Source organism: Gouania willdenowi, chromosome 10, assembly GCF_900634775.1.
Source record: "Gouania willdenowi chromosome 10, fGouWil2.1, whole genome shotgun sequence".
NCBI lineage: Eukaryota > Metazoa > Chordata > Actinopteri > Blenniiformes > Gobiesocidae > Gouania > Gouania willdenowi.
Genome location: NC_041053.1, coordinates 4,890,733 through 4,962,821, shown reverse-complemented (window position 1 = coordinate 4,962,821; position 72,089 = coordinate 4,890,733). Strand labels below are relative to the sequence as shown.

Genomic DNA, 72,089 nt, shown 5'->3' with positions numbered 1-72,089 from the left:
TGGAGACGCCTGCTGTGTGGGAGGGTGGGGGGAGGGTGTGTGTCATTTTGCTTTTATTTGTTTGTGTGTGTTCCTTGTTTGTGTGTGTTCCTTTTAAAGTGTAATGCCAATAACTAGTGCTACAAGTCCAAGTCAAAACCTAACCAATATTGGTGGCATTCGATTCTTGACTTGGAATGTAAAAGGATTAAATAGCCCTGTTAAAGGTTCTAAAATACTTTAACATTTGAAACGCCTTAAGAGTGATGTAATAATCTACGGGACAGGGATCATGTTAGGCTCAGGTGTCCATGGGTGGGACCTGTGTTTCACTCCACATTCAATAGCAAAGCCAGAGGGGTGGTGATTCTATGGGTTAGATTCTATGGCTAAATCCATTTCAAATTTCATGTTACAGAATGGATTTGTGGATCCTTGGAGGTTTTATAATCCTAACACAAAAAGCATGTTCCTTTTACTCTTGGGTAAACCAGTCTTTTTCAAGGATTGATTACTTCTTTTTAGATGGCTCCCTTATTTCTAAAGTAGAAACATCTAAATATCATCCGATTGTTATTTCAGATCATGCACCACTTAGTGTTTATATTAAAATGCAAAGCCAGCCCTCTTTTTCTTCACCATGGAGGTTTAACCCTTTATTGATATCAGATGGGACATTTAAAGATTTCATTGAATCAAAAATTGATGAATATATACTAATAAACAAGACAACACTATTTCATATGCATTGCTGTGGGAGTCTCTGAAAGCCTATTTTTAAGACACAACAGGCAAATTGGTTTCTGATCTGATAGCTATAAATGATGTTTTTAAAAAGTATTACTCATCTTTATATGAATCTGAATTGAACTCCTTTCTTAAAGATCTTGCCACACCTACTGTTGATCCTGTCATGGCTAAACAATTGGATGCACCCCTTCAATTAGAAGATATATCACATTGTATCAAAACGATGCACAATGGTAAGGCACCAGGCCCAGATGGGTTCTCTGTTGAATTTTTTAAGAAATTTGCAAACAAACTAGCTCCATTGTTGGCCTCAGTGTATAATGAATCTTCGGAATGTGGTTCACTGCCCCCCCCCCCACATTATCTCAAGCAGTAATCACAGTTAAGACCCTACATCTTGTGCATCCTACAGACCAATATGTCTTTTAAATGTTGATGTAAAATCCTGGCTAAAGTATTAGCTTGTCGTCTTGAGAACATTTTGACTTCAATCATTACCGAGGAACAAACTGGTGGTGCAACTGTGGTGCAAACTTGAACACTTGTGTTGTTCCTCATTATCACTGGAAGCTCTGTTGTCTTCTTCTCTTCCAATTAATCCCTCTAAATATACATAAAGTCCTGTGGTACAGTCCTCTTTGAAAATATGGTCACAATACAGGAACCATTTTAAGTTTCTTTCAGCATCAATAACAATGCCAATCATGAAAACTCATCTGTTTCCCCCCAGTCTCACTGACGCTACATACATGCAGTGGAAAAATGCTGGCATCAAAACTTATAAGGACCTCTATAAAAATGGTACCTTTTTAAGTTTTTCTGACCTATGCTCAGCAAGGGGACTTCCAGCCACTCATTTGTTCTGCTACTCTCATTTTTATAGTTCATAAATTTATCTATACGTAGAGCCTGATACATTTTTTTTTTATTGTGAATTGAATTAATTTGTGTTATTTTTATTTTATTTTTTTATTGACATTTTGACAAACCTTTTATTTTGTACGGATGCCTTTGTGGAAAATAAATTAAGTTCTAATTGTGGAAGATATAATTTTTTTCCTTTTTTGGTTTCTACATGAGATGTTTACTGTATGTAAGAAAACCAACAATAACCGTGGGGGTGTAAGTAACTAATAACTTTTACTTTGATTACTATTTAATTGAGCTACTTTTTACTTGTACTTGAGTATTTTATGTATGACTTACTTGAACTTGTACTTGAGGATTTATCAGTACTCTTTACACCTCTGCGACTTATACAATGATGCGACGAGTAAAATGTTCATTAGTTTTCTATTGTTGTATCAGACGCTGCCTCATTGGTAGTAATTATGCCTGATGTAACAGTCCAGACATAAATCCACTATGAGGAGTAAAATGTGTGTTTGCATTATTTAATTTAATATATTTGATAATATGACATACATTTAATCACAAAAGGCAGCTTCGAACAGATCAATGTTGACAGGTTGTCATGGCAACTCAGGCTAACATGGAAGCTCAATGTTGACAGGTTGTCATGGCAACTCAGGCTAACATGGAAGCTCAATGTTGACAGGTTGTCATGGCAACTCAGACTAAAATGGAAGATCAATGTTGACAGGTTGTCATGGCAACTCAGGCTAAGATGAAAGCTGCAGAATCTACACCAATCTACACTCCATACACCGTCAGAAACGAATAAAGTAGCTTTAATAACATCGATTAACGTTGACCAGCAGATGTCATCAGTGAGCAACGTTTGAGATCAAGGTGAGTTTCTAATAATAATGTCAACTTTAATGACTAATTTAGTGATTTTCCACAATCCAGTGTGTAAATACTGCTTGTTTTAATCTAAATGTATTTACATATTTAGTCATAATTTTGTGTGAATGAGCTGATATTGTAAAGATCTTTGGAACGACTTTGTCATAAAAGCTCTATTTAAATCTGTTCGTTTTCACATTTAACATTTAGTCTGAAATGGATCATTATATACAATGTGTGTGTGTGTGTGTGTGTGTGTGTGTGTGTGTTAGCGGCATATAATAACGGAATGTCTCACTGCATGTAAAGCTAGGGTTAAGAATGAATGAACCATTTGATTCCTTTTTTAGACAATCAACTTTTGCTTTTTAGAAAACGGAAATTGCATCTCAGGAAATGTGACTCGTAAATATAAAAATGAATAAAACACAAACAGAACAACATAACTTTCTACTTCTGCCAAGTCCAAACATCTTCTCAGATATCTATAACTACATAGATATCTTTATTTGAGGAACATTGAAGATCACTTGAACTAAAGTTTAGACTTGGTGACGTGACGTTTTCCATATCTTTAACTTTCATTCTACCAAGTCCAAATGAGGTTTGAGATAAATGTGATGTTCATTTTGAAAAAAAAAACATAGGATTGAAGAGCAGATATTTCTAACCAGTTTCCAGGTTAGAGATTAAATGTGTAAACAGTTTGCCATTGGTTTCCATCATCTACCACCCACCACTAAAAGTCATGTGATGTGTGATATCATCTAAGAAAGGTTTCTACTGTTCATGGGGAATGTTTTTTTAAATATAAATTAGCTGTGAATGGATTAAAAAAAAAAAATTGATTGCAAATCTGACTAAATAATCACATTTAATCACAACTTGTGAATTTCAATCACAAGTTACACTGAAATTACGTGTATTTATAAGTTACATTTGAGGCAGAATGTGTAAATTCATTTGTTTTCCCAAACAAAATCACTGAGAAATGTGTGTGGTCCATGCAGACTTTAAAGGTTTGTGCTATGTTAAACTTCAGTCTGTTATTACACAATATATTGGTTATTTTAAAGAAAACAAGATTGTACATTCAAATAAAGTGTGCAAAAAATCTAACCTATAATTTTGAAAAACCTTAGAACTAATTTGAACCTTAAACATTCAAACTATTGCACTTTTACATTCAGCTGCTGAGGCACAGCCGACTGTCCACATTACTACAGGTGGACTGAATCAATGCTAAATACTAAAGGTGATCTCAGTGAGATAGACTCAGAAACATTAGTAAAGGAACACTCCACAACAATGAGAGAGTTCTGTTAATGTGCTGCTTGTCTCTGTCCCTCAGTGTGTGAACATGTCTACTGCCTGCAACGAGATGTCTGAACATCACTTCCTGTGCTCCATCTGTCTGGAGGTGCTCAATGATCCAGTCACCACACCATGTGGACACAACTTCTGCAAAACATGCATAAGCACATGCTGGGATACCAGTACCACCAGCAAGTGTCCCGTGTGTAATCAGGTGTTCAGCACTAAACCTCAGCTGAAGGTCAATATTATGATGCGTGAGTTGGTTTCTCAGTTCAGACGTGAATCTGAGCGTAAAGCAGCAGCTCCAGGAGAAGTTCCCTGTGACGTCTGCACTGGAACCAAAGTAAAGGCCCTGAAGTCCTGCCTGGACTGTGTGTTTTCCTACTGTAAGACTCACCTGGAGCCGCATCTTACAGCATCAGGCCTGAGAAGACATCAGCTAGTGGAGCCTGTGAAGAACCTGGAAACTAGGATGTGTCCAAAGCACAGCAAACCTCTGGAGCTGTTCTGTCTGAGCGATCAGACACGTGTCTGCTTGATGTGTTCTATTTTGGAGCACAGGAGTTACCAGTTTGTCCCTCTGGGAGAAGATCTGTTTGAAGACACGAAAGTTTATCTTCAGCAGATGATCCAGAAGAGACAAGAAAAACTGAAGGAGATCAAAGAGTCAGTGAGGATCAGGAAGGACGCTGCAGACAGAGAGATAGCTGAAGGTGTGGAGATGTTCACTGCTCTGATGAAGCTTGTTCAAAGAGGCCTGAACGAGCTGATAGAGAAGATGGTGGAGCAACAGGAAGCAGAAGAGAGAGAGGCTGATAGTTTGATCAAAGAGCTGGAGGAGGAAATCTCTGAGCTGATGAAGAGAAGCTCTGAGGTGGAGCAGCTCTCCCACTCTGAAGACCACCTCCTCCAACACTTTTGCTCCCTGAAAGCTCCTCCAGCCATCAAGGACTGGACAGAGGTCATGGTCCGTCCATCATCATATGAAGGGACTGTGCTGAGAGCTGTGACTCAGCTGGAGGACACACTCAGTGACAAGATGATGAAGATGAAGATGTTAGCGATGAAGAGGCTGCAGCAGTTTGCAGTAGATGTGACTCTTGATCCTCTTACAGCTCATCCTAACCTCGTCCTGTCTGATGATGGAAAACAAGTTTGCCACAGTGATGTGAGGAAGAACCTTCCAGACAACAAAGAGAGATTTTCTCCTAGTGTTAATGTTTCAGGGAAGCAGAGTTTCGGTTCAGGCAGATTTTACTTTGAGGTTCAGGTTAAAAGAAAAACTAAGTGGGATTTAGGAGTGGTTAAAGAATCCATCAACAGGAAGGGATACGCCCCTCTGACTCCTAAGAATGGTTACTGGACTTTGATACTCAGAGATGGAAAGTTGTATAAAGCATGTGAAGATCCTTCAGTCATTCTTCATCTGAAGTGTGTTCCTGAGAAGGTGGGTGTGTTTGTGGACTATGAGGGGGGTGTGGTCTCCTTTTATGATGTTGATGCTGCAGCTCTGATTGACTCCTTCACTCACTGCTGCTTCACTCATAAACTACAGCCATTCTTTAGTCCCTGTTTAAACGATGGTGGTAAAAACTCAGCACCTCTGATCATCTGCCCTGTCAATCAAAGTGAATGATCAGTGTCATGATGAAGTCTCACCAACAATAGATTCAATGGTTCTCTGCAACCATTCACTTCTCCAGGTTGGTTACGCACTCCATCCAACCTAACATGTATGTTTCTCAATAGTGGGAGGAAACATTTTATTAAAGAAACTTCACATTTGGTGTTTGGATTGTGATGAAATAAAAGTGGATTTAAAAAAATATTATATAAAATTATTGATTTTACAATTTTATGTCACAAGTTTTATGATCCGTTGAAAGGTGTTAGTTGCTAGTAAAAGAGGAACATGATGATTTTTTTCTACAAAATGTAATAGAAAAAAAATGCTCAGGTTATCTAAGGAGTTTTTGTAAGTCCATCTGAGTTTAATTTATAATTGTGTTGAGTATAACTGTGGTACATTTTATTTCCAAGTGTTGTATGTGGGTTTAAATGTTATTTTTTGTCATATTACTTTTGAAACCTACATGTAAAAGAGGGTGATTGAACCTGAAAGAAGTATTCTATGTTTATCCAGGTTTACTTAATTTTAATTGAGTTTAACTGTTTTGTTTTTTATTTATTTCTCTCTGAGTTTTCACAAAGGTTGGTGACTTGTTCTTTAGATCAGTGGTTTTCAACCTTTTCATGCCGCGACCGCCAAAATAAAGGTTCCAGAAAGCGGGGACCCCCACTGTAGCAGAAGGTGGTTGAACACAGACATGAACTTTGAAAAATGTGTCATGTGGAGACAGGATCATCTATAAGGGGGAATAAAGGGGAGAGATTTTTGGAGTCCATCCATAAAGTCAGTAAAATGATGGTCCATTGTTCTATGAATCTGTGATAACCACATTTATAATATAATATAATATAATATAATATAATATAATATAATATAATATAATATTATAATATAATTATAATACAATACAATACAATACAATACAATACAATGTAATGTAATGTGATACAATATAATATAATACAATATAATATCAACTGTTATCCAGGAAGTTTACTATTATTATAGTCTTTGTTAACCAAAGGTTTCTCTGCATTTTAATACCTTTGTTAACCGGATTTCTCAGCAGTAATACATTGAAAAAACAAAGTATAATGCACCTCATCAACAACATATAAATTGATCAGCAACACAACTGTTTTATTTGTGCTGCAGTCCCAGTCACAACCACTTTGTTTTAACCTTAAAACGGGGATAAATGTAGGATAAATTCAATGTTTAAAGATTCACAGCATTGTGAATACCTTAAAACTTTAAGTACAACACATGAATGTAAAATATTTAATTAAGTCCGTTGTGCTGTTACTGACAGCTATGGCATTTAACTCCTCTCTCACATCAATGACTCTACAGACGTGTGTCTTTAAGCAGGTTTAAAGTGTAAAAGTACATACCGGCGATGCAACCTCGAAATATTTGCGGTCTCAAAAGACGGTTGAAACTGCGTGACGCCATCTTAACTTTCGCTTTTGTTAACACACATTTGAATAAAGTTTTATTCAAAGCAACAAGTGCACTAACGTCCTTTATCCACTAGAAGGCACTATAAACTAACTGAAATTTTAGATAGGGCAAAATACACATTTTAAACTAATAACTATGCTTATTATGCATAACAGAACACTCCCCGTCTGGCGTGATTAAATGCCACAAAATAAAGCATCTAAGAAGGGACTAAAACAACAACCTCTGAGATGGGCCTAGTATAAATTTTAGTACCCTCTGATTTAGCAACTTTAACGTCAACTGTACGGACTTTGCCATCTTTAGAAGGATACACTTGAGTTATGAGTCCAAGAGGCCATTGGTTTCTGGGTAGCTGAGTGTCCTTAAGTACAACTGTACTCCCTAGGCTGATGTTCAGTTCATCAGATTGCCACTTGTGGCGTGGCTGCAGTGTCGGAAGGAATTCTCTTTTCCACTTGTCCCAGAAGGTGTTTGACAAGTGCTGAACCTGCCGCCACTGATGCTTGTAGAGGTCTGACACCGAAAAGTCACCTGTTGGTGCTTGAAGTGGAGTTTCTTTCTGAGTGAGCAGGGTAGCGGGAGTCGGAATGAATGGGTCGCTAAATCGACCGATCATCCTTTCCCACGATCCACCAAAGTGAGAAGCATGTGGTGGATTAAAAGTCCATGTACATCCCTGTTCTTTTAAATAGGTTTGTACAGCTGTATTATCCAGGTTTGAGGGGATTTGGAGTTCTTTACATGCACTGACAAAGTTTGTGCCTCGGTTGGACCGAATGGTTTTGACAGGTCCTCTGATAGCTAGAAACCGTCTGAGTGCATTTATAAAACTGGATGTGTTGAGGGACTCAATCACTTCGATGTGCACTGCTCTTATACTTAAACATGTAAAAATAACAGCCCACCTTTTGTTTTGGATAACATGTCCCCTGGTTCTTTTCGTAGACACAAACCATGGACCAAACACATCTATGCCTATGTTTGTGAATGGAGGGTCTGTAGAGAGACGGTCTGGTGGGAGGTTAGACATTTTCTGTGTGCTAAGAGGAGCACGGAGTCTCCTGCAAGTTGTGCAATTGAAGATGACTGTACTCACTTTTCTTTTGCCCCCTACGATCCACCAACCTGCTGCACGAACAGCCCCTTCTGTGAACAGGCGACCTTGGTGTTGAGTTTCTTCGTGGTAGTGCCTTACAAGAAGTGCTGCAACATGATGACACGCAGGGATGATGAGAGGATTCTTGTTGTTTTGGTTCAGATTTGAGTTGGCAAAGCGACCACCTACTTGCAAGAGTCCATTTTCATCTAAGAAGGGGTCTAATTTTTTCAAAGTGCTGATTTTAGGAAGTTTCCCTTGTCTTTGCACACACTTGATCTCATCTGCGTACACATCCTGTTGCAGTGCACAAATTATAGCGTCTTGTGCTTGATTAAACTCTGCTACTGTGAGTCCTGTTTCACAGTAATGCCAACCTTTACATTGTTTGGGTTTGCGTGAACTGAAGCTGTGGATGATATGCAGTAAACGGGCAAGTGCACGAGTGAGGGATTTCCAAGTTGGAAACTTTGTAAATCTCTGAGAGCCAAGTTGTTTGGATCAGGTAGTGGTTTTGAGTGTGGATACCTGTGGTCTGACTTCTGCGTCGGCGCTGGGCTCAACAAGGTTATATATGTCAGTGGATAGATTTTGATTCTGAAACAGAATGTCTGGGCCAGTGAACCAGTTAGTTAGGGGCAGCTGATAAGCAGGGACAGAACGTGTAGCGTGATCTGCGGGGTTCTGACTGCTGGCTATGTATTTCCACTGGCTGGGCTGAGAGGACTTACGGATTCTGTTTACACGGTTGCTAACATAGACATAAAATCTACGTGTCTCGTTATAGATATAACCTAGAGCAACTTTGCTGTCCGTATAGAATGTGGCGTCGTCTAGTTCAATGTCTAGTTCGTCTGAGATTAGATCTGCAAGCTCTACTGCTAACACAGCAGCGCTAAGTTCTAACCTTGGTATGGTCTGATCAGGGCGTGGAGCTAACTTTGCCTTACCCATCACAAAGCCAACTTGACAGTTTCCTACTGTGTCTGTAACTCTAAGATAGGCTGCTGCTGCTATGGCTTTAGTGGATGCGTCAGAGAAAACGCACAGCTCTTTCTTGGTAGCAGCAGAAGGCGAGATGTCTGTGTACACCCTGGGAATTGACAGCTTTGACAGTTCTTTGAGTGAGTCTCTCCAGAGTGTCCAAGTTTCTTCCATTTCTAGGGGCAAGGGAGCATCCCAGTCCCCATTCTCAACTGTGAGTTCGCGCAGAATAGACTTTCCCTGTATAGTGACTGGCGCGACAAAGCCTAGTGGATCATAAAGGCTGTTTATTGTTGATAGAATGCCTCGCCTAGTGAAGGGTTTAGTCTCATCTAATGTCTTAAAGGTGAAGCAATCTTCTTTAACGTCCCAAAGAAGACCAAGACTACGTTGCATCGGAACAGAATCCGTTTCAAAGTCCAAATCTTTTAAGTCTTTTGCATGGTCTTGGGAGGGGAAAGCTTCTAACACTTCCTTTTTGTTGGCTGCGATTTTGTGTAGTCGCAGTTTTGATTTTGAAAGTGTGTCTCGGGTTCTTTGTAAAAGAGACACAGCTTGGTCAACAGTGGGCAGGGATTTCAGTCCGTCATCCACATAGAAGTCACGTGTGACAAACTGTTCAACATCTGGATCACACTCACAGCGTAGGACGGACTGATGCAAGCCATATATAGCAACTGCCGGAGAAGGGCAGTTCCCGAATACGTGAACAGTCATTCTGTACTCAATAATTTCTTTGGAAATATCATTGTCACGGAACCACAAGAAGCGCAAATAGTTCCTGTCTTCAGCTCTGACGTTAAAACAATAAAACATTTGTTCGATGTCTGCAGTAAATGCAACTGCTTCTTTCCTGAAACGGATGAGGACTCCGAGAAGTGAGTTGTTAAGGTCTGGTCCAGTTAACAACACGTTGTTTAGTGAAACGCCTTCATGCTTGGCGCTGCTGTCAAAAACCACTCTAATCTGCTGAGGTTTCCGCGGGTGGTAAACACCAAACAGTGGCAAATACCAACATTCCTCTCTGCCTTTTAAAGGAGGAGCTATTTCTGCATGACCATTTTTGAATATTTTGTCCATGAAGCTTATGAAATGTTCCTTCATTTCCTCTTTTCTTTGAAAGCTGCGGACAAGTGACATGAGGCGATTCAGTGCTTGTGGCCTGTTATTTGGTAGTTTTTGACGCTGTGTTTTGAACGGCAAAGGAGCTGTCCAATCACCATCTTTGTCCTTGGTTAGTCCTCCCTCCATTATTTTCAGAAATGTATTGTCTTGAATAGAGGGTGAGATGTAATTGTCAAGTCTGGTTTGTTTGAACACATTACATCCTAAGTGGTCTGGTTCACAAGTGGAGCTGTCATGGAGCTGAGTGTTGAAGTTGTAAGGAATTTGTATGTCACAATGTTTTTCTTTTACATTGAATACATTTGGACACGGCTCAAACATTGTGGGGCGGCCTTTCTCTGTTGCGTTAGTGAAGAGAGTTTTTACTGCCAAAGTTTTGTGGACGTCACCTAAACACACGTTTCCTACTATGACCCACCCTAAGTCCAATTTTTGCGCATAGGGTGCATTGTGAGGGCCACTTATCTGCTTGCGGACTTTGTGTACTCTTACAATGTCCCGTCCAAGGAGCATAAGTATTTGTGCGTTAGAGTCCAGGTCAGGGATGAGATGAGCAACTGACTTCAGGTGCCTGTGATGCAGAGCTGCACTTGGAGTTGGAATCTCATCTCTCTCGTTTGGAATATTTTTACATTCAATGAGGCTTGGCAGTGGGATTTGGAGTGTGCCATCTAAAGATTCCACTACATAACCAGTAGCTCTCCTACCCATAGTCTCTTTAACACCTGCGCATGTTCTGAGCGAATAGGGAGAACTAGGACCGCAGTCGTGAAACATTTCAAAAAATTCTGGACGAACTAATGATCTGTTACTCTGTTCATCATGAATAGCATAGAGTTTTCATGCTTTGTCCGGTGAGCATGCAGGGTAAACTTTCACAAGACAAATTTTAGAGCATGATCTACCTGCCTCGTGTTCACCACAAACCTGAGTGCATTTTGATGTGATCTCATCCGGCTGTGTGTTGTCTGGCTCCCCGCCGTGCTCTGCTGCCGGTTCAACTTTTGGCTCTTGTTCTGTCTGCCATGGGGCTGGGCCAGGATGAAGTGCAGCACAATGTTTTTCATTGCCACACTCAGAACACTGGAGTTTGACTTTGCAGTCCTTTGCAATATGTTTGGATGAGCCACAGCATTTGAAATAGATATTGTTTTCTTTTAGAAACATTTTCCTCTCATCAAGTGATTTCATACGAAAAGTTCTGCATTTTGTTAACGGATGAGGTTTTTTGTGAAGTGGGCAAAGTTTCACACTGTCTGCTCTCTTGTTTGCGTACGCTTGTTCGTTGGAGCCTGGATCAATGTCTGTTTTGTGCACTGATATTTCGCTTTGTCTGTTTGCTCTCCATGGAGGTTTGTCTGGTTTGGTGATTGTGTCAGGATGTAAGTTGAACTGAAAGCTAGCGTCGTTCCTTGCGCTAGCCTCTTGTGCGACAAAGTTAGCAAAAATGCTAAATGGTGGATATGTGACATTATTATGACGTTTGTATTTTGTTCCGACTGTTATCCATTTTTCCTGTAAGCTAAATGGAAGCTTTTGGACAATAGGATTTACACCTCTAGCTGTGTCTAGAAATGCGAGGCCCGGCAGGTCTCCATCGGCTTTAGCGCACTGCATTTCCATCAGTAAGTCACTAAACTTTCTCAATTTGATATAGTCTTTGGATGTGATTTTTGGAAATGAGTCTACTCTTTTGAAGAGAGCATCCTCAATCACCTCAGCTGAGCCGTAACATTGTTCAAGTCTATTCCATATCATTTCTAGACCTGCTGCAGGTTTATTTATGTGTATGGCTCTGATTTGCTCAGCGTGCTCAGCAGACTCTTTGCCAAGCCATTTTAACATTAAGTCCATTTCTTTGCTAGCTGTCAAGTCTAGCCCTTTAGTTGCATTGTAAAAGGAGCGTTTCCATGCTCTGAAGTTTTGGGGTTTATCATTAAACTGAAGAAGTCCAGTTGCCACTATTTCCCTGTGAGCAAAGTACCTGATAAAGTCACTTACATTGTTGTCTTTATGCTCTTTGTAAGGAATGTAATGTGCAGATGGTGACACCTTGTGGGACAACCCGGTAGTGTCAGGTTTGCCAGGATGAGAGAAGGCGCTAGCTTGGACATGCTGGGAAAGGTTGGCATTTTGATGAAAAACATGTGGAATGAAATATTGGTTGTTATTTACTTCACTGGGATGTAATACTTCATCTCTTGTGTGCTCCTGTTTAAGCTGTATGTATTGTTATTGTTTAGTATTGGCTCTGATGGGTGGCTTTCAGCATTAACTGCAAATCCAGCTTGGTCAATAACATACTGTTTTGTGCGTTCAGATGTTTCAGAAGGGGTCAGATCACTTTGTGTATCTAATTGTGAGGCGACAGCTGCTTCTAATGCCTCTGCTTCTGCTATAGCTGAAGCTAAATCTTTTTCCTGCTGTAATAGCTCAATAGATGCTTCAAGTTTAGCTTTTTCTAATTTCAAACTCACTTCTTTTTCTGCAAAGGTGAAACGGGCTTTTGCGACCTCAGCTTTTGCCCTTGCCTTGGCTGCTGCAGAACCTGTGGACCCAGCCTCTGATCGGGTCTTGTGGGTTGCTGTCCTTTTGCTTGTTGCTTTGGAGGATGTAGTCTTGCTGGAGGTAGCTTTGACAGACAGCACGTTGGTTGATGTGCGGTCTGATGCTGAAGACTCTTCTGGTTGAGCAGTGTCGGCCATAGCTGCGTTGACTAGGTGACGACTGCTGAATCACTGCTGTATGCCGTGCTGCTTGAGGCGTAGTAGTGGTCAGCGTAGATTCACTCTAGTCGCAGGGGAATGACCGCAGGATCTCTAAACGTGGATGCCGCCGTTTCACTGTGCTGTTACTGACAGCTATGGCATTTAACTCCTCTCTCACATCAATGACTCTACAGACGTGTGTCTTTAAGCAGGTTTAATGATGTTCGAAAAGGTGAAACTAAAAGGATAAACAATGTATAATTACCATATGCTTACAATAATAAACAAAATACACAACACAGTAAATAATATGACATGTAACAAGTCCACTAATTAACACATGGAAAGCGAGCTGACGCCATTTTTTGGACTGACATAGTTCAAGTGAAATTAACAACACAATTGGCGTTACTACAACATATTTTACTGTATTTTACAAATAATAAGAAACATAAACTTGTAACACAAGTATAAAAGTACATACCGGCGATGCAACCTCGAAATATTTGCGGTCTCAAAAGACGGTTGAAACTGCGTGACGCCATCTTAACTTTCGCTTTTGTTAACACACATTTGAATAAAGTTTTATTCAAAGCAACAAGTGCACTAACGTCCTTTATCCACTAGAAGGCACTATAAACTAACTGAAATTATAGATAAGGCAAAATACACATTTTAAACTAATAACTATGCTTATTATGCATAACAGAACATCCGTTTTATGATAACTGTGTTACATTTAGGTATAGTATCTTTATATATATATATATATATATATATATATATATATACTAAACTCCTCCTCACCCTCCATGGGCGGTCTCTTTTTTCCTCCAAGCTCGGGTCCTCTACCAGAGGCCTGGGAGCTTGAGGGTTCTGCACAGTATCTTTGCTGTTCCTAGAACTGCACTTTTCTGGACTGAGATGTCTGATGTATTTCCTGGGATCTGCTGGAGCCACTCCTCCAGTCTGGGGGTCACTGCCCCGAGTGCCCCAATGACCACGGGCACCACTGATGCCTTCACCCTCCAGGTTTTCTCCAACTCTTCTCTGAGCCCCTGGTATTTCTCTAGTTTCTCGTGTTCCTTTTTCCTGATGTTGAAGTCGCTTGGTATTGCTATGTCGACCACAACGGCTTTCCTCTGCTCTTTGTCCACCACCACAATGTCTGGTTGGTTCGCCATTACCATTCTGTCCATCTGTATCTGGAAGTCCCACAGGATCTTGGCTCGGTCATTTTCTACCACCTTTGGAGGTGTTTCCCACTTTGACCTTGGGGTTTCCAGCCCATACTCTGCACAGATTTTCCTGTACACTATGCCAGCCACTTGGTTATGGCGCTCCATGGAAGCTTTCCCTGCCAACATCTTACACCCTGCAGTTATGTGCTGGATTGTCTCATTGGCCTCTTTGTACAGTCTACACCTGGGGTCTTGTCTGGTGTGATAGATCTGGGCCTCTATTGCTCTGGTGCTCAAGGCCTGCTCCTGTGCAGCCATGATGAGTGCCTCTGTGCTGTCCTTTAGTCCGGCTCTGTCTAGCCATTGGTAGGATTTCTTGATGTCCGCCACTTCAGTTATGTTTCGGTGGTACATCCCGTGTAGGGGCTTGTCCTCCCATGACGGAACCTCCAGTACCTCATCTTCTGTTCCCCATTGTCTGAGACATTCACTGAGCACGTCATCTGTTGGAGCCTTGTTCTTAACATCTGTGGTCTGTATCTCATCCTTTGGCCATCTTATTATTCCTGCAGGGTATCTGATTACTGGCAGGGCGTAGCTGTTTATTGCCTGGGACTTGTTCTTGCCATTGAGCTGGCTTCTTAGGACCTGCCGTACTCGTTGGAGGTATTTGGCCGTAGTCGCTTTCCTTGTCACCTCTTCGAGGTTGCCATTTGCTTGTGGGATTCCGCGGTACTTGTAACTGTCCTCAATGTCTGCTATTGTTCCTTCTGGGAGTGAGACCCCTTCTGTGTGGACTGCCTTCCCTCTCTTAGTCACCATCCGACCACACTTCTCTAGTCCGAATGACATCCCGATGTCTGCACTGTAGGTCCGGGTGGTATGGATCAGTGAGTCGATGTCTCGCTCATTCTTAGCGTACAACTTGATGTCATCCATGTAGAGGAGGTGACTGATGGTGGCCCCATTCCTGAGTCGGCATCCATAGCCAGTCTTGTTGATTATTTGGCTGATGGGGTTCAGACCTATGCAGAACAGCAGTGGGGACAGGGTGTCTCCTTGGAATATGCCACATTTGATGGAGACTTGTGCAAGTGGCTTGCCATTGGCTTCAAGGGTGGTTTTCCACAGCCTCATCGAGTTTGCAATGAAGGCTCTTATAGTCCTGTTGATGTTGTATAGCTCCAGGCATTCAATGATCCAAGTATGTGGCATTGGGTCGTAGGCCTTCTTGCAATCAATCCAGGCAGTGCTCAGGTCTCGAGCGACTGTTCTGTCTACCAGGAGCTGGTGTTTGGCACCTCTGGTATCTTTACCGATTCCCTTCTGAGCTGTGCTCATGTATTGATCCATGTGCCCGCTTATCTTAGCCGCTATGGTGGCAGACATGAGCTTCCACGTTGTGGAGAGGCAGGTTATTGGGCGATAGTTGGATGGGACTGTACCCTTTGAGGGTACAGGATTGTGCGCCCTTCGGTTAACCATTCAGGGTGGTTCCCATCTCTCAGCAGCTGGTTCATTTGTGCTGCCAAGCGCTCATGGAGTGCCGTGAGTTTCTTAAGCCAGTAAGCGTGTATCATGTCAGCGCCTGGTGCTGTCCAGTTTTTCTCACCTGAGGCTCTTTCTTGGACGTCTGCCACTGTGATGGAAACTGGATTCTGTTCAGGGAGGTTGCTGTGGTCTTCTCTCAGAGCCACCAGCCACTGTGCATCACTGTTGTGTGCTGCCTCCTTCTCCCATATGCCTTTCCAGTACTGTTCAGTCTCCAGCCTTGGTGGGTCTGCTCTGTTATTGTTACCCTGCCACTGAGCGTACACTTTCGCTGGTTGGGTTGCGAACAGATGATTTACTCGTCTGGCTTCGTTGTCTCTCGTGTATCTCTTTAGGCGGCTGGCCAAGGCTTGGAGCCTTTGTTTGGCAGTTTCCAATGCTTCAGGTATGGGCTGTACCTTTTGGGTACTTGCTTTTTCATTGCACCTTTCAAGGCCTCTGTCAATTGACTCACTTCTCTCCGTGCTGCCTTGATGTTAGCCTCAAGCCTTCTTTTCCATGGTGGGTATTTCATCTCATGGTTGCTCTTAAGATAGCCAAGCGTCTCTAGGATCACTGCTGCTGTGGAGTATATCAGCTCATTGGATTCAGTGATAATTGATGTAGGAATTGCTCTCAGAGCTGCATTCGCATCTTCTAGGAGACTTTCTGACGGTACTTCTCTTAGCCTCTGTAATTGGCTTCAGGGTTGCCTGCTGGACATTCACGCTGCCTTGTTCAATGTGATTGCACTTATTGGGGCTTTGTACCCAATCTTCATTGGGGGGCTGGTGTTAACTCCCCTCTGACCTGGTGTCCTGGCTCCCCGTTGCTGGAGCATTGGTGTTGTACATCGTCAATCTCAAGTTGTGATAGCAGTTGCCGTTTGTGGATGTTGGAACACTAGTTGTTTCGCCGTGAGTTTGGACTGTGGGTTTCGAAGTAACCATTTCTCCCACATCCTCTGCATGTAGCCCCTCTGACTAGAGTAGTAGCATTCCATCAGAGCCCTGTTCTCGCATCTCGCCCATTTCAGCATTGTTCCAGTAGCCCATTTTACATCGAGGTGCTCTGGTTCCCCAGCACCTGAAGCAGACCTTGTTTGGCCGGGTGACGTCTGAGCCGGCATGTCATTTATTTCATTGTCTCTCATCATTGTATGAGGTAGGCAGTAGCGTGAAGGGTCTTGCCGTTGGGGAAATGGGCTGCCAGTGTGGGTCAAAACGTTTAAGACGTGGTTTTTAGTGTTGTGTTCAAGACCACACTATCCGAGACCAAGACTTGCCCGAGACCAGAATGCACCGAGACCAAGAGAAGACCAAGACTTCCAGGAGCCGAGACCGAGTCAAGACCAAGACCGAGATAAGCCGAGACCAAGACCATAAACATTTTTTTTTTTCAATTTAAAAAAAAATAAATAAATAAATAAAATTATGACAAGGTTCAACAGTTAAATAACATTCTCTCTGTAATTTTAGTTTATTTGAAATACATTTGACAGACAAAAAAGGTGCCTGCAAAAAATTAACTAAAATAGTAAAACTACTACTGCTACTGATAAATTCACAATTATTCTACATATTTGAAAACAAGATTATTACGTCAGTGTTTAAAGTGTTTAAAAGTATTTCTACCAAGAAATAATGATTCTTGATTCTGATTTTTTGAGTTGTGCAGGTCAACAGGTCACAGATTTCACAAGATAATTTTTCAGTTTGAAAAAGCCTTTACACAGGTTATTTTTATTAATTCACTTAGTTGATATAGTTTAATTTGGTTGCTGTAATGTAACTAGGATATTCAATTAACAAAGGTTTCCAGCTGTAACTGTAAAAGTGAAACTTTTTGAAATAAAACTACAAACAAGTTGTCATCAGTGTAAAAAACATAGAGCTACAGGTAGATGTGAAACTAAATAAAACAAACTCAAACCCTGGAACAGTCATGTGACAAATCAATCAATAGTTCTTGTTGAGAATGATTATTATTATTATTCTGAATACAGTGGAAACAGAAACTATAAAAAAATTGTTATATTATGAACCTGTTTATATTGTAGGGAACATATTATATACATAAATGTAATTGGAGTCTAAATACACAAAAAAACACCACTAATATAAGACCTCTTTACAGTTATTTGAGTCCAGGCGATGACACGCTGGTGATGACATAATCCAAGATGGCGGCGGCCTGGACTACAGCCGACACAATGTAATAAAAGCCTTAAAAGACATGGATATAATGAAAAGAGTGGATGGACAGATGCATAAACATGCGGACTTTCACACGAACTTATTAAACACACACTGACCTCGGTAAACGGAACAGGCTTCACCGGCTGGCTGGCACTAGGACCCAGAGGCCGAGTAAGTGCGTCTCCTGTACTGTATTCACAGGCTGTAATATCATCAGTTGATCATTTTACCAGTTGTTAGAACTACTGTCTTTACCAGGGAGATAATATTTATTACTGGTGATTGTTTTCTGGAGTTTTACTGAGATTTTTTTTTGTGCTCCGCGGTCCAAACTGAAACCGTAGCCAGACACACACACACACACGCACGCACGCACGCACGCAGGCACGCACGCACGCACGCACACACACACACACACACACACACACGTCACTCAGTCACATTGCAAATTGTAATATCACCCAGTTTATGACTTTACCTGTTGTTAGACCTACTATCTTTACTAGGGAGCTAATATTTATTCCTGGTGATTGTTTTCCGGAGTTTTACTGGGCTTTTTACCAGTGATTAGCTTCTCTCTCTCTTCCGCTCTGTGGTCCAAACCGAAGCGCCACACGCACACAGACACACGCACACACACGCACATTAAGGAAGGTTGCGGTCATTATACAGGGTGGATTAAAGAATGAATAAAAGATTGTTTTATCCCATTCTTCTCCATGTCACTATCACATTATAAAAAAGTTTAAAAATAGCAGGAATTAGTGCTGGTCTAAAACGGTCTTGATGGAAAATGTTAATGTTTTACATATGTTTTTTTTTTTTTTTAAATTGCAATTTTCAAGTTTTACTGGGATGGTGTTTCATGTGCTCATAATTTGTGCACATCTGCATGAAAACTACACTGGAAATAATTAACCATATGCAGAATCACATGGCTTGATAATCACTGTACATTGTCTTTAAGTAAAAGCACAGCTTATAGCACAGATCTAGTAAAAGTCGACCTCAAGGAATATATTTATTGCTATATATATATCATAAATCTAATATTATCAATATCATGAAAATATACAAAAATGTACATTTTGTTACAGTTGTGAATAGGCATACTTTTATTAACCTATTAATTATACAATGTCAGATACAAATACATTTACATTTGAACCACTAAAACTTACCTTGGCGAGCGCTAACAGTAAATGTTACAAAAATAATTCTACAATTTTGTTCCAAAGAAGAATCCAACCAGTATTGTTTAAGTTATAAGCAAGTAATATGGATAATAATTTGCTAACTAGAGACACAAATAAGTGGTTGACAAAAGGCAATATTTAGTAATGTCAAAAAAAGTACAAATTGAGTTATGTAAGATCAACACAAAACAATATTAAACAAATACAATGGCCTGTAAACATGATTAAACTTAAGGAAGACATCTGTTTTGTGTCTTTATTTAATTAAGTTTTAATTCAACTTTATTTATAAAAAGCCAACTAAAAGAAAAAGTTACATCATAGTGCTCAAAACAAAATATAACATTAATAAAAAACAACAATTCCACATAAACAAGCAACAGCTACTGTGGAGAAAAAACTCCCTTTTTGAATAGAAGCTTTTATTGTTATTGTATATATGTACAACATTAAGGTGCTCTCCATGAATGACAAAACACACACTTAAATAAAATACTGGAAAAGGAAAGACGTATAAATATATAATACTAAAAAACTACTCAGCAAACTATATACATTACCATACACACAATATAAAAATATAAAGTAACCAGTTAGGAGATAAATAAATATGGCTCAGTGTATTACACTTTGATGATAGATAGATAGATAGATAGATCTGTTATTGTCCTTTGTCACAGATGTATGAAGTATAGATCTGTTTCTTTCCATCGTTATAGATGTATAATGAAGAGATCTGTTCCTTTCTATCATCACAGACATACAAACAATAGATCTGTTTATTTCCGTCATCACAGATGTATAAAGAATAGATCTGTTCCTTTCCATCGTCACAGATGTATAAAGAATAGATCTGTTCCTTTCAATCGTCACAGACACAAACAATAGATCTGTTCCTTTCCGTCCTCACAGCTGTATAAAGAATAGATCTGTTCCTTTCCATCATCACAGATGTGTAAAGAATGGATCTGTTCCTTTCTATCATCACAGACATACAAACAATAGATCTGTTCCTTTCCGTTGTCACAGACAGTGTTGGCTCAGTGTATTACACTTTGATGATAGATAGATAGATAGATCTGTTATTGTCCTTTGTCACAGATGTATGAAGTATAGATCTGTTCCTTTCCATCGTTATAGATGTATAATGAATAGATCTGTTCCTTTCTATCATCACAGACATACAAACAATAGATCTGTTTATTTCCGTCATCACAGATGTATAAAGAATAGATCTGTTCCTTTCCATCGTCACAGATGTATAAAGAATAGATATGTTCCTTTCTGTCATCACAAACATACAAACAATAGATCTGTTTATTTCCATCATCACAGATGTATAAAGAATAGATCTGATCCTTTCCATCGTCACATACTGTATGTATAAAGAATAGATCTGTTCCTTTCGATCATCACAGACATACAAACAATAGATCTGTTTATTTCCATCATCACAGATGTATAAAGAATAGATCTGATCCTTTCCATCGTCACATACTGTATGTATAAAGAATAGATCTGTTCCTTTCGATCATCACAGACATACAAACAATAGATCTGTTTATTTCCATTGTCACATATGTATAAAGAATAGATCTGTTCCTTTCCATCGTCACAGATGTATAAGGAATAGATCTGTTCCTTTCCATCATCACAGATGTGTAAAGAATAAATCTGTTCCTTTCCATCGTCACAGATGTATAAAGAATAGATCTGTTCCTTTCAATCGTCACAGACACAAACAATAGATCTGTTCCTTTCCATCATCACAGATGTGTAAAGAATAGATCTGTTCCTTTCTATCATCACAGACATACAAACAATAGATCTATTCCTTTCCGTTGTCACAGACAATGTCACTTTTGACAGTAACTAGTACTGTAACGCAATATTTGTCGAAAGAAATAATGCTGTTAGCGTTACAATATGGTGCGTTTGTCCGTTACGTTTCTAGCTGCAGTGTACTTCCTGTATACAGTGGCGTGACATATTTATCAGTAGAAGAAGAAGCATTGTCAGCGTGTTTCTGTTTACATCACGTGCACCAATCATGGCGAGTCAATGCGGGAGCAGGACGTGCTTCTCAGAGTGGAAATACGCGTCTTATTTTTGTCTCCAAAAGATGCATCAGTGAAGCTAAGCTAACACTGCGGCTGGATTTTAACGGACTGTGACTGTTATCCAGGGACAGGTCAGCCAAACTATTGCACGGTATGTTGTTGTCTGTCGCTGCTGCTGAGTCACTGCTAACAGCAGCTCATTAGCCTGATATGTTTACCATTGTGTAGCTGAGAAAAATGCTGTCAATTAGTTTTTCCACATTTATTTTTATAAGCATTTTCAACAGCAGAATGTGCACCTGGAATATACACAGCTTACTTTACATTACTGTGCTAAGGCTGAAAAATTACTGTTTTAATTTTTGAGCAGCTGTTATGTGCTTTATATGCACATCATTTATAGTTGTTTTATAGCAGTTGATCAACAGTGGATTTTTACATTATTACATTACTAATATGAAGCTGCATGGACACAAATTACCCAAAATAAATAATACATTCTTTAATTCTAAGTAACTCAAAAGTTACTTTTTACAGTAACGCATTACTTTTTGGTGTAAGTTATCAAAATAGTAACTGATTTACTTTGTGGATGAAGTAACTAGTAACGGTAACTAGTTACTTTTTTCAGTAACTAGCACAACACTGGTCACAGATGTATAAAGAATAGATCTGTCCCTTTCTATCATCACAGTCATACAAACAATAGCTGTGTTCCTTTCCAATGTCACAGAAATACAAATAATAGATCATAATATTTCCTTTGTAACAAACATATAAAGAATAAATCAATCAATTGTTTCATGTTTTTTTTGGTTTATTTCGTGCTTTTTTGTCGTGGTTTTGTGTTATTTTTGAGTTTTCAGCACTTAAACCCTTTCTGTCATGAGTCTGCTTATTTAGTCATGGTTTACCTCCTTATTCACTCCCTGTTCCTTGATTTTGCCTGTTCCTGTCCATGTTTTCCTGCCTGCCCAGTTTTCCTGCTCTCCACAGCTCCTCCTCATTCCCTCGTCAAGTCGGAGGAGGATATATATACTCCCTCTGTTCTGTCAGTCTCTTGCTAGATTGTCAACCTGTGAAGAGAGACTTTCAAGCTCTTTGAAATTATTGAGAGTTCCTGATTTTGATTATTAAGTGTGGAATCTGTGTTCCTTTAATAAACAAATCCGATTGGGGAATATTTGAGTTATCTTCCTTGTTTTGTGTGGGGCCCGTTTATTCAATCTTATTTAGATATTTCAGTTTCTGTCTACTCCTTCCTGCGTTGCATTTGAGTTCTTCTGTAAACCTGTGATAGTACAATCTAGCCAGCTATGAACTCAGCATCACAGAAGGAAAGCCCAATGGAGCGGCTAGACAGTCTAGAGAAGTGTATGGAGCAACATCAGGCTCAGTTACAATCTGCTACTTCTATTTTTTTTTTTTTTTTTTATCTTGTCTGCACATTCTGTTGAAGGTTAACACTACAAGAAGTGCAATCTTTTAACAGCAATGCATATTTTATTATTGCAATTAAATAAATGAATTTATTTCATTGCATAATTGTGACCATCACCAGCCCTCCCTAGGGAAGGGTAAATACTTTATTAAAGGGAGGATGTAAAAAAGAGAGGGCAGTGTTACACCAAGGTGAGGGGGGTGGGGGGGGGGAGTTAACAGGGAGGAAGGATACAAGATAGGAAAACGAATGGGTGGGGAATAGTCAATAAGTTTCAAGTGATGCGATGTGAAATTGTGGTTGTGTATATTGTGCTTATTGTTGTGTTATCAAGCCAGTCTGGTGACCAGTGTGCGGCTTAGGAATAATGGTGGTGGCTGTGAACAGAGGAGGAAGTGAGTGGAAATTCCATAAAACAGGTATTTGGGAACAACGTGTCTATGGTTGAGCCCAGTATGAGTGTTATCCCACAGCCCGAGGCCAGTGCGTCCATGACAAATGTATTTCCAAGAACCGCCACAGCAAAACCCATGAGCCGCCCCCGGGTCCGAAGAAGCAGTCGGGCCAGCAGAAAGAGCGGGAAATCTAGGGGCCCCCGGCGACCACCCCACGGCCAAGCAGCCCCCCGAACGCCCCCAAAATCCCAAGCCGAGAGGCAGCCATTGCCCCCCCATACACACCCGAGAAGGCCCCAAGGAGCCAAGGACCCAGTGCACCACGCCACCGATCCCAACCCCCAACCCCCAGGCCCCCCGGACAGGGAGCAAGGGGAAGGAGCGGCAGGGGAGCGCGCAGGGCCCCAGCCCCAGAGACCAACCAGATGCGCATGCAAGGGGCAACAGCGCCAAATCAAACAGCCCCGGGACCCCGTGAACACCCAGAAGGAATGCACACCCGTGCTGAGGCAACAAGGCACCCCGGCAACCCACCCCAGCCATCCTGGCCAAGACCACCCCAGAGGCCCAAGGCGGCCCAGGCCTACAGTTGGGCTAGTGCGTTAGTAAAGAGTGGTGCTGGCAGTCGCTTGCAGGCTAGATCATCAGGCTTTTAAAAATTTAGATTTAATGCAATTAAAAAAGGAGTCCAACGCTCCTCACAATCTGCTACTTCTGATGTTCGTCAGTCGGCTGCAGCTAATGATCAAACCATTGCTACTCTGTCTGCTCAGATCCAACAGCTGGCAGTTACTGTCACTCAGTTAGTCACTGCTGTTGATCCCAATCCTGCACCAGCTCCACCCCCTGCTGATCTTGCTCCTCCATTAGCAGTTTCTGAACCTCGAGTGGGTACCCCAGAGCGCTATGGTGGTGACCCTGAAGGATGTAATCCTTTTCTGACAAACTGCTTCATACTCTTTGCCCTACAACCACATACATTTTCCACCGAGAGGGCCAAGGTGGCTTTTGCCATTAATCATCTTACTGAAAGGGCTCGGTTGTGGGGAACGGCTGAGTGGGAGCGACAGACACCTGCTTGTTCTTCCTTCCAGGGCTTTGCGGATGAACTTCGTAAAGTTTTTGGTGAAACCTCTTTAGGTCCGGACGCAGGGGGAGGTCTACGAGGGATGCGACAAGGGGCCCGCACTGTTTCTGATTATTCTATTGAATTCCGGACCCGAGCCCTTCAGAGCCAGTGGAATGCCGCTGCCCAAATGGATGCTTATCTCCTGGGTCTGAATGACTACATCAAAGATGAGCTGGTTTCACATGACCTTCCCTCATCTCTTGATAAAATGATTGAGCTTGCCACCAGATTGGATCGTCGTATCCAAGCCCGACGGCAAGAAAAAAGGCACAGAATTCCTGAGCGACTTCCTGTTCCACGACCACGTCCTCCAGTAGATGTAAACCACTTTCCGACTCCTCACGAGGGTGGTCCCGAGCCTATGCAGGTGGGCCGAACCAGTCATTCGCCAGAGGAGCGAGAACTGTGGAAAGCCCGACCATTACGTTTTCAGATGTCCGGTAAAAGGGGCATGCTCATCAGTAGAAAGGGGAGTACTGATTAGTCTTTCCTCCACAGCATCCTCTATCAAACGACCCCACTTCCAGGCTCGCCTGTTGCTCAAACGTGGTACTCACACCCTGGCTACTTTGATAGATTCAGGCTCTGATATTTGCCTTTTGGATGAAAACCTGGCCCAACAATTAGAGATCGAAAGCGTTCCTCTTCCAGCATCTGTTCCTGCTAATGCTCTGGACGCCAGACTCCTGGGTACTATCACACATCGCACAGTTCCTCTTCATCTGATACTGGCTGGCAGGCACCATGAGACTGTCCAGTTTCACATCCTGAAGACGCCACAACATCCTGTTATTCTGGGGTTCCCTTGGCTTCTCCGACATAGCCCGCATATCGACTGGTCTACGGGTTCCTTTATTAGTTGGAGTCCGTATTGCCATCAGATCTGCCTGAAACAAGCTATACCAGCTCTACTACGCAGCGACACCTCTGGTCCTCCATCTGATCTACAAGGGGTGCCAGAGGGGTATCATGATCTCCAAGAGGTGTTCAGTAAGACTAGGGCTACCTCACTTCCTCCACATCGTTCGTACGATTGTAGCATTGACCTGCTACCTGACCTGAAAGAGAAGTAATGGAAAAGTATGTCAACGAGTCTCTGGCTGCAGGCTTAATCAGGCCCTCCTCATTTCCCGCTGGAGCAGGCTTCTTCTTTGTTGAGAAGAAAGATAAGATGCTAAGGCCGTGCATCGACTACAGAGGGCTTAACAACATCACTGTCAAGAACCGCTATCCTCTTCCGCTCATCTCATCAGCATTTGAACTCCTGCAGGATGCGGTCATTTTCACTAAACTTGACCTACGCAATGCTTACCATTTGGTCCGAATTCGGGAAGGGGCTTTTAACACTCCTACTGGACACTACGAGTATCTGGTTATGCCATTCGGTCTCACCAACGCTCCCGCAGTTTTCCAGGCCCTGGTTAATGATGTTTTCCGTGACATGTTAAACCAGTATGTTTTTGTTTACCTCGACGACATCCTGATTTTCTCAAAGTCCAAGGAAGAACACGTTCATCACGTCCAATCCGTCCTGCAACGCCTGCTTGCAAACTCACTCTTTGTCAAGGCAGAAAAGTGTGAGTTCCATACCCCATCTGTTGCTTTTCTTGGTTATGTCATTGGTTAGGGAAGCATTTCCATGGACCCCTCCAAGGTAGAAGCAGTTGCGTCCTGGCCTGTTCCTGAGTCCCGTAAGATGTTACAGCGCTTCCTTGGGTTCGCAAACTTTTACCAAAAGTTAATCCGGGATTACAGTTCGGTTGCTGCTCCACTCACAGCACTTACCTCCTCCAAAGTACCCTACAGGTGGTCTTCAGAGGCGGAGGAGGCCTTTAAGTCACTAAAGAAGCATTTCACCTCTGCCCCCATTCTTAGGGTTCCGGATCCTGAAGGGCAGTTTGTGGTGGAAGTCGACGCTTCTGATGTGGGTGTGGGGGCGGTGTTGTCTCAACGAGCACCTGATGATCAGAAGCTGCACCCCTGCGCCTTCTACTCTCGACAGTTAACATCGGCAGAGAGGAACTATGACATTGGTAATCGGGAACTGCTGGCAGTTAAATTGGCCTTGGAGGAGTGGAGACACTGGCTCGAAGGCAGCAAGGTGCCATTTCTGATATGGACAGATCACAAGAATCTGGAATATCTTCAGTCTGCAAAACGTCTCAACTCTCGGCAGACCCGGTGGGCTCTGTTTCTCACTCGGTACAATTTCACTCTGTCCTATCGACCTGGTTCTCGCAACACTAAGCCGGATTCGCTGTCCCGCCAGTTCTCCACCTCGGAAGTCTCCACTGCAGAACCCGAGACAATCCTGTCCAACTCCCACATGGTTGCCATCCTCACATGGGACGTGGAGGAACGGGTCAAAGCTGCTCTGGAGGACAGTCCTGGACCCAGCACCTGCCCTGACAACCTTCTCTTTGTTCCTCAGCATCTCCGGTCGGATGTTCTGCAATGGGCCCACAGTTCTAAACTCACATGTCACCCTGGTATCCAGCGGACTAAGGAGTTCCTGCGGCAAAGGTTTTGGTGGGCTTCCCTGGATGAAGACACCAGAGATTTTGTCAATTCCTGTCCTGTATGCAATCAGTCAAAACCTACACACCAAGCACCTGCTGGACATCTTCATTCCCTACCTGTTCCTCATCGACCTTGGTCCCATATATCCCTTGACTTTGTTACCGGCTTACCTGCTTCTGACGGACACACCTCTATCCTGACAGTCGTAGATCGTTTTCATTTCGTGGCTCATTTCATTCCTCTTCCTAAACTTCCATCGACGAAGGAGACCGCCCAACTTATGTTGCTAAATGTTTTTTACCTGCACGGAATACCTACTGATATTGTCTCGGATCGGGGCCCACAATTCACCTCCATTTTCTGGCGGGAGTTCTGTTTGCTTCTAGGAGCCACTGTCAGCTTGTCATCAGGATACCATCCTCAATCAAATGGCCAAACCGAAAGAATTAACTAACAGATGGAAACCATTTTGCGTTGTATGGCTTCCAGAAGTCCGTCCTCCTGGTCCCAACAGTTACTGTGGGTCGAGTACTCGCATAACACTATGCAAAGTACGGCCACAGGCCTTTCACCATTTCAATGTGCGTATGGGTATCAGCCACCCTTATTTCTATCCCAAGAGAAAGAAGCATCTTGTCCATCTGTTCAGGTCTTCATCAAACGCTGCTACAGGACCTGGAAACAGGCACGAAAAGCCCTGCTCCGGTCAGCACATCGTTACTCTGCTTCTGCTAATTGCCACCGCTCTGAGGCTCCTGTATACCAAGTAGGCCAGATGGTTTGGCTTTCCACAAAGAATCTCCCTCTTAGAGTTGAGTCCAAGAAACTCACTCCAAGGTTTATTGGTCCTTTTAAAATTGAGAGGGTGGTCAACCCTGTGGCTGTGCGCCTCAAGTTACCCAGGGCCATGCGTATTAATGCCACTTTCCATGTCTCGAAGGTTAAACCTGTCCATGAAAGTCCTCTTGCTCCAGCCCTACCTCCTCCACCACCAACGCGTCTGATTGATGGGGAACCTGCATACACGGTCCGATGCCTTCTCCGTTCCAGGCGCCGTGGCAGAGGACTTCAATACCTAATCGACTGGGAGGGGTATGGTCCTGAGGAGCGATGTTGGGTACCTGCCAGGTTTATCTTCGACCCGCGTCTCATTCGAGCTTTCCATGAGCAGCATCCGGACCAACCTTCGGCGGCCGTCACTGCTTCTGGCCGATCTGGTTCCGGGGTGCCTTCTGTCCTTCCTCCTGCTGCCCTGGATGACCAGCTGGACAACAGTGGTTCTGTGGAGGAATCGAGTGGTGGTTCTTCTGTCTGTTTGGAAGGTGGTTCTGGGCATTCTGAGGAGTTCTGACCCTCCATCGTGTTCCCCTCCTCCCTCCTGGTGTGGTGGTTGCTGTTGGGACAGCAGGAGCCGTCCCTTGAGAGGGGGGTTCTGTCATGAGTCTGCTTAGTTAGTTATGGTTTACCTCCTTATTCACTCCATGTTCCTTGATTTTGCCTGTTCCTGTCCATGTTTTCCGGCCTGCCCAGTTTTCCTGCTCTCCACAGCTGCTCCTCATTCCCTCGTCAAGTCGGAGGAGGATATATATACTCCCTCAGTGCAGTCAGTCTCTTGCTAGATTGTCAACCTGTGAAGAGAGACTTTCAAGCTCTTTGAAATTATTGAGAGTTCCTGATTTTAATTGTAAAGTGTGGAATCTGTGTTCTTTTAATAAACAAATCCGATTGAGGAATATTTTATAATCTTATTTAGATATTTCAGTTTCTTTCTACTCCTTCCTGCGTTGCATTTGAGTTCTTCTGTATACCTGTGATACTTTCCACCAATTTTCCACCTAATGTGTCAACATGTCACTTTTAACATCTTTTCACCATATATCATGCTTATTTTTACCAATTTAACCACATTCATGATTTGTCAGTCATGCCCATTATTTGCCATTTTAAATAAATTGTTCCTACTTTTTTAAATAAATTAACCCAACCCCTTCTCCCCCTATTTCTGCCTTTTTTCTGTCTGTTTTTGGACACTCTCATTTGAAACTTTTAACTAATTTCTATGGTTTTTAAAATCCCATTTCACCACCTTTTCCACCATTTTTGGTCACTTTGAATCAGAATCAGAAATGTTTTAATAGCCAAGTACAGTTTTAAGGACAGTACAAGGAATTTGTCTTGGTAGATGGTGCACGAAAGAAAAACAAAAAAACAAAGAAAACAAGAACAAAGAACAACCCAGCAACAATAATAATAATAGTGATAAATATAAAGGATGAGGGATAAATAAAGGATAGATACAGCCCATTTTATTAGTGATTAAAACCAGTATTTCCATCTTTAAGATGACTATAATAATAAGAAACCTCCTGTATAACAGTGGATATTATTCAAATAAATAAATAAAAGTGGTTATCACAGATTCATAGAACAATGGACCATCTCTTCTTGTCTGCTGTATTTCCTGAAGGTGGGAGATCAGATGAAGCTGCTCCACAACTGCTGGTCTGAGCTGTTGGTCCTGGATCACATTTTTAGACAAGTGCAGCACAGAAAGGAGGACAGCATCCTGCTGGTGAGTGGCCAGGAGGTATCACTCCCTCACACCGCTCCCTCTAATCAAAAAGCAGCCCAACAAACCAAAGGAAGGTGCTGGAAGTGTTTCAGCAGCTTCTTTGAATCCTTTCCAAACGTTAACAAACTGTGTTCAAGGTTGTGATGAATATCTGCTCCCTAACGAAGGCCTGAGGCCGTCACAGTTCAGCTGTGTTCAGATCACACACACAACGGTTCAGTTTCCCTCCACTTTCCAGTATTACAGCACATGGTGCTGGTCTAGTCCAGCACGGCCAGATTATCATTAGCATTAGAATAAAGACCAACCTGAGCATTAACACAGGTAACATCAAAGGCTTTGTGTGTGTTTTTTTGTCCATTTTTGTATTTTGTAATAGTTTTTGTGTTTTCTTTTGTCGATTCGTAACTTTTTTAGTCATTTGGTACGTTTTTCTGTCGTTTTCAGTATTTTAGCATTTTAATTGCAATTTTGTCTATTTTTATTATTAATTTGTGTATTTTTCTGTCCTTTTTCTTGCAGTTTTGTGTATTTTTAGAACGTATTGTGCAACATATTAAAACATATGCTGCAACATATTAGAACGTATGGTGCAACATATTAGAACGTATGCTGCAACAAATTAGAACATATGGTGTAACATATTAGAACATATGGTATAACATATTAGGACATGTGGTGCAACATTATAAAACATATGGTGCAACATATTAGAACATACGGTGCAACATATTTGAACATATGCTGCAACATATTAGAACATATGCTGCAACATATTAGAACGTATGCTGCAACATATTAGAACATACGGTGCAACATATTTGAACATATGCTGCAACATATTAGAACATATGCTGCAACATATTAGAACGTATGCTGCAACATATTAGAACATACGGTGCAACATATTAGAAAATATGGTGCAACATATTAGAACGTATGCTGCAACATATTAAAACAAATGGTGCAACATATTAGAACATATGCTGAAACATATTAGAACATATGCTGCAACATATTAGAACGTATGCTGCAACATTTTTGAAAGTATTGTGCAACATATTAGAACGTATGCTGCAACATTTTTGAACGTATTGTGCAACTTATTAGAACGTATGCTGCAACATATTAGAACATATGGTGCAACATATTAGGATATGTGATGCAACATATTAGAACATATGCTGCAACATATTAGAACATATTGTGCAAATTATTAGAACACATGAGGCAACATTTTAGAACATATGGTGCAACATATTAGAACATATGCTGCAACAAGTTAGAACATATGGTGCAAAATATTATAACGTATGGTGCAACTTATTAGAATGTATTGTGCAACTTATTAGAACATATGGTGCAATTCATTAGAACATATTGTGCAAATTATTAGAACAGATGATGCAACATTTTAGAACATTTGGTGCAACATATTAGAACATATGCTGCAACATATTAGAACATATGGTGGAACTTATTAGAACGTATGGTGCAACATTTTTGAACGTATTGTGCAACATATTAGAACGTATGGTGCAACATATGACGTATGGTGCAACATAGAAAATATGCTGCAACATATTAAAACATATGGTGCTACATATTATAACGTATACTGCAACATTTTAGAACATATGCTGCAACATATTACAACATGTGGTGCAACACATTTGAACAGATGCTGCAACATAGAATATATGGTGCAACATATTAGAACATATGATGCAACATAATAAAAACGTGATGTGCAACTTATTACAACATATGGTACAACATATTAGAACATATGCTGCAACTTTTTAGAACATTTGGTGCAACATATTAGAACGTATGCTGCAACAAGTTAGAACATATGCTGCAACATATTAGAATATGTGATGCAACATATTAGAACATATGCTACAACATATTAGAACATGTGATGCAACATATTAGAACATATGCTGCAACATATTAGAACATATTGTGCAAATTATTAGAACACATGAGGCAACATTTTAGAACATATGGTGCAACATATTAGAATATATGCTGCAACAAGTTAGAACATATGGTGCAAAATATTATAACGTATCGTGCAACTTATTAGAACATATGGTGCAATTCATTAGAACATATTGTGCAAATTATTAGAACAGATGATGCAACATTTTAGAACATTTGGTGCAACATATTAGAACATATGCTGCAACATATTAGAACATATGGTGGAACTTATTAGAACGTATGGTGCAACATTTTTGAACGTATTGTGCAACATATTAGAACGTATGGTGCAACATATGACGTATGGTGCAACATAGAAAATATGCTGCAACATATTAAAACATATGGTGCTACATATTATAACGTATACTGCAACATTTTAGAACATATGCTGCAACATATTACAACATGTGGTGCAACACATTTGAACAGATGCTGCAACATATTTGAACATATGCTGCAACATATTAGAATATATGGTGCAACATATTAGAACATATGATGCAACATAATAAAAACGTGATGTGCAACTTATTACAACATATGGTACAACATATTAGAACATATGCTGCAACTTTTTAGAACATTTGGTGCAACATATTAGAACACATGCTGCAACAAGTTAGAACATATGCTGCAACATATTAGAATATATGGTGCAACATATTAGAACGTATGGTGCAACATATTAGGACGTATGGTGCAACATATTAGAACATATGGTGCAACATATTAGAACGTTTGCTGCAACATATTTCAACATATGGTGCAACATATTAGAACATACGGTGAAACATATTAGGACATGCTGCAACATATTAGAATGTATGCGGCAACATTTCTGAACGTATTGTGCAACATTTTAGAACATATGATGCAACTTTTTAGAACATAGGGTGCAACATATTAGAACATCTGTATATACAGAAGTTTTTCCATGTTTCCTTTTTACTGCTGCCCTCAATGTGAGAGCGCACTTAGTGTAGGACTCGTTATTCCTGGCTCCGTTCACGGACCACGCACACTCAAAGGAGCACATTGGTGTTTATAGTCGGTGCATTCACCGCAGCATTACCCGCAGCAAAGATGCATGAGCGTGCACCGTCTCCTCACCTGCAGCACTGCGGTCAAGCCAGCCTCCACTTCAATATCCTTGGTCAACCTAGCCGCCAGCCAGTGCCTGTTAATAGATGGTTTTACGGTAATCCCGCAGCGCGAAGAAAGAGAGAAAGAGAAGTGCACTCTGTGGGACATGATGACGCGCTCAGCCGCTCCGTATAAAATAACGTCACCCTATACAAACTCGCACGGATGCGACCAAATAAAATTTTTACTTGCACACATTGAAAATATACTCGCGTATGCGACCATTTTGGTCACAGTCTCGAGCCCTGCTGGGTCAAACTAGGATTTGCAGTCATGGCAAGGCCACACCAAACTTTGGGTTTAGAAGATCCTGAGTGGCATCGAAGCAATATTTTTTCTATAGACCAGCAGACTAAATTCTGTATATTGTAAATGTGTTGGACCTGTCCATATCTGGGCATGACTCAAACCTATGGCATTATCTGTGTGCTTTCCCCAGAGGACAGACACTTCAGAATTGAAGGGAGCATCAGAACATAATGTGTACTGATCATTCATTCACTTCTTAATCAAGTAAATAAACCTTTGCAAGGCAAGACATCCTGGACTCCTGTCTACTCTCTCTACTGACATATGGGGCTGCATGATTAACATCTCTAACAGCATGTAAAGTAGTAGTAATTGTGCTTCTTGAATGGATTGTTTATTTTTGTTTCTTATTGTTAATGAAAGCTGATAATACAGTAACCCGGGGTTTCCACTGGATACGTCTCCGCTGCGCCACGGCACCGATACGGTATTTCACCGCTGTCCGCCGTCCGGTAATTCACATCGGTTGCGTTTGGAGTGCGGTGCTCTCCGTTTGAACGACTGTGACGTCACGAGACATAGCAGTTCTCACGATATTTATATAATCGCGTGAGCTGATCTGAAGCTGTATGGACACTAATGACCCAAAAAATAATACAATTACTTAGTAACTCAAAAGTTACTTGTTCCAGTAACGCATTACTTTTTGGTGTAAGTAATCAAAATAGTAACTGAGTTACTTTGTGAATGAAGTAACTGTTTTTTTTTTTTTTTTTCTCTCTTGTCTGCACATGCTGTCAAAGGTCAACACTACAAGAAGTGCAATCATTATGAGACAGCAATGCATGTTTTGTTATTGCAATAAAATAAATTGATTTATTTTATTGCTTAATTGTGACCATCACCAGCCCTCCCTAAGAAAGGGTAAGAAATCTTTTATTAGAACGAGGATATAAAAAGGGAGAGCAGTGTTACACCTAAGTGGAGAGAAAGTTAAGCCCAGTATGAGTTTTATCCCACATCCCAAGGCGTGCCAGTGCATCGTAGACCAGTATATGTGCAAAAAAACGCTACCGCAGATGCAGATGCAGCCAGGCCAGCAGAAAGAGTGGGGGTCAGGGAGCCCCAGGCCACCCCACCACGGCCGAGCAACCCCCCAGATGCCCCCAAGATCCCAGGCTGAGAGGCAGCCACCGCCCCCCACACACACATCCGAAAAAAAAAAAAATTGGTTCCTTAACCCGATTGTAAACCTGAAAATTGGTCTTGTAAACCATGTATGCCTACTCACACACACACTCACAAAGACACACACACACAACACAACACAATCACACACACACACACACACACACAAACACACGCGCAAACACACACAAACTAACACACACATACACACACACACACACTCACACAAACACACACGCACGCGCGCGCACACACACACACACAAACACTTACACAAACACACACACACGCGTGCGCGCGCGCGCGCACACAAACACACACACACACATACACTCACACAAACACACACACAAACACACACACTGGTTGACCCAAACATCTTCCATATCAAAATTATGGAGACCACTGAGTTCTTAGAAAAAACACCAACAAACAGTCATTGCGGTCATTACACGGGGTGAATTGAGGAATTAATAAAAAAAGTTTAAAAATAGCAGGAATTAGTGCTGGTCTTGAACAGTCTTGAGGGAAAATCCCGAGTCCGAGACAAGACCGAGACAAAATGCTCCCGAGTCCGAGACCTTTAAAACAAGACCGGTCTCGACTACTACAACACTAATCCCTAGTATGGAATAGGGATTTACATCATAAAAATTACACAATGACGATAACAAATGGTACGAGTCTCAATTTTAAAAGAACAAACATTTTTTTTTTTTTTTTTTGTCTGCATATGCTGTCAAAGGTTAACACTACAAGAAGTGCAATCTTTTTTATTGAAATTAACAAAGGTGAGGTAGAACGACAACAAGTAAAAATATTTGACAAATATTAAGAACAGGTGATGTAGAACAAGATCATGTAAAAATATTTCTGCTCTTTGTATATAATGCCGATCGGCGAACGCACCAGCCTGTATCGGCCAATAATATCAGCCGGCTGATGTATCGGTCTATCACTAATATGGAAAGCAGCACAAACATGCACAGTGTCAATATTGGGAAACTTGTTTTGCACTTATTTTTTGTTACTTTAATTTCTTGTCTCATTATTTTTGTCATAGTTATTATTTACTGTGTATGCCCTTTTTGTTGTTTTCTTTCTGAATGCAGAAGGGATCTATCCAGTCCACAATGAAAGCTTCATTGCCAACGTTGCTGTGAGTCTTCTGGCAGAAATGATGGCGCCTGTACAAATTTTTTGGTTTCTCTAAACATCGCACCCTGTCTGTACGAGGCTCTCACCATCTTCAAATAAGTCTGCACCTAAAGAGGTAAGCAAGAGTATTGTTCAGTTTAGCAAAAGATGGACAGAAAACACAAATCTTAATCAGTCTAGCTCAGGTTCATTGTCCAGGTGAACAGTTTCATACAATGAATATAAAATAAGTCTGATCACCATCACATTGAGTCATTAACTTCAAGTTCTATGATAAATCAATGGGAAGCTTAAATACACTGTAACACAAATAATGATTATAATTAGGGCTGTGTTGTGTATGTATCATTTTTACATAAATAGATTTAAGAACTGCAAACTTACTACTTAAATCATTTATCATTGGACCTGTTTTTGACAACAGGTTTTGTTCATTACTGTGCATTTTGCTCAAGCATTGATCAAACTTTTGAAACATTGTGTCTATATTTTTCTGCAGAGGAGATCCTGCCAGCTAAAGTGAACTCCTAATGGACATCTCAGTACTCCAGCAGAGCTTCTATCTTCAACACCATGTGCTTTAGAAACTCCACTACACGTTACATATAATCTTGTTGAGATCAAACAAGTAGCAACACTTTCTATCAAAAAGAAATCCTTTGGAATGTGAATAATTTAATCGACATACAATTAAAAAATATTTTCTTTGGAAGTAAAATAATCATATTTTTCAAAGTAATACTAACAAATGAGAAGAATAAGGGATTTAGTGAAACATCACACGTTTTATTAAAAAATTGTATGACATTTGATTTGCAAACCTGTTAGCTATCATAAATGACTCTCTACAAATAGATAGCCACCATCTGAAAAACCTTCAAGATGTCCCTCAGTATCAGAGCTGCCAAGCCTCACGCTTTGAGTGTGACAGTCACACAATATGACACATTCTCACACCACACGCCACACTTGACATTTCTCACGCTGATATTTACCCATTCAATACTCTATTTAATTTTTTTTGTGATAATAAACTTTGGTCCTCACGGCTTGCCGTAGCTCGAGTAGCTCTGATTTACTGAAGGAGATAACTAATCCCAGACCAATTCATATCTCCTTGTGACTAAATCTAACCAACCACGGCAGGCGTCACGCAATAATAAACCAATCAGAAGCAACGTAAGGCGGGTCTTGACAAGCTGTCTCTAGACACCTCACACAACATGCACAGACTAGTGATGCGGGGAATTCCGGCTCTATTTACAACCGGCTCTTTCGGCTCAGCTCACTAAAAAGTCAGTTCCCAAGTGGCTCTTCACATTTTATGGTGCTTAAATTAATTTGTCACCAAAAATAATTTGAAGTTATGCGCAATATGAATTACTAGTGATAAAAAAATAATTATAAAGTGCAAAAACAAACAAATTTAACTATTTACAAATAAATTAACTATAAACTCTTAGCTTTTTAGTAGTTTAAAGTGAAACAACAAAGGAACTTAGAGAATCACAACAAAAAATTTATAAAACTAATATTAAAAATAAATAAATAAAAAATAAACATCTTCCTTTAGTTAAGATTGGCATTCAGGAAAACCAAGTGCCTCAGTTTTGAGGGGTTGATCCTATTTCTTCTCTATGTAACGATGCTGTTCATAGACACACTGGCACCTTCATTACAGTTTTTCTCGATTGTTTACACACAAAAACTGGTACTTGAGACACAATGACCACAACATGTAACTCATGCACCAACCCGCTGAACCAATTCTGCTAAACTACAAGCACAATTCCTGCTTTACACTCAAATTACAATTCTAAAACACATTTTTTTCACAACACTACACACAATTCTCTGCATTTGGCACAATTTTCATGACGTAAATCTCTTGTTTTCACAAGGAACACACCACCATTCAAATTCTAAAGTTAAGTTGTCCTACTATGCACACTGACTCATCACATGGATAAACGCCTGTCACACAGGTTTACAATTAGCAATCAGAGCTTGAGCATAAAAAGGGCAACAGGTGAGCACTGTTTTGGAGCAATGGATGCCAACATTGGAAACAGAGGGAGAGCCAGAGCCAGAGGAGTGAGAGTAAGAGGAGGAGGATGAGAACGAGGACAAGGACAAGGAAGGCCAAGGACTGTAATGTCTGATGAGATCTGAGCCACTTTGGTTGACCATGTGATCAACCATGGTCTAATAATGAGTGAGGCTGGGCAAAAAGTACCGCCAAATTTGAGCTGGTACACTGTAGCAACCATTATCCGGACCTTCCAAAATAAGAATAGGTAAGAAATCTACTCTCAATAGAAAATTGCAGTACTGCATATCAATACAGTACTCAATGAGTACAGTAGTACAGAAATGCCTGTGGACTGTTCTATAAAAACAAAGTATGTTTCAAGTATTTGGGAAATGTATTCCTACTTTGCATTCCTACAGAGTATTTACAGTATTTTACTATTTGTTTGGCAGAACTGAAAGATTACCAACACAAGGTGGTCGGGAACGTCTTCTATCCCCTGAACAGGAAACTGAAATTATCAACATGGTCCTAGAAAATAACGCCATAACATTACGGAAAATACAAAAAAAATAAAAGAAAACAATGACATATTTCAAAATATTGATAGGGTAAGCTTATCAACACTGGACCATGTCTTGCGCAGAAATAATCTGAGGATGAAGCAGGTGCCATTTGAACGCAATTCAGAGAGAGTCAAGGAATTGCGATATAACTATGTGTATGTGAGTCCTATACAATCCGACAATTGATGCATACTCGCAACACTGTATAAATCACTGTATACATATTTCAGTATTGTAATCACAATGATTGTGTTTTACAATAGTGACCACTCCCATGTCTATTTCTGATATTGTCATGTGTGATTGAGCTAGAGGTGGCTGCAGTGGAGCACCAGTTCGTCTTTTTGTGAGGTTGAATCCAACCTCATCAATGAAGATGAAGGAGTAGAAGGAATATGATCGGGCAGCGTGCTATTGTTGAAGTCCCTGGCCAGCGCGGAGGGAACATCACAACGTGTGCAGCGATTATGCACCACGGTGTCATGCATCATCATGGTACCCTTGGCCCCTACAACACTGCCCATCTGATCACATTCCTGGACACGCTACACAACACACACTCATTCCACCAGACCAGATAGATGGCCCAGAGCAGCTCAGGTACGTTGTCATTTGGGACAACGTAAGTTTCCACCGGGCTGCTCTGGTTCGTAACTGGTTCATTGCCCACCATCGTTTTTTAGTTGTTTATCTGCCTCCAAATTCCCCATTCCTAAATCCTATTGAGGAATTTTTTTCTGCCTGGAGATTAAGATTAAATCGGGGCTTTCGCCTTTAATTGGCCATGTAATGTATAGTACATTAATGGAATTCGTCCTCTGCATTTAACCCATCCCTGAGGAGCAGTGTATGAAAAGTGTATGACCGAAATCCACAAACGCATACATCCCTTCTCCAAGCTATGGAAGGCGCATGTAGAGATATAGCAGTTGATGCTTTTCATGGCTGGATTCGCCATGCTAGGTGATATTTCCCCTGCTGCTTGGCCAGGGAAAACATTGCTTGTGATGTGGATGAGGTGCTGTGGCCAGACCCAAACAGAAGACATGATGCAGCATAGTTTTTTTTTATTTACAGTATCTGTATACAGTAAATTCTTCTTTTTTGTATGCAGACCACTGTACAGTATGTGGAAACTTGTGTTGGTTGGGATGTACACTGTGTACATTGTTTTTGTGGGAAAAATAGAATATATTTATTACCGTGTATTTGTGTGTTCTGAGTATGAAAACAATATTCTCAAATATCTTACATTACAACACACATGTATATACTGTCTATAATAAGTGTAACACTGAACAAAAAAGGCCAAAGTCATTACGATGAATGGAGAAGTGTGTTTTACATTGAGCACGTCAGTGTTCAACTGGTTCTTATAAAGGTCTATTGATATGATGGTTTGTGTCATTTGAAAACAAAATACCGTTTTGAATGTGAAGTTTAATTTTGCAGGAGAATTGAGAGGTTTTGCCCATTGTGTGTGTGTTTTTGGATTTGTGCGTAGAGCTCTGAGAATATGAGGCATGCTTTCAGAAAATGTGTGTAAACAATCAAGAAAAACTGTAATATCAGGTACACTTGCTTGTCTTATTTCTTCCCATTGCAATGGATGAACAGTTCTCATGTGCCTGTGCAAGTTGTTTGTGGAGACTCCTCTATATGGGGTTTTCATTTAGCTGACTTTACATTCTGCCTTAGTTTGGTCAAAGTAATTGAAATGTGTCCAGAATTTGCAGAGCTTCCTGTTGTCACTCATTCTCCACTTTTTTTTTTTATTTTTTTTTTTTAACTTTCCCGTCTGTTTGCGTTGTGGTACTTCCTCTCTTTTTTTCTCTCATTTCTCTCCTTCCTGTGTGTGTTGTGTGTGTGTGTGTGTGTGTGTGTGTGGGTGTGTGTGTGTGTGTGTGTGTCTCTGTGTGTGTGTGTGTGGGGGTTGTGTGTGTGTGTGTGTGTGTGTGTGTAATATGGTGCGTGTGCGTGTGCGTGTGCGTGTGCGTGTGCGTGTGCGTGTGCGTGTGCGTGTGCGTGTGCGTGTGCGTGTGCGTGTGCGTGTGCGTGTGCGTGTGCGTGTGCGTGTGCGTGTGCGCGTGCGCGTGCGCGCGTGCGCGTGCGCGTGTGCGTGTGCGTGTGCGCGTGCGCGTGCGCGTGCGCGTGCGCGTGTGCTATAGTGTTAGTTTACTTGTCTAAAAAACTAACACTGCATGTGTTTCTCTTCTCTAACTAACTTTCTCTGTAGCAGAGGTGCTGCTGAGGCATTCTTAAAGAGACAGTGTCCTGAATGTGATTTACTTTAAAAACTACTTTCAACAAATCAGAGCTGCAACACTGCAACAAAGCAACACTACATAATTTTATCACATTTCAGCCTTAATGAAGGAAAAAGTCAAAAGTGACACAAAATGTAGTTATTGTGCTGCTAGTGATTAATTAAAGGGTCTTTGTGGCTCCACTGACTTTGAAACATTATTGTTTTTCTTGTAAAACTATTGATAAAAAATAAATGGTTTATATTGCCTATTGCCATTTTGAGGAAAAATATCGAGATATGAATATTGGTCCATATCACCCAGGCCTAATGTAACCAAAGCAGTAACGTTTTATCTTGTAAAGGATATTATTGTCTAAACTGTGTGAAATGAGGCGTTCAAACACTGTTTAAAGTATGATTTTATTAATATGAGTGTGTTACCTCAATAACAAATAGAAATCACTAGACTGATATGATGCCTTGTTATGTAACAAGTGATGCTAATGCTAATGCTACACTACTTTAGTTAAACAAAGTAAAAAGACTGTGTGACTAAAATAACACGTCAGCCTTTTTGTTTAATGTTAATTGTATTTGAAACCAGTTTGATAAATTGCTTACATACAATTAAAAAAAATATTTGAAAATGACCTTGTCTTAAATGATGATGAATTTATGTAAGTGAATTGGTTTGTTTGTGATTTTTTTTTTTTTCCCCACATCACCCACTCCTATGTGTGTGTGTCTGTGCTAGACATTAACTTAAATTAATTAAAACTCTTATTCAGCTACTAGCAGTGTTATGAACACTGCTAGTAGCTGAATTGCACTTGTAGGTTATATCAGCATAAATACATCATAAATTAAACAAATGTCTTGTCTAATCTAAAGTTCATTTGAACTGTTCTTATTTGATTATTTTTGTATGTAATCGTGTATTTCTATGGACATTGAGTCTGCTGCTAAGACATTCATTCAATCAAAAATCACTTGATGTTTTAATGTTTTTTACATGATTATCTTTTAATGACCTTCTGTTGCAGACAAGGAGAGCTGAGGTAAAGGTAGCACTGCCTTGGGCCACAGTGTTTTAAGTGGGAGCCCCCTGCCTCTGTCATCATCAACATCTGTGAAAACCCCTACAACATGAGACATGTCCCCAGATAAATGATGGAGAGTTGGTTGAAATAAAATATTGACAAATAAATGTATTTTGTCAAAATTCTTGTTAGTTTTCATTTCTAATTTCTGGTTGATTAAAACTAGCATTATGAGGCCACAGTGCAGGAAGAGCTGCTGGCATGGAGGTGATGACATCAGTCTGAAGGTAGAAATCAACGTTAAAACAGGACAAAGCCATGTTTAAAAAAGGACACTTTTTTTTTTTTTTTTGCCGGAACGCATCAGGTCACTAAAGTCTCACTCTTGTCATTTTCTGAAACTTGGCAGCCATGCAGTATGTAACAGAGCATGAAACTACCAGTAAACAAAACCACAGATACAGAGGAAGCGGGTGGTGTTTCTACCAAACACAGAGAGTATCACATGAGAGCGAAGCACCATGAAGGAATTACGTCTGCTGTGTGAGTAAAAGTTCATTTTCTGTGCTTTGACTCTCAGTAACAGCTTCTCTCCACATCCACAGGTCTGACCTCTCTGCTCATGTGTGTCACCAGCCAAAAAGGTCAGTGATGTTCTGTGTCCTCAACATTCAAATGATCTCAGTCAGGATCTCTTACACAGAGACAACCTGAAGCTGTGTGTGGCTACAGATGACAGTGGTGCTGTGAGATATGAAGAAAATGTTATATCACAATATAAGTAGATTTATATTCTGATAACATCATATTTATCCCGATAGTGTTTCTTCCTTAAAATTACATGAAATAAATGGAAAGTTGCTAATCATTATATATCTACAGTGGTGTGAAAAAGTGTTTCCCCCTTCCTGATTTCTTACTTTTGTGCATGTTTTCCACACTTAAATGTTTTAGATCATCAAACAATTTTAAACATTAGTCAAAGATAACACAAGTGAACACAAAATGCAGTTTTTAAATGAAGGGCTTTATAAATGAGGAAGAAAAAAAATCCCATATATATACACTGTATATATAGTCATATTGGCAGTAGTAACACAGTTTGTAACCAGACTAATTATTGGTTGTGGTTGCTCTGGGGGACCCAATCTCGGTGAAAAAAGCAGTGTTTCACCTCCAGATACCACAGTATCCATTTTGTGCATCTCTGTGGCACTAAGTTAAACACGAGCACGGCCCCGTCGGTGTTAAATTATGTAGAACTAGGCTGGATCTGACCAGCCTATTCTGGTGGTTGACATTGGGCGCAGCTTCAGTAGCTGATGATGGCTACACAAGGAGGACCTACTTCAGTCACGTGGACCGGGACCTGCTCCTCTAACGGTGCAGTAAACTAGTATCTCTGGGTGACGTAAACATGCAAAGTAAGTTTCAGATGTTTTTATTAGAGCATACACTGTAAGTATACAATTAATCAACTTTTGTGTGCTCTTCTTTTCTTCAAGTAAAACAGACAACAAACAATATCACTAACTAAAGTGAACAACATCCAAACTACGAACACAGATTTGAAACAAAAGTAGATACATGAATACTAGTAAGAAATGACTGAAGTAAAAAGATTCAGTTATAAATCACGAAAGTAACTAAGGAAAAATAAGACATGAGGAGGAAGAGGACCACACCCAATCCAACTGACCAAACCATCATATGAATTATAATGACCATACATGGTCATTTTGCTTTAATTAAATTTGAATCAACTGGTATGGACTGTAAAGTATCATAGATATGAGTAGTTGATATTTATATGTTTGAAGAAGGGCACAGGCATCTGTTTAGATTTCAGCCTTGGAAAGTCTCAAAGTTCTGGAGATTTTTTCTGACATTATCTCTATTTTGCAGAAGTTGTTTCCAGGCAATTTGTATTTGCTCTGCATTTGAGAAAATGAAGCAAATGTCTTGTTAATGTATGAATCTCCTATTGCACGGTCACCCGTCTTCTGCCATTGTATGAATGTTATCCAAGCCAGATGGAGCAAAGGAAGGGTTTCTGGCAACTGGCAAAGCGAAAAGTGTACGTTTCAAACCAAAATGAAGCTTTATCTGTTTACAGATCTTAATGGTGTCACAGATCATAACGTCATTCTTGTATACAGATTTTTCAGTATTAGAAGGTGGTAAGAGGATGGCACCTATGGAATAAGGGTAGCATGCTTCCCGTTCTAGATTTAGCCAGTTAGTTGGGGTTGTTGCTTCATGAAGCCAAAATGCCATCATTTTAATATTAGTAGCCCAATAGTATAGTGAGAAATCTGGTAATGACAAGCCTCACTCCTTTCTAGATTTGTAAATATGTTTCTTGCTAATTCTGTGTATTTTGTAGTCCCACAGAAAAGGTATTAGAATTGTGTTAACTGTTTACAAAATGATATGTTGAGAAACAGAGGAATGTTCTGAAATAACTATCACAACTGAGGTAAGAAAATCATTTCAATTGCATTTGGTCTGCCTAATAAAAATAAAGATCTTCCAGAACTGTATAGTCAATTAAATTTTGAGATTTGATGGAGGAAAATTTGAAGTATATTCACTAGTTATGTTAATCCCTAAGTATGTAAACTTCTCTAAAGATAGACACAAATTAAGGGTCTGTAACCAGGATAAATCATTCACATAGATGAGCATCAACTCACTCTTAGTCCACTTTATCCTATATGAAATTTAACTCAAATTATTCCACAAGATTTTTTCAAATTAATAAAAAATAAATCACAAAATCAAGTAAATTTAGGTGACGATCCTGCAGGGACTGATATCTGTCACTTATTGCTTGGATATTGTTGGTGCCTTACATACGTCACTTACCATTTAAAGGTGGGAGTGCCAAGTAGGGCATATTATTGTTGAAAAGTCTTGTTTTCCCACATATAATCTGTACCCCACTTGAGATCAAACAAGTAGCAACACTTTCTACCAAAAAGAAATCCTTTGGAATGTGAATAATTTAACCGACATGCAATTAAAATATTTTTTTGGAAGTAAAATAATCATATTTTTCAAAGTAATACTAACAAATGAGAAGAATAAAGGATTTAGTGAAACTAGAAATCAACGTTAAAGCAGGCCCTGCAGCTATCAAAATATATTACTTAAAATTTTAATCAAAACACCTAAAAGCAAATGAGGTGCTGGAAAAAAAATGAGGTGCTGGATCCAATTAAATAAGTGCTGATTTTTCCCCGGTAAAAATTAAGCTATCATACTGTAAACATTTTTATATTGCACTACCATATATATATATATCGTTAAATCACACAGCATTCAATGAGACATGATCGATGTGAAAATGGCGTAAGAAGGTTCAGGTCTCTCAAATCCTTCTCTTTCTGTTCTCTGGGTTTTTTAGCAGCTGGTCTGAGGGTGAGTCTGGGCCGGTCACAGTTCTTCACTGGAGAGTCCGTGACTCTGAGCTGTGAGGACCGCGACATCTCCACCGGATGGATCCTGAAGAGGCGTACCACACGATCAGTGTCCCAATGTGGACATGACTTTGGAGACTTTGTGGATCCAAACTGCACCATGAGCTACCTGGTGTCCTGGGACACTGGAGCTTACTGGTGTGAGTCTAAAGACGGTGTAACGAGTGGGCACATCAACCTCACCATTAGTGGTAAGATCAGCATTTGTTTATGTGTGTGTGTGTGTGTGTGTGTGTGTGACATCCTCCATTCTGGTTCCAGGTCCAGGGTCAAAGGTGCTTCTGCAGAGTCCGGTCCACCCTGTGACAGAGGGACAGGACGTGGTTCTGAGCTGTCACACAAACAACGCTGGCTCCAACACCACAGCCTCTTTCTACAGAGATCACAATCACCTTATGACCACGCCCACTGGTCACATGACTCTCCGCAATGTGTCAAGGTCTGACGAGGGCTTCTACAAGTGCACCTTCAGTAGCCATGGAGAGTCTCCACCAAACTGGATCTCTATCACAGGTGTGGAGGAGAGGGAAGAGCCTTCGGGAGGTTTGAGTCTAAGTGTTGTAAATGTTATACTAACATACTACTCATACTAAATCTGACGTCAAATTGAGCATGTAGTGCGTTCACATTAGATAGTATGAAAAAATTTACAACAGCATTTGACTGTGTTCGAAATGTCACAAGCCGTACTATGCTCTACAACAGGGGTCCCCAACTAAATTGGCAAGAGGTCCACTAACTCGATCAGCCCAGTAGACGAGGGTCCGGACATCCAAAAACACCCAACAATAATTCAGTTTTCTGTCCTTTTATTAAATTGTAACCATGTCAACAAGTTGACAGTAAAACTATCTTTATCTTTACATTTATTCAACTGATTTTGTTGAAATTCATTCAAGTATATTATTTACTTTTAGTACAAATCAAACCTTTCAAAATCAATAACAGCAACAGGAAGCATAAAAATAAATACTGAATGTCTTAATACATTAGGTGCAAATTATTAGCTTCTGCATGATGCTCTGAAAATGTGGAGCAGAGAACAGACGTGTGGATAATGCAGTGATATGACAAGAGCTCTGGGTTGTCCTCTTTCAGTCGACTGACTGCACCCTTTTCTTTTCCCATCATAGACGGTGCCCCGTCAGTGGTGATAGAGACAACATTTTTTACATCGATTCTCCTCTGTGTTAGCATTTCCTTTATGGCCAAATATATGTCCTCTCCCCTGGTGTGCGTTTTCAAAGCTGTGACGCCTAAAATGTCCTCTACAAATGTTTTAGTCTCTTGATGATAGAATCGGACATACACCAAGAGCTGAGCGTTGTCACTCACGTCAGTTGATTCATCAGCAGCTAACGCAATGCACGGGGCACTTTGGATGGCGCTGTCAAGCTGGGACTGCACATCCTCCGACAGTAGCTCAGCTCTTCTAGTTGTTGTTGTGGATGATAAGGGAATCTGACGAACCTTTTGTTTTAGCTGCTGTCCTTCTTTGCCCTCAAACAGCGTGTCTGCCAACGCCTCCATACACTCTTTCACCATTCCGGAGTCAGTAAACGGCTTTTTATGTTTGCCCAAATTCCATTGTACTCGAAGTGAGCACTCGTAGGCTCGTTGCTGTGCTGTAAGGGACTGTGCTATCACCCGTGTTGAACGCTCATACTGTCCTTTTAGCTCACCAATTTTCCTCGTCCTCGCGGGTGATCCTGGTGGGTAATTTTCGTTGAAAGTTTTGTGTCTTGTCTCGAAATGCTGCTTGATGTTTCCACATTTAACAACAGCAACAGACTCTGAACAAATAAGACACACGGGTCGTGTAGAACTCGATGAAGACAAAATGAAAGCATACGCCTCAGTCCACTCATCTCGAAAGATGCGGTTTTCCAGTCCACTTTTCTAATTTTTGACAACGCCATAATTCATTCATGTATCTCATAGTAATGTGTGTACAAGCCAAAGTTTGTGATCTCTCTGGACCCCGGCTCTTCCAAAGGACCCGACACAGACATAGCTGCCCTTGCGCACGCCTGGCCAAAAATAACTTTCGATAAAAAAAAAAAATTTTTAATTATTATTTCAGTACTTTTAAACAAAAATGTTTGGAGGTCCAGATAAATAGGTCTTGAGGTCCGGACCTGGACCCCAGTCCGCCAGTTGGGGACCCCTGTTCTACAAACTAAATGAGTATATACTCTCATATGTCTGCTATATACTATAAGTATGAGTTAGATGATGAGCGTTCCCACTGAAGTATACTTCCAAGTTTCCCAAGATGCATTTGGAACCAAGGACAAAAACCTGAATCACACTGAGGCTAAATATCTCTGTTGATTCTCCACCTTTGAAAGTTCTAAAAACATTTTAAGTGAGAAAGTGACCAAGTAGAATATCCACATGTGCTCATTTCATCCATAAAACTCACGTAGACACATTTCATTCACACATTTCACAGATTTTCTGAGACTCACCATTGTGCTACTGACAGAACCTCTACAAGCCCTATTTAGAAAAGTGTAAAAAAAGTACATCCCCGTATACATCCTAGTACTTCTCACCTACTCTGTCTTTTCATACTATCTAATGTGAACGCACTACATCTTCATGTCTGATTTAGTAGAACATTTACAACACAACCTTAGAAACAACAGATAATAATAATAATCATTTACACATTTCAGGGAGACACAAAACTCCGACAAACAAAACAGCTCCTTTTGTAACGGCTAAAGCTCCGCCCACATGCCTCAGCCAGTCAGTGGTCAAATGGCTCTGCCTCCTGGTGGCTTTCTGCCCGTACCTGATCTCCACTGTGCTCGTGGTGTCTTTGTATCGAGCTCGAGAAACAGGTAATCAATCAACACATGAATTCATCAATCTAATGATTGAGTAAATATGAAATTCTGACTGTGCAGGAAGCAGTACACCTGACTCCACGGAGAAGGAAGAGAATAGGAAATGACTGTGCTGACATCATCACAAAACATTGCTTAAAGAGCGTGTGTGTGTGTGTGTGTGTGTGTGTGTGTGTGTGTGTGTGTGTGTGTGTGTGTGTGTGTGTGTGTGTGCGTGTGCGTGTGCGTGTGCGTGTGCGTGTGCGTGTGCGTGTGTGTGTGCGTGTGCGTGTGCGTGTGCGTGTGCGTGTGCGTGTGCGTGTGCGTGTGCGTGTGCGTGTGCGTGTGCGTGTGCGTGTGCGCGTGTGTGTGTGTGTGTGTGTGTGTGTGTGAGAATGAGGTTGCCTATGCAGATCTGCAGCACTGCACATGTTAGCAGACATTTCCTGTGTGGGTTGTAAACGATGAACAACATGCAAACAAAGAGTTGACTCGATTACTTCAAGTTCATGTCTCCAGCAGGGGGCAGCACACACTCTTTTAGTTTTTTAATCCGAGTCGAGCTTTCTGTATTACATTTTAGCCTTGTACGACGAAGCTGGATCAATGTTTCCTGATTTATTTTTGTTAGCGTCACCTAAACAAACATTCTCTGTCAGAGAGCAGATGTACTATGAAGCAGGATATAAACACCTTTTACTTAAAACAAGTGATTTCAGCCTGGCTACGTGTGCGCTCCTGTGACAGGGGGAGATTGCAGCGTCAGACCAATCACAATCACAGAGAAACTGTGTAGAGCAACTCATGTCACAATTGAGGAATAATTATTTAAAAACATTAAGAATTAAAATCCATAATTCAGACCAAAAACAACACTGTTGCTGCAGGAACTAAGGAACACTGGCGGGAAGTTGCTGACACTGTTAATGTGTAAAAGTGTGAGATTATATAATAATCTATGGGATGATAAATGGACAGCGCTCTGATCAATTTCACTATATTACAGCACAGATGTGTTTCTATTCAGGTAGTCCTCAATTTATCACACACACACTGGGATGTTGTTTCACTGTAGTTTGTTCCTGTCAATGCTGCCCGCGTCACTATAGCGCATTATTTCTCAAATGGGGGAGTACGCAATGGTGCTACAGGGGATGCTAGAGAGAGAAAGAGAGGAAGGGAGGGAGGGAGGGGGGGAGAGAGAGAATATAAATCAGAATTTTTCAACCTTGGGGTCGGGATCCAATGTGGGGTCGCCTGAAATTTCTGAAAAATTAGAATAGATTTTTGAATTTCCTTTTTCAAAACAACACCATTTTAAACAACTGTATTTCTATACTTTCACTTTGTGAATCTGGTTCAAATAAAATGCAGTTAAGAATGATCTAAGCTCAAACAGAATGAAAAACTCATTCTAGACAAAAATGTCTTTGGGGTTACCAGAAATTCTTGTTATCAAAATGGGGTCACATTTCAAAAAACGGTTGAGAACAACAGCACTAAATAGTATTTCTTTCCACTTATTTACAAAATTAGATTCCTTAAAAAGTGTGTTATCACTAGGGGGCTCGAGGAACCGTGCTTCACAGTACTGCAATGGTGTATGTCTTACTTGGATGAGAGAAGTTATTTTTATTAATTAAAGATGTCCTATGGGGTTCCTCAGGGCTCAGTTCTTGAACCACTTCTCTTCAGCCTCTATGTGTCGTTATCCAGCATCGTAGCACAACACACACTGAATAAATCCCGGAAGTTAGCTTGATAAGAGGAAATCCAGCTTCATAGTACAGGCCCTTAAGGTTGCTATTTTTACATGATTGTTATGAATCTTTATTGTTGTGACAAAAAATATCAAATAAACATTACATTTCTTTTGCACAAATAGCAAAAATGATTTCACTATGAGCTGCAAACTTGACTCTTGAAGCGCCAATAAAGTCATTTGATGAGCAGCAGCTTTCGATGGAAAGTTAGGAGAAAATAATATTTTAAACATAGAAATATATACAATTAAAACAATTTGTTTGCCAAAAATGAAAAAAAAAAAACTTCTGCTGCCTTCAAGAGGTAAGAAAAAAGCCATCATAACAAATTGAATTAGTACACAGAATATATTGTATTCACAAGTTATTTAAGGATAAAATATGTACATTGCTCACAAAAAAATAAGTATTTCAAAGAACACATTGTTGCATAGATTGCAAATGTGGGTTGGACTAAATAGAAAAGTACTGCAATGGTTTATGTCCTACTTGGATGAGAGAAGTTATGGTAAGCAATGGAAAATTTGGTCAGTTATTGGACCCCTTCTCTTCAGCCTATATATGCCTCCACAGGATTTATTTTAAGGTTATTTTATTGGTTTTCAAGTCCCTGAATGGGCTGGCCCTCCTTTCATTGCATCGGCCCTCCAGAATTCTCAGGTCAGCCAACCAGATAGTTTTAGGCCATTCTTTTTCTGTGGCAGTTCCCACCCTCTGGAATGCACTACCGATTTCCAGCACTTTCCCACCTAATGTCACATATGTTGACCCCGTTATTCTCACTTTTAATCTCTTTTTTACCATATTTCATGCTTATTTTTGCCAAGTTAACCACATTCACAATTTGTCATTACCATTATTTGCCAGTTTAACCTAATTGTTCTAATTGTTTCTGCTACTTTTCTGTCCATTTTTGAACACTAACTTTCAACCAATTTCTGTGGTTTTTAAAATCCAATTTCACCACCTTTTCCACCATTTCTGGTCATTTTTAACCCATTTTATTTCTGCTTAAAACAATGATTACTATTTTAAGATGACTATACTATGGCCCTGATAATATAAACTTCCTGGATAACAGTAGATATTATTCAAATGAATAAATACATAAAAAAAATCTCTTCCCTTTATTCCCCCTTATAGATGGTCCTGTCTCCACATGACTGTTCTTCAATGTTCATGTCTGTGTTCAACCACCTTCAGCTGCAGTGGGGGTCCCCGCTTTATGGAACCTTTGTTTTGGGGCTTGCGGCTTGAAAAGGTTGAGAACCATTGCTCTAAAGCAGGGGTGCCCAATCCTGGTCCTCAAGAGCCCCTATCCAGCATGTTTTAGATGTTTCCCTCTTCCAACACACCCGATTGAAATGACCAGGATAGTTATCAGGCTTCTGCAGAGCTTGCTGATGAGTTAATCATTTGAATCAGGTGTGTTGGAAGAGGGAAACATCTAAAACATGCTGGATAGGGGCCCTTGAGGACCAGGATTGGGCACCCCTGCTCTAAAGGAAGAAGTAGAATAAAATGTGCTATTACTTAAAGCTGCTATCTGGAGTTTCTGAAATGTCTCGATGTCCCGCCCTGAACAGCCTCACTTCCTCCCACTGCCTCTCCCAATCTACCAGAAGCAACGCCTCTATTTCATACCTGTCAAGTATCTCGTTTTGGCCGGGAACATCCTGTATTTTACCCCTTATTCCCGCCAATGTCCCGTGTTAGTATTTTCCCATAAATATCCCATATTTTAATGTAATAATAACTAAAATATACCTTACTAAACTGAACGCCGTCACTAGCCTCGTGAGAACTACCACCTGAAATGGCCTGACAGTTATCGAGAGATTAGTGCTGACATTGGCAACAAACCCAGAAACAACAGAGATGAATGAATGAAAACATTCTAGTGAAAAAAAACAAAGAACTCATGTAAATACATTGTGAAATGTGACAGAGAGCTTATTTTTCTAAAGACCATCAGGATGTGACACAATAACACGTTCTGTTAGATTAATAACTGAGATTTTAACGTTTATCACAGAGGAAGGAACGACGTGATCACCATGAAAAATCAGACAATCACAAGCTCAAATATACACTGTTTATAAAGTGTTAAATAATGTAAAGTCTGTAATAAATGTGTCTAATAAGTCATTAGTGAATACCAGAGAACCACATGAGTGAGCATGAGAAATTATAAGAAAATTTGTATTAAAATAAAATGTTAATGTTTAACTTAAAAACAAGCAACGTGAAATGAACTGGAAATATGCAACGTGTTGACTTGTATATAAACTGTAAGTATATTAAATAACAAATGTGCTTCATATACACATTTATGTTTTAATTGAGCTGTTTCATAATTTAGGAATTACTGCTGGGTGATATATTGAGATTCAAGATATAGAAAATTATAAAATTGCATATATTTATTCAATTAAATTTTATTTGTATAGCGCAATTTACAACAAAGTCATCTCAATGCGCTTATCAAAATATAAAATTCATAATAAGAAAGAAAAAACCCAACAAGATCCACATAAACAAGCATTTAGTGACAGTGGGAAGAAACGACTTCCTTTTAACAGAAGAAATCTCCGTTAGAACCAGGTTCAGAGGTGGCAGCCATCTGCGTGGACTGGTTGGGGTTAGTGGACAGAAGAACCAACAGAACAGGATAGAGAGATAGAACATCAGAGTGTCCAAGACTAGTTGAGCCATGAACCACAGATCAGGAACTGCCATCATCAGCTTCACGACACCTGAAACAGAGCAGACAGAGAAGAGCGAGGAGAAGACACTGACTGCAGAAAAACATGATACAGTATTATCTAATCAGCCTGCCTGGCCTTGGGCCTCACTCCCAGTGGCCTAGTCAATACTTATTATAAAAGTGACAATTCTCTTTCCGTTTATTGGTAAGTTAACAGCAACTCCAAGGTCTGTAAATGCGACTGCTCACAGACATGCACATGATCACTCTAGTGGTTAGGTTATGTTATGATTCAGTCCTGTTTATGCGGATTGTAAATCATAACCAGCTACATCACAATTTCAATCTCCTCCTGTTTATTGAACCAGAAAATACAACCATTTACAGATGAGCCCATGTCTGCTCTAGCGATTAGATTATGTTATGATTCAGTTATATATATATATATATATATATATATATATATTATAGCTTATTTTGTATCAAAATACCAGTTTTAGGAGTCGTTGCTTTTACTTCTCAAAACAGCATATAAAGCTCACTTAGATGGATTTCTGAGTGTGTTCTAACCCAGACCTTCCCTATAACAAGCTACACTACAGAACTCACTCACACGTGCTGTCCCTTACAGGTGAAAAAGCCAAAAGTGGCACATATTGATCAGCTGTTTGTTAATAAATGTGCCTGTGTAGCATTTTGCATCAGCAAATTTAACCCTTAATAGTCTTTCTGGCCAGACTTCATTTGAAATAGATTTATATCATATATCACAATTTTGAAGAAATATATTAAGATATGAGCTTTGGTCCATATCACCAGCCCTAGTAGGAATGTTCACAGCATTTCAATGTTAATAAAGGTCGACCTACCAGATTATAATCACATAATTATATTTAGTAAGTGGTTGACAAGTGGATATTTTAGATTTCTTCTACACCTATCTTAAAATATAAGGGATACTGGAGCTTGGTTGGGCTAATGGAATGGCTCGTAGCGGGCACCAGAAAATTTCTCTTATTTTCAAATCCAAAACTTGACAGGTATGGCTGTTCTGCTCGAGCAGATGATATACCTCTATGGTTCAGGTAAGAGCCAAATTTATATCCACCTGTTTTCTGTTGTGACGTGTGGCCTTGTTTCCGTGCACAGTTCCACATTCACTTTGATTGACAGTCTCAGAAACACGAAGTTGAAGCCTATTGGCTGGGCGCAGTCGGCGATCTTTTCCATTTGTATAGGGGTGTATAGGACTAAGGCGGGACTTATATACATTCATGTCTATGAATGAACACCGGCAGTAGACCATAGTAAAAGACTAGTTAGTTATTTTTTTGCATTTCAAAGGAATGAGACATAAACATAGATTTCTCAGAAACTTCTACTGAATAGTACTTTATGACATGCAGTGAAATAACACTAACGTCTTCAGCTTTATGTGCACAGTGTGCAGCAGGTCTGAAAGAAAGAAGGTAAATAATAGTAAATGAGCATTTAACGACAACCTAATGCTATATAAACACAGCCACAAAAACAAAGTTAGCTCACTAAGCTAACATACCTCTGACCAAGTGGTCGCTACAGACACGGACATCAGCAGACTCTGCTCCTCCCGACTGCAGACGTAGGTTTAAAATACACTTTTTACGGCATTGTTCTGTCAACTTTTTTACATTTCCCACCTTTGTGAACAACAATCTTCGGTACTCTATGCCATGACGCTGACACTGCATCCATGAACTCTCCTAGACAAACTCATGAGCTCAGCGTGATTCCTTTGATCACTGCTGTCCTTTGAAGCATTTCCCTCTATTCTCCTCTAGATGGCAGCACATCATGACAGCTGCAGATCATCCACTTCATTTTTTTTTGTTAACTTGTCTGCACATGTTGTCAAAGGTCAACACTACAAGAAGTGCAATCTTTTTTAGACAGCAATGGATTTTTTGTTATTGCAATTAAATAAATTGCATTATTTCATTGCATAATTGTGACCATCACCAGCCCTCCCTAAGGAAGGGTAAGAAACACTCTATTAAAGGGAGAATATAAAAAGAGAGGGCAGTGTTACACCTAGGTGAGGGGGTGAACTGTGGAGATCATGAAGATAGATTAGAAACACTTTGACTGTTCCATTGACTGTTTCCAGCATTCTCAGTAGATTTTAGTTTTTCAAGTAAGGAGAAATCACGAGAGTTTAATATGAAAGTGGCAGTGTTGGTAGAGGAACGGTTGAGAACAATATATAGCTCACTCACATCAGTGTTTACGGATGACCCTTGTATGGACATACCTTTTAGTAGGACAGAGGCAAAGTCATTTATTAAAAGAAATATCATGGCAGAATGGCAAGCGTGTTGGGACATCTCATCAAAAAGCATGATACAGGATTGTGTGAGCATTGCAACGACCAAGAGAATGTGGAGCATGTTCACCTAAGATGTAGTAGATATGCAAGACAAAGACAAATTATGCTTCAGGATTTACACCATCAGGGGATGGAGATGAATGTGGATAATGCTTTGAATAAAGTTAAAATGAAAAGGGTAATCAAATTCCTTAATGATTCAGAAGTTTTGGGAAGAATATATATATTTTTTAAGATATTTTTATTAAGAATAATGATAATTATTATGACTTAGGACTGGCGCCCTGTCCAGGGTGTACCCCCGCCCAGCGCCCTATGAGAGCCGGAGATTTGCACCGGCAGACCCCCGCGACCCTGATAAACGGGAATAAGCGAGTTTGAAGATGGATGGATGATGGATTATGACTTAGGAAAAGGATAAAACTCTGGTTCATACTCCGATACAGTAGGTGGCGGAAAATGCACCTTTCTCTGAGGAGTGCCACTCGCCAATAAACCATAGAAGAAGAAGAAGAAGAAGAAGAAGAAGAAGAAGAAGAAGAAGAAGAAGGAAAGAAAGAAATAAAGCCTGTAATAGATCTTTTTCCCCCCATGGGAGAGTCATGTGTGCGTTGGAGTCATCCCTGTAGTTAAATGAGATTCTTCTGTGCTTTGGCAGTAAAATAATCCTCTCAATGCTGCTGTCTGACATTTATTCATTCCACATTTTGTCTCCTATCTTGTAGTAAAATATTGTTTTTGTCTGAGACATAAAGTTTTCTATCATCCCGCTCTCTGAAACGCTTCAAGCCGAGTTTCCATGACATTTCAACACAATTTAGTGATTTTCCAGGAGTGACTGAGTTGGCCCTCTTTGAAGAATAAAATAAAAAACCAGACAAACAAACAACCCTCAAATGGAGAACTAATCAGTCGTAAGTAGAAATGAAAAGCTGATACACACCCAATCCATCAAAAAAGTAATATATATGTAGCGGACAGTAGGGGGCTCACTTTTCAATTAACTTGGTACGGCCACTTCCTGCCAAGAGAAGAAAGTGTCCTGTCTAAATATCCTCCATGCCTGGTGGTCAGTGACTGCTGCTGGCTGGTGACAGGTGTGTTTTTAATTGCTCCCTTGTTTTTTTTTTTTAGCATTTTAACCTGTTGTTTAACACATCCTTCTGGTTTTAGAGCTGTTTTAGGACTCCAGTGGCAGCTCTTTCCCCACCATTCTTTTGAGCAATTCTAAGGTTGGACAGGTGTTTTAATATTCAGTTTATCCATTGTGTATTTGGGTTTTAACATCTGTTTCCTTTTTAATTTCAGATTTTAGCCTGCTACTGTTTTGTTTAGAGTTTGTTTTTAGGGTTTCATTCTGTTTTTGTAAATTGTAGAAATCCTATTTTAGCACCAGTAAAGTTATACGGTCCCTGGGTCTTTTAGCTGTTAGTAGTTTCCCTTGGGTGGGCTTGGGATGGGGGTGTTTATTTAACGTGTGTTTGTGGGTAGCACTTTTTGGTTTGTTTGGGGTGGGGCAACTTCCTCTCCAGGAATCCTTACTTGGTTATGTTTTAATTTGTTTTATTGTTTTCAGATTATGTTTGGTCCTGGCTCAGGGGCTGTAAGGTTTTAATTGAATGTGTACTTTTAATATTGGCCATTGATTAATACCTACATTTTAGTCATAGAAATTAATATTCTTTTTTTTTTTTTTAACCTTTTATGCTTACTCCTGGTCTTAATAAACTTGAATTCCATCTTTTGAAAGCACTGTCGCCTATTTTTACAAACTTATCTGTGTGTCCTTGGATATTATTACTTCGTTATTTTAGTATTTATTTTTAAGTTCAGTACCTCCTTGGTCACACACACACATATATATATATATATATATATATATATATATATATATATACTAAGTTCCAAAATGAACCTTTGCAAGGACTTGGTAGCATATACTCAATGGACAGAATCATTTCTTAAAGTTTTAGTACTAGTACCACGAGGCAAACATTCCCTTAAAGCTTACCACTGCAGAGACTTGAGTAGACGTGGGCTATAGCAATACATTGAATTGAGTGTACATTTTTAAGCATAGCATTTATGTTTTTAGCTACATATTTTCTTTGCATTTTGTTCAATTGTTCGTCTATTCTATCATTGATTCCCTTCATGAATACCAGGTTCACATGGTCCAAATTCTTTTATTTTCATAGTTTTCTTTTTAAAATTCTATGACCATAAAGTGTTATGTGTCATAGTAAAATATGGCTTTTAACACAATAGATAATAAGAATTGTTTATCTGGGTGCCAGGGAGTCATTTTATTTGAGCTCACATTTGGAGACCATCAGAGTGGAGCAATGTTGTCAGTGTGCTACACTTCATATTTTACCTTGATTCCACAAAGAAAAATAGTCCGTCCCTAGATAGTCCCCTCTGCTCTCACTACTTTTTCTACTACTTTTTCTTTTTAGATTGCTCTCATCCATTTATTCTTATATAGTTTACTTTAAAAAAAAAAACTTTCCTACCTCCACACAGCTCTACACAGCATTTAATGAAAGTGGATTCACTGTTTGAGTTGTTCTAAATTCATCCTGAATGGGGGGAAAAAAGCAAAATAGAAAACAATACTTAAAGTATTTTAAAGGGATCCTGCACTGTTTTTGCAAATGTGGCCTAAAACCTTTAAAATGTACTTATTAGAAAATCTATGCCTAACAAAATACATTATTATGCACCATATTCATTTTCAGTAACTTTTAAAAATGACACAACTTTGGTGTTTTCATGGACTGTTGTAAACACACAAACACTGAGGATAGAAGTACTTTTGGGTGGGAGACCAAACCACAGAGTTGGAACTGTTGCACCCTGCGGTCATAAATTTTATTTGCGGGTCGCAACTGTTCAGAGCAACCAAAAGCAGCACAACTTATCAATTTGACTGAAAAAACTGCTAAATGATCTAAAAAGCTGGCAGAATGCTTCATACCATAGAAAACAATAGTATGTTTACAGTCAAATGAGTGAGACAACATCAATCACGTGATTTCAAGATGGAAGAACACAGGCTGTAACACTGGAAAGTAGTCCCATTTTTAAAAGTGAATAAAACAATATAGTGCAAAATAAAGCATTGATCTGTTAAGCTCATCAAGTTTGTGGACGACATCACCCTCTTTGGACTTATCGCTAACAACGATGAGTCAGTGGAAATGATCGTGGACTTCAGGAATACTACAGCCCCCCTTACCCTGATGGATGCCCCCATCACCACTGTGGACTCTTCCTGGGCATCACCTTCACCCAGGACCTCAAGTGGGAACGAACCACTGGCTCCCTCATCAAAAAGACCCAGCAGAGGATGTACTTCCTGCGGCAGCTTAAGAAAACCAATCGGCCACAGCCTTCCATCGCTCCAGGACCTGTACATCGCCAGAACCCAGGGGCGTGCAGGTCGGATCACAGCTGACCCTTCTCACCCTGCACATGGACATTTCAAATCTCTCCCTTCAGAGGTTACAGTCCATCCGGACCAGAACCTCCCGCCATAAGAACAGTTTCTTCCCCTCTGCTGTTGGACTTATGAACAGTACCTAACCATGTAACTTGCTGCTTCAAACCCTGACACTTTTATACACTCTACAAACATGACACTTTATAACTGCTATAATTTGGGTCACTTTATAAATTTGTCCTTAGTAACATGCACTGATGACATGTTTATTGTTTATATTATTGCATGTTTTTTTTTAATTTTTTATCTATTCTATTGTTTGCTATTGCACCTCTTTTAAGAACCTGTAAGCCAAAGCAAATTCCTAGTTGTGAATTCTGTTCATCAACAATGGCAATAACACATTCTGATTCTAATAAGTACATTTCAAAGATTTTAAGACACATTTGTAAAAACAGTGGAGGATCCGTTTAAGGAACTGTTTGTAACTGAGGAAAAGATGGGCTGAGTGAGAAAACCAGCTCTAGTGTGTAGCCAAATTTGGCCATTTTGTTACTTTAACGTGCAGTTTTCAAAGCACTGGGAGAAGTCTCCCTTAGCAACAATCAGTCTGCAGTAAAAGGCATCAGCCAGCAGAGGGCGCCATAAGCACGTTTCATTTCAAACTGCTGCAAAGTTTCTATTTGTTTCACACAGTGATCTCAGCTGACAATGAAAGGAAATGAATGATGTGGTATTCTTTCTGTGGGCCAGAACAACATGAAGCCATGGATGGACATCACAGGACGTCCAACACGAGCAGTTTGGGTTAATGGACTTGTTATCGAACATCCGACAGGTGTGAGGAGAAAAAATTAATACCAATAAACTAAAAAAAACTCACAATTAAACAAAAATGTATGTCTAAAATAAAGTACACACAATTAAAAGGTAGATATAAGTTGTAGTGTCATGGATTATTCTGACTGCTCCTTTTTAATTATTTATATGTCATATAAAGATGTATGAGAACAGCATTAGCGTTACCTGATTTCCTCTCAGGGATCAATGGTTTACTGAATCTGATCAGGTTTATTGATTAGGTTCTGATCAACTTAGTTTAAATTAACCTAATTTAAATTATTCTATCTTCTGTGCAATGTGGAATTTGACGTTGACTAGATGTTACACTTTGTTACTTTTGTCCCCCATAATCACACCTGTCAAGTATCCCATTTTGACCAGGAAACTCCCGTATTTTACCCCTCTTTCCCGCCATCTTTCCCGTATTAGAATTTCCCGTAAATATCCCGTATTTTAATGTAATAATAATTAAAAGATGCCTTACTAAACTGAACGCTGTCACTATCCTCGTGAGAAATATCCACCTGAAATGGCCTGAGTGGCAGTTCTCGCGAGATTTGTGCTGACATCAGCAACAACAGAAACAACTCAGAACAGAGATGATGAATGAAGACGTTCTAGGTGAAAAAACAAAGAACTGGTGTAAATACGTTGTAAAAATGTGACAGAGTTTATCTTCATAAAGACCATCAGGATGTGACACAGTTACACGTTCTGTTAGATTAATAACTGATATTTTAACGTCTACCACAGAGGAAGGAACCACGTAAGTCACCATGAAAAATCATCCAATCACAAGCTCCACAAATATAAACTGTTTATAAAGTGTTAAATAATGTAAAGTCTGTAATAAATGTGTCTAATAAGTCATTAGTGAATATCAGAGAACCACATGAGAAATTATAAGAAAATATGTAATAAAATAAAATGTTAATGTTTAACATAAAGACAAACAATGTGAAATTAACAGTAAATATACAATGTGTTGACTTGTATATGAACTGTAAGTATATTAAATAAACACATGTGCTTCATATACACATGTTTTAATTTAGGCTGTTTTATAATTCAGGAATTAGGGCTGGGCGATATATCGAGATTCAAGATATGAGTTTTCTATTTTGGCGATATAGAAAACTATATTATTTCATAATAATATAGCTTATTACTGTATGTATCAAAATACTAGTTTTAGGAGTCGCTGCTTTTACTTCTCAGAACAACATGTAAAGCTCAGTTAGATGATTAATGAGTGTCACATATTGATCAGCTGTTTGTTAATAAATGTCCCTGTGTAACATTTAGCATCAGCAAATTTAACCCAGAATTGTCTTTCTGAACAGACTTTATTTGATAAAATTATCAAGATTTATATCATATATCACCATTTTGAGAAAATATATTCAGATGTGAGTTTAGTTCCACAGCATTTCAATGTTAATAAAGGTTGAACTACCAGATTATAATCACTTAATTGTATTTAGTAAGTGATTGACAAGTGAATATTTAGATTTATTGTACTTCTATATTAAATATAAGGGATACTGGAGCTTGGTTGGGCAGGTGGGACGGCTCGTAGTGGGCACCAGAAAATGTCCCTTATTTTCAAATCCAAAACTTGACAGTTATGGCCATAGTCAGGACGAAAGTAACACCAGGCAATACACTGAAGTTAAAAGACAAAAGAAAACAAAACATCTTTTTTAGGAAAAAACAAAACAAAACAATGTTCTGGCTAATAAGCCATGCACTCTCTAAATAGAAAAAAAAATATTACATTTTTCATTGCTTAATTAAAAAAAAAATCAATTAAGTGATTGATTGTTTTCATTATTGTGTTTCATTAGTTAATTTTTTTTTATTAATTCATAATTTCAACATGCATTTTACTGTAGCTCTGATGAGATGTTAGAATGTAACATTCTAATAACGTTGTTCCAATAGACTTTTATTTTGTAAACCGGAAGTTCCCACTGAAACGGTTGTACTTGAGGTAGCTTGCTGACTGTGAATGTGACCCTACGATACACAGACAAAAAACTGGAATAAAAAGAACAAAATTACAGCACGGACTGAGTTATTCGTAGTTAACCAGGCATAACAGTTCAAACACTGAGCAGGTGAAGATGATTAAAGCTGATCACGTTCTGACGGAGCGCTGCTGCGCTACACGAAACACGGACGGAGCTTTACAGGCACAGCAAAGTTAAAGTGGCACTCGAGGTTCTGTAGTTAGCAGTCACTGATGATTTGCGTTGTTTTAGAAGATGTTTGTGGTGATTTAAGATGAGTTTAATGCACAGGACAGGAGGAGAGAGGGCGGTGCTTCTAATAAGCGGCCACCGGAAACATTTCCCCATAAAAAACGTTCTTTGCACCACGGTGACTGCGTTTCATGCCGATTTTGTCCATTTCTGCGTTTAAACATTTTTATTGGTTGATTCCGTGATTCCGTCTGTGATTCCGTTAACGCGGATTTTATAGGGCCCTATATCACCCAGCACCACAGTAAAAAACATAGGCGTTATTCTAGATACTGAATTATCTTTTAATTCTCATATTAAACAAAACTCAAGGACAGCTTTCTTCCACCTCCGTAATATCTCTAAAATCAGGAATATCTTGACCCAGAGTAAGGCTGAAAAACTAATCCATGCATTTGTTACATCTAGACTAGATTATTGTAACTCGCTACTTTCAGGATGTCCTAGTAACTCACTAAAGAGTCAGGTACTAACAGTACTAACAGTAGAGAACATATTTCTCCAGTATTGGCTTCCCTTCATTGGCTTCCTGTAAAATCTAGAATAGAGTTTAAAATCCTGTTAGCCTACAAAGCTCTACATGATCAAGCTCCTGTATATCTTAAAGACCTGTTAGTGCTCTATTGTCCAGGCAAACCACGCCGCTCTCAGTCTGCTGGTCTCCTGGAAGTTCTTAAAGTGTCTAGAAGTAATGTAGAACAGGAGGCAGAGCTTTCAGCTACCAGGCTCCTCGCCTTTGGAACCAGCTCCCAGTTTTAGCACGGGAGGCTGCTACTCTCTCCACCTTTAAAAGTAAACTCAAAACCTACTTATATGCTAAAGCGTACATCGTGTAATCGTGTTAACCTAACCACTAGGGACAAAGCTCTAAACCTAAAAATAGAAACTAAGAACTAAGATTAGATAGTAGAACACAACATTATATTAAAACACAATCCACCATCTACACATAGCTCTAATGAGCTGCAATGGGGATGATATCAAGGAACAAGACAAAACCTTGTCTGTAGTGGTAGCATTTCCGAGCATGGAGGATGCCACAAGATGTTTAATGTTAACCCAACCACTAGGAAGTGTATCATAATGTATCATGTTTTTCCTGCAGTCTGTGCCTTCTCCTAGCCCTACGCTCTCTTTTATGTTTCAGGTGTCTTGATGCTGGAGCTGGCGGTTCCTAATCAATGGCTCATGGCTCAACTAGTCTGAGACACTCGAATGGACTGATCAATGGTTCAACTAGTCTGGGACACTTGGATGGTCTATCCTTCTATCCTATTCTATTTTCCCCTCTGTTCACTAACCCAATCAGTCGAAGCGGATGGCTGCCACCTCTGAATCTGGTTCCGCTGGAGATTTCTTTCTTCCCACTGTCGCTAAATGCTTGTTCATGTGGATCTTGTTTGGTTCTTTCTTTCTTACTATGCACTCTATTTTTTTGTTAAGCACTTTGAGATGACTTTGTTGTAAGGTGCACTATATAAATAAAGTTGAATTTAATTGAATAAATATAAAAACATATGTTTTTTTTCAGAGTTAAGGCTATCATTAGACCCTAAAAACTAGTGCAAATATGATTATCACATTTAAGCTGGGGTGAAAATGCAGTAAGGCATGAAATTAAAAAAATATGAAAAACAGATATTTCTGAGGCAAGTCCATACAGTATGTGTTCATACCTGCCTGTCATTGCCTGATCTCATCAGATCTCAGAAACTAAGCAAAGCAGAGCCTGGTCAGTACTTGGATGAATGAATGAATAGCTTTATTTGTCATTGCACATGTTACAGAGTAACTAGATATCATTTTAGATGAGAAATGGGATCACAACACAAGGAGAGGTGAGGGGAAAAAAAGGCAGGTTTTGTACTGATATCCCTGTTCTAGAGTAAAGTAGAAAACTAGAAAAATAAATCTCTAAGCGTCCATGGTGAGATTTAGACACAACCTTGGCGGCGTTTGGGGGGAGGCCAAAGGGTGATAGCAATCTGTTTCATTTCAGGCTAACGCTCTTTCAGTAGCCTTGAAGTCTCTGGTCTCAGTAAATCCAATATTGTGGCATCAATTGGCCGAGACATCCTCTCCATCCTCTCCAAGATCGATTAAATTTCACGCAAACGCTCCAGAGTAGCCTCCTGCTTACTTTTGAGTTTGTTCATTGTAATATTCTGAGAGTTCAGTGCCCTGCCCCATCCTTCAGAGATGACCGGCAGTCTTCCCAAAACAGCTGCCAACATAATACAGACATTACGATGGATCAGATAGCTGCCAGTTCCAATCAACAGCATCCCTACTATCATGATTCCAATCATGAATGGATCCTCCACGGAGAGTAAAGCCAACCACACAACCTTCCATCGGTCCCAGGAATCCATCGTGTATCCGGCTGCAAACGTTCCATCCGGACACGCAAGCTCACCTCGGCCTGGTCTTCTCATTGAGAAAAAATGATCAATAGCATTAAGTAACCAGCTGACCGATTCCATAGTTTTGGTTTTTGGATGGATGCAGAGAGTCTCCTAGATCCACAAGACAGCAGACAAAACAAGGAGCTGGGGCAGATAGGGATTAGGCTAGGACTCGGAACAAAGAAGAAATGCGACCGCCTTCGAAGAGAAGCAGAAAGGAAAAAAATGGGAGACCACTGAGAATTCCAGGTGCTAACAGTGGGGTGGCAGTTGCTTAGTGAGATTTTTCTAAAAAAAGGGCATATGTAGGGCATAAAAATGAAAAATAAATTTGGAATTGTGTTTCCTATAGCTCAGGCTATAGTAAGACATTAAAATTGAAACAGGTAAGATTTTTTTCTAAAATAAGGATATAGTAAGCAGGATTTTCACCAGGAATTTTTCACAGCATAGGGGGATTGCATAGCGTGTGAGCAAGGGCCCCCGGTGTGGAAAATTTTGAAATGCATAACTCTCAGAGGGCAAAATTTAGTGTAGCAAAGCTAAAGTTGGGTTTTTTTGTTGTTGTTTTTATCTTTGTTCCAGCCTTACTTTAAAGTTATTTGTTGAATTGGTAAAGGTGATGATGAATGTAGTTGGAGTTACTCATGCTTGGTATAGGTCCTCCACTAATAAATACTCACAGTCACAGACAGTGTAGAGACACACATAACATTTGATTCAAAAGACTGATTCCAAGACGCACTTTTCAAATTTAAATGAGGTATTATGTGGGACCTGCAGTAATATTGGAACACACACACGGAGGATGCACACATTATAGCTTTAATCGGGCAGAAAAAAGAAAACCCAGCCCAAGAGAACACGGCCCGAACCTGTGCAACCCAAATTAAGCCAATGCCTGAACACGTTTCAACCAGACGGTATTCACATCCGTGGGCGTGCATGTAGAATGATTCGTTACGAGTTATAAACATGACGAGCAGCTTCATATGTCGCTACACATGACGCACTATTTATATTGGATGGTAATTATGATTAACAAGCAGAGGATCACACAGGTAGCATGGGGGAGCAGCTTAGTGGCGGCAGGGGTCCTCAGGTAAAGACAGGTACATCGGGGCAGATCGCCTGTATTAAATAGACAGTGCGGCTGATGAATGTGTTTTTCGGTTATGGAGATTAAAAAGAGAGTTTAAACAACCTGTGTATGCCTGAAAGTCCCTTTTGTGTCCAAGTGTGCAACAATTATTATGACAGTACTGATTAAAAAAGGAAAAAAAACAACAGAAAATCCCACCTATGTTGCTGAAAACTGAACATAGGGGGTGACATTGCTCCGTAGGGGAGCAAAACTAAAACGTCGGCGGCCCCTTCACTCAACAGCGCAGACGAGAACCCCTGTAAGGTATGGAAATGTAAAAATGTGGGAATGTTTTTCTGAGATTAGGCTATAGTAAGGCATGCAAATGAAAACGTGTGTGTGAACTAAAGACAACGATCAGTACCAGTCCGTCTCCCTCGTCTGATTACTCGTTGTGAGGATATAAACTGGTGACTAGGCGTGTGTTCTTGTGGAAGTTTGTTGTTGTCGTTAGAAAACACTGTGCAAGAAGCAACTTTTGTGCGAGTGTACAGAACCCGAAGTGCCTAGCGTAGCAACAGAGACGCTACAAACACAGCACGGAGGACAGCACAGCTGTGGGTGGAGGAGGTGGATTCTCTGCGGTGGACAGCAAACAACTATATGGTGGAAGGAGCTTCACTTGGTGCTAGCATAAACACAATATACAGGACCTGGAGGAGTTTATCGCTACGTATTTGCGATGTAAGAGGAACCAATAAGCGGAATTGACAGGCAAACAAACAAACAATTCCTAGGAATTGGATCACTGGGAACCGGTTCTTTCTGAGAACCGCTTCCCGGTTTTCAATTCCCATCCCTAACTGGTGTGTGTGACAGGATGTGGTGCAGAGAGAATGCTGTGCATGGAGCTGCATGGATGTCGCTGATGTTTTGACCGTTAAACTCTCGTGTCACGTTGATGGAAGGAGTATCAGACCTGAATCAGCTGATCAGATGCTGATGGTGCTGATCGACTGATTGACAGACTGTGTTGCTGCATTAACTCAGATCAATAGGATAGTTTCTGTCCAAATCTGCCTATTATTCATGGACTGATCAGAGCAAAGTTACAGGACATGACGGAGCAGCCACATTAAATTAGGGGAAAAAATATCATTAGGTTTTAAAGTTGTTAAAAAAATGAATAAATACAAATAAATATTTTTTTTTTTTAATTTTATACATTATTAAATGTTTGTGCAGCAGACAGAGAAGTCCATCTGCCTCCATTTTAACTTCCTCAAATGTCATTGTATGCTTCTGTGCACTCACGTCTCCACATTGAACGAGCAAAACGCTCATTTAAATAGGACGGTCTCCACTATTTCTGTACGTGCACTAATCATTGCTGCAATCTTAGTGAATTCCTCATAGCAGGTGAAACTGCATCACCAAAGGATTTAAGGACGCTGCTGATGCATCGTCTTCATGTCCCATGTCTGAGATTGCTTTTGTTTGATGTTTCTACCTCCCAGTCGGTCCACTCTGGGTCCTGTTTTCCTTGAACTCCAAAAAGTTTGCGTTAGTTAAATAGTAAAATTTTGGATTTGTGCTTTAGTTATTTTTCAGTTAGTTAGTACTTTGCAGCATTTTATTTTGTAATTTGTTTCGACTTTTTAGTAAAGTAATATTTTATTCATTTGTTGTTGTATTTTTATTTATTTTTTTTACTTGGTTTCAACTTGTTTATGCGGTATACATTTGCTATCAACAACCACTTGTCAGTCAAACATGTCAAAAATAGCCTGAGGTGAAGAACTACCCCCCCCCACAACACACACACACAAACACACATACTGTATATGGGAGAGATCATTATAACATATCTCTGGGATAGATGGAGCTCATTGTTACACATGAAGATGTTTTCTCTTTGTTGTCCTGCCTGCATATGAACTATAACACAAATTAATAACAGATTTTGTCCCAGGGCGAGCACGAGTAAAGAAAATGATTATATATTGTTCCCGTCACTCACTTTTCACTAAAATGTGACAACCGCAAACCCAGATAATTACTCTACCTTTCACTGCACACATGTCAGCTGTTCTCTTATCATTGTAAGAGAAAATAGATCATTAACATATTCCAGCTTTTCTATGAATTAACTAATGCCAAAAGTCTTGCAAACCACATCGTGTGTTAAAAATAATAATAGGATTATTTTTTTTTATTTTATGTAATTTTTTTACATTTTGTTTATTTCATTGCATATTTAAATAATGTTAGTGTTTATTTCACACACAATTTAATTCAGTATTTTGCGTGTTTTGTCAATTTTTTAGGGAACTATTATGATTGGGTTCTTGTTTTCTACAAATAAAAGAAGTATTCAAAGACAAATATGTGACACGCCATGAGAAAACCAGGAAAAAGTTGTCCAGGGTGCGATATATTTTGAGTTATTTACAGATTCTGAAAGTGTGGATTCTAAGATTTACGATGGTTTCGAACACATAGAAATCAAAGAATGTTTGAAGACGTTATGACCTTTTGAATGTTTTCGCTCTCTTTAGTTTATAAGGGAGAAAACTAAAAGATTGTAAAATGTTCTTCATCTCAGAGAAATAGATTGAGGGAACAGAAACAAAGGCTGTCAATTTGCATTAATCCAACCCTGCAGCAATAGTTGTGAATATCTGTTTGAACCACATTAATGTGAGTTAACCACAATGAATATCTTTCCGTTACGTATATAGGTGAATTGAAGCGTTCAGAAACAGTTTCACTTTTAAGAGTCACTTGTATCGCCTGTATTGGATGAGCTGACGTGTTCTTTGCTTGTTTGACTCAATGCGATGCAGCGGTAAAAAAAACCCAACAATATATCGTCTTAAATGGAATATTTATGTGCTCAAAAAAGAAGAGGAGAAGGAAGAAAGCGACTGGTGAGTGATTCAAACAGCTTTTTTTTTTGTCTGCACATGTAGTCAAAGGTCAACACTCCAAGAAGTGCAATCTTTTTTAGACAGCAATGCGTTTTTTTTTTTTTTGTTATTGCAATTCAATTAATTGCATTATTTTATTGCATAATTGAGACCATTACCAGCCCTCCCTAAGGAAGGGTAAGAAACACTTTATTAAGGGAGAATATAAAAAGAGAGGCCAGTGTTACACCTAGGTGAGGGGTTGGGGGGGGAGGTGGAGGGGGAAGAGAGCAGGAAGGAGCGATTCAAGGTAGAGAAATAGAAGGGTGGGGAGGAGTTGATTACTGTAAAGTGAGAGTGAGATGTGAAGTTGTAGGCGTGAGGCTTAACTATAATGGTGGTGGCTGTGGGCAGAGGGAAGGAGTGAGTGGTAATACCTGAAACAGGTATTTGGGATCAACTTGTCTAAAGTTAAGCCCACTACAAGTTTTATCCCACAGTCCAGAAGGACCCGGAATAGAAGCAGCACCGGGAGCAGCACGCCCGAGGACAATGACCACACCCCCGGCCGCCCTGGGCAATGAGGGGACGCCGCACCGCCAGCCCCCAGGTGCACCGACCCAGCCCCCCAAATGGAGTCCAGCGCTCCTCAAAGCAGGTTATTTTTTTTTTCTCAGAGCTGGCATCTTTTCCATGGAAATTTATTCTATGAGGAGATTTTGCCATTGGTTTATGTTTAAGGATTTTTTATGTGTCCAATTCACTAATATTGTTTTTTTGCTATGGTGAGCGTCGTGAGGATGGATTGTGATTGGTTTACTGGAAGATCAAGCTTCGTCAGGCCTCCTATCAGACATAGATCTGGAGAGAGAGGAATCCAGCAGTCCAAAATGGAGGACAGTTTTTTAGTAATTAGAGACCAAAACTGTTGAACTGGCGAACAAAGCCATACGGCATGTAAATATGAATCAGCTGGGTGCACTGAGAGCAGATGTCTGTTGGGGAGAAGCCCATTTTATACATTTTCTGTTGGGTAATGTGAGATCTGTGGAGGACTTTGTATTGAACTAGCTGTAGGTTTGTGTTTTTTGTCACCTTAAAAGTATTACAACAAATTTCTGTCCAGAAATCGGTGTTCGTGGTGATTGAAATTTCAGCCTCCCATTTAGAGATTGGTAAGTGATTTGAGTTAGTGTTCAAGAGTGCTCTGTATATTTTTGAGAGTTTTTTTTTTTTAATTTTGTTGAGATTTTCTTCATAAATATAGCCAATTCTGGAGGTTGTAAGGCAATTGGATCTACATAAGTGTTTTTCTTGATTGTTTCTGTTACTTGTCAGTACTGTAAAAAATTACTTTTATTCATATTGAATGTTTGGGTTATTTGTCATATGTCATGAGCTTGTTATTTTCAAAGAGGTCTTGGAGATGAGTGATTCCACTTTCTTCCCATGTCTTCAGATAGAGCAGTGTTTTTTTAATTCTAAAGTCGGGGTTGTGCCAGATTGGAGACAATATGCTAGTTTTTAATTGAACATTTGTAATGTCCAGGGCTTTCCACCACGCAGTCAGGGTGGAGGCAATCAGTGGGTTTTTAAAACAGTTATGACATTTGAGGGTCGCAGTGATAAAAGGAAGATCAGAGAGTTTAATATGTTTGCAGTCTAGCTGTTCTATTTCTAGCCAGGTGTTATGGTATTCTTTTGGTTTAAGCCATTCTGTTAAGTATAATATTTGGTTTGCTAAGTAATAATGCATGAAGTTAGGGGCTTCTAAACCACCCTCGCTTTTATTTTTTTGAATGGTTGAAAGACTTATTTTAAGTTTTTTATTCCTCGCATAGAATATTGTAATTTCAGAATTTAATCTTTGGAACCATTGTGTTGGTGGTTTCAGTGGGATCATAGAGAACAGATAGTTTATTTTAGGTAAGATTTTCATTTTAACTGAGGCTATTCTGCCAAGGAGTGAGATGGGGAGATTGTTCCATCTTTGCAGATCTTCTGTGACTTTATCCAACAGCGGATCCAGGTTCAGTTTAATTAATTCAATTAAGTTTGGTGATATATTTAAGCCTAGATATTTAATTATATTTGTGGGGGAGGGGTATTGTGGGTTTTGGGTTGCTGGGTTCCATGATTTTTTTGTGAAAGGGAGGATTGATGATTCTGACCAGTTAATGGAATAGTCTGATAGTTTAGAGAAGCTGTTTATTAGTTTAAATAATTCCTCTAATGAGGATTGGGGTTCTTCCAAATAGAGTAAAATATTATCCGCATAAAGATTAATTTTGTGTTCTGAGATGGATGAGTGGATTCCTTTAATAACAGAGTTCTGACGAACAGCTGCTGCGAGAGGTTCAACAAATATTGCAAAAAGCAAAGGTGAGAGTGGGCAACCATGTCTCGTTCCCCTCTGCAGTGAGAAGCTTTGGGATGTTATTTTTTTTGTGGTTACTGAGGCCTTAGGTTTAGAGTATAGGGTGGAGATACATTGTATGAATGATTCTCCAAAGCCAAATTTGCCAAGAACAGCAAGGAGGAATGACCAGTTGACTCTATCGAATGCTTTTTCTGCATCAAGTGACAAGATTATTGTTTTCTTTTTAGAGTTCTGTGCCATGTTGATCACATTAAATAGTCTTCTAACATTTTCTGTTGAGTGTCTATTTTTAATAAATCCTGTCTGGTCTTGGTATATAATTGAATGTACTACTTTCTCTAACCTGGAAGTGAGTGCTTTGGAAATAATTTTTATGTCTGTGTTAATAAGTGAGATGGGATGGTAGCTTGGGGGTAACATGGGGTTTTTGTCTGGTTTAAGTAATAATTTAATGTTAGCTGTATTCATGTGACCTCCTACGTAACCTTTATTTTTAATCTCTGTTACTACTCTGAAAAAGAGCGGCGCCAGCATTGACCAGAAGTGTTTTAGGAATTCAGCAGGGAACGCATCAATGGTGAGTCTAAGGTGGTTTTCTGCTCTATGGTGAGCTGTGGTAGGTTTAAGTTATTGAGGAAGGTTTTAATATCTTCAGGGTCAGGGCTTAAGTTAGATGAGTATAGATTTTGATAATTATCATGAAAAACCTTATTAATGTCCTGAGGTAAGTTTAAAGTTTGACCTGAATTGTCAGAAATTGCTACTATATAGGAATTTTCTTTGTTGTGTTTGAGCTGATTTGCTAAATATTTGCCTGATTTATTATTGTAGTCAAAGTTTTTGTATCGCAATTGTTGCAGAATAAAATCAATTTTTTTTAGATAAGATAATATCGAACTTGGATTTTTGAATACAAGTTCAGATGGGTTAGCTGCGTATTCTTCTGTAAGATTCTTAATTTTTTCTTCAATCGTTTTTCCTGCTATCTGTTCCTGTTTTTTCTTATAAGAAGAGTATGATATAATCTTCCCTCTGATGACAGCCTTGCCGGTTTCCCAAAGTAAGGATGGTGACACTTCCAGAGAATCGTTTGTTAATAGAAAGTCATCCCATTTTTTTCTTATCATTTTACCAAATTCACTGTCATTAAGTAATGAAGTATTAAAGCGCTTAGAGTCACACTTCAGGGTGAGGGATATCGGCGCATGATCGCTAATAATTATAGGATGTATTTTAGAGGAAATGTTATGTGCGATGGAATTGTTTGAAAGAAAGAAGTCAATTTGGGAGAAGGATTTATACACAGGGGAGAAGAAGGTGTATTCTTTTTTAGTTGGATTGTTCAGTCTCCATACGTCTCTTATTCCAAAATCTTCCATGTAATTCATTGTACTTTAGCAGATCGGGATGGTTTTGTATTTGGGCACTTACTGGATCTGTCTAATGATGTGTTGAGTGTCAGATTGAAGTCACCTCCGATGATTAATGATGAGTCAACAGAAAGGTCTGATAACTCCAAAAAAACTCTATGGAAGAAATCAGGGTCGTCATTATTGGGGGCATAGAGGTTTAGAATTGTGAAACATTTATTGTAGATTACCATTTTGATAATAATATATCTACCCTCTGGGTCTATGGTGGAGTTGGGTATGTTGAAGAGTAACTTTTTGTTGAAAAGAACCGAGACTCTTCTTTGTTTGGAATTGAAACACAAATTATATATTTTGTTAAAATTTGAGTCTGTCAGAGATTTTTCTTCTGATTGAAGTAAGTGAGTTTCTTGAAAGAAAACAATGTCTGCATTTAATCTCGATACATAATCAAATATCTTAATCTTTTTAGCCTGCGAGCGAATGCCACGCACGTTCCAGGATATTAGTGAAAAGTGAGACATGGAAAGTAATGGTGATTAGTCCATACAAATGTAAGCATAACCCGAAGTCTGTGAGCATTGGTGCACAGCAGTGTCGTAGAGAGCTTGGATGCAAGATAAAAAGAGGAGAAATACATATCATGCAATATCACCACAGGGTAAGGGGCTGGATTGAAAAGGTTAGTGAAAAGCACAAACATACTACAACAACAAACACAATCAGAAGAGAAAGGTTATTTTAAGTGTAGGATGGGGAGGGTGGTGTTGTGTGGATGTGAAAGAGTTGACATGGGGGTAGAGAGTGTCCTGCGAGTTTGTACGTGCCTATGCGTGTTTACCAACATCTGTGCAAATATATAGCATAACTTTTTATTTTATTTTAATTATTTTTAATTATTATTAATATTTTTTCTAATTATTTTATTTTATTTGTATTATATATATATATATATATATGAATACATATACATACACACATATACATACCCATATTTATTTTACCTTTAAAATAGTATTATCTTAACTTCACCACAAGTGGAGAATTATCCTTTCAATATTGATTTACCTGTTTTTTTTTTTTGTTGTTTTTTTTTGGATAGTGTGTTTTTTTTTTTTTTTGTTTATTTGTTTTTCTTAGTAGAGCCACGGGGTGATGTTCGAATCCCTAAATAGTTGACCATATGTAAAGCTTGTCTACGACCAGTTTTGAATTTTTGCCTCTCTGTCGGTTTTCTTTGAAGATAGGATATAGGGTTTTTCGACGTTCATTTATTTCTCAGGGGAATTGATCATTCATGCCAAATTGCGTGCCTTTAAGTTCTCGACCTTTACTTTTAACCTGGATTTTCTGTTGAATGTGTTCAAATTTGGCAATGATAGGGCGTAGGTGGTTACCTCTACGTGGTCCGAGACGATGGACTCGGTGAAAGGTGATGTTTTTCACGGTTTCTGCCGGGATTTTTAGCGCCGACGACATGAAGTTTTTCAGCAGAACCTCTGGGTCGTTGTTGGGGGTTTCTGGAATACCCGAGAATATTACGTTGTCTCGCATACTGCGAGTTGCACGTCCAGGACTGTCTCTTTAAGAAGCTT

General features: G+C 39.7%; 2 protein-coding genes across 4 annotated transcripts; both read left to right on the top strand.

Moving 5' to 3' along the window:
• The first annotated feature begins 4,811 nt into the window (after positions 1–4,811).
• LOC114471113 (E3 ubiquitin-protein ligase TRIM21-like) lies at positions 4,812–5,520 on the top strand. The gene has a single exon (XM_028459699.1). It carries the CDS (start codon positions 4,835–4,837, stop codon positions 5,429–5,431), a length of 597 nt encoding a protein of 198 aa, XP_028315500.1. The 5' UTR covers positions 4,812–4,834; the 3' UTR covers positions 5,432–5,520.
• Positions 5,521–41,112: 35,592 nt separating this feature from the next.
• LOC114471111 (Fc receptor-like protein 5) lies at positions 41,113–47,197 on the top strand. 3 transcript variants are annotated; one of them, XM_028459697.1, is made up of 6 exons: positions 41,113–41,186; positions 41,280–41,287; positions 44,053–44,316; positions 44,387–44,668; positions 46,807–46,974; positions 47,041–47,197. In XM_028459697.1, exons 1-6 carry the CDS (start codon positions 41,149–41,151, stop codon positions 47,085–47,087), a joined length of 807 nt encoding a protein of 268 aa, XP_028315498.1. In that variant the 5' UTR covers positions 41,113–41,148; the 3' UTR covers positions 47,088–47,197. The 3 variants fall into 3 exon arrangements, with proteins under 3 accessions (XP_028315498.1, XP_028315499.1, XP_028315497.1); XM_028459698.1 differs by having other exon boundaries at positions 41,139–41,186; positions 41,249–41,287; positions 44,387–44,638; XM_028459696.1 differs by having other exon boundaries at positions 41,139–41,186; positions 41,249–41,287.
• The last annotated feature ends 24,892 nt before the right edge of the window (positions 47,198–72,089 follow it).

Bases quoted from the DNA above. Each gene is read 5' to 3' on its own strand.
- LOC114471113 (XM_028459699.1), top strand. From the start codon at position 4,835: ATGATGAAGATGAAGATGTTAGCGATGAAGAGGCTGCAGCAGTTTGCA.
- LOC114471111 (XM_028459696.1), top strand. From the start codon at position 41,165: ATGAAGGAATTACGTCTGCTGT. The intron at 41,187-41,248 runs GTGAGTAAAAGT...CCACATCCACAG, and splicing joins GAAGGAATTACGTCTGCTGT to GTCTGACCTCTCTGCTCATG. The intron at 46,975-47,040 runs GTAATCAATCAA...CTGACTGTGCAG, and splicing joins GTATCGAGCTCGAGAAACAG to GAAGCAGTACACCTGACTCC.